Raw genomic sequence first — 70,689 nt, 5'->3', positions numbered from 1 at the left:
ATCGTGACTCTAATCAATATCATCGAGGATTTAGCAGTATATAAGGAAACAGTCAAGGTCATCATCATGTAGTGTGTCACATGAAGCTCAAATGAATACAGTTATAACAAGGTTTAGTCGGCAATGGGAAATGTCATACTGTTAACAAATTGAAGGTAAATTTTTAGCTTCACTGTATTCCTGATAATTGTCACGCGATCCACTTTCTAAAACAAGCGGTACCTACTAGAGTTTAAATGGTGATACAAAGAGAATAAACCTGCCACCTGTTTCATCATACGCAGGCAGCAGATCCCCCCACCCCCCACCCGCTGAGGAGGTGATGGGGGGCACAAAACGTTCCTGGAGCACGCCACACACGGATGTCACCTGGCTTCAAAGGGATCGTGAGACCGGGTATTCGTATTATCGGCAGGCTTCGGTTAGTTATCAAATATTTTCCTTACTTCCAAGAGGTTTATCATCCCTGTGCCTTCGACCAACATTTTCCCATCCTAGTAGGCATGGGTGAATAAGTCTACGGAATACGACTTTAGAAATTAGAACATCATGTCGCACTTCTCAGCACATGAACATTTATGATATTGTTCCTTGTACTACGCTGTTCTATCTGGAGGCTGAAGAAAAACATAATACGATTTGCATTACGAGACAAAAATATAGAGAAACATTTTTTTTCTCCTAAGACAGGTACACAAAACAATCTTCCTCTAATGAAGCCTGCTTTGACTGATATCTGTTTGATGATATTGAAATTCAGATTTATATAAGAAATAGTTAATGGAAATGGAGCACCACACGCATCATATTCCTGCAGGCATGAAGGCAACGGTCCTATTATTCAGAGTGCATGATTGAAATAGGTTCCATGAAAGCAGTGGAGTAATTTAAGAGCTGCCGCGTCCCTTGTCAGTAATGAGCTCTGGTCGTGTGTGGAAGGATCGTGAAGGCGCGCCCCCTCCCCTCTGCCTCCCATGGGCGGGCGTGGAGTCAGTCAGTCGTCCAGGTCTGGCTCATCCTTTCATCTCCCGGCCCCGGGATATGAGTTGAATGATGCAAAGGTCAATACGCCGACTACCGTTCTCCATTTTCTCTGTCCTTCATCTTCATTTTTCATCACATTTTTCTCTAATTTGAGCTTTCTCTCTTCTCCCTCCTCTCCCCGCTCCGCCTCTGTCTCCACCTCTCCCTCATCGAGGAGTTCCCAGCGGCTGGTCCACGCACCTGCTGCTGGTGGCCCCACCCTCCCTCAGTGAGCGTGTGCGAGGGAGCGGCGCAACAGGCTGCCACTGCCACTCCCGTCTCCCTAGCGACCGAGTGAGGGCAAAACTTGCACTCATCTGTTCGGAGGCTGCCTTCCACCGCCGCTCCATTCCCGCCCCTTCACCTTGTCGCGCCCTCACAGCCAGGTTGCTCATACACAAGACGTGGTTCTCAGTGCTTACAGAGTTCACATTAGGGAGTGACAAGCACCCGATAAGGAGGACAATATATAGTAAAGTTTGCCCTCGCACAAATATCAAATGGACGAGAGATTAGTTACTGAACGGTGCCTGATATCTAATTCATTATATTGCAGTTTTATAATCATCGGTGTTAATAACTGAGTGAACTACCTAACAAGTATTTACACTAAGTAAAGAGAGAGGAACATGAAGTGCGAAATGCTATAGGACAAGTGAGACTCGACTGCGAAGAAAAGTAAAGTGTAAGTCAAGGCAAAGTGCATCCCCTCTGCCCCCTCACTCCTCCTGACCCTCACCCACGCGGGACATGGGCGACGAAGTGTTGTGAACAGTGAGGAGGCTCCGGGAGGCGAGGAGCAGCATGAGGCAGCGGGAGACGAGGCGACGGCAGCCCAGGCACCGCTGACACCTGTTCTGCCGCCACCTGACGCACGGGAAGGTAAATAATGAAGTACTCGCATGTCTTGATGGAAACTATTATCATCATCTCTCTTCATCAATCTTTCTATATGTCTAATTATCTTTATCTATCTAATTTTCAACCGGAATGAAACTATTTATCTGTCTATCTATCTATCTACCTATCTATCTACCTATGCATCTATCCATCTGTTGTACGTAGAAATATGTTAGAGGATGAAGATAGATATACGTATAGGCAAAAGATATATAGAGAGAAATAGGTAGTTATATAGACTACTAAAAAATAGATAGACAGATAGACAGCTAAGGTAGATAGATAGAAACTGAATCCAACTCTCTGCCCCGATTTCACGGTAGGGTTGTGCTTTACAGATGTGCGTGCAAATACGTCAGTCTGTCTCTTTGTCATACACACACACACACACACACACACACACACATTACCACCCAGGTCACGGCTCCTCTCCCACCCCCTCCCTCTCCTCCCTGTAACACATCCATTACCTGCCTCGTCTCTGCCTGGCCTTCTGGTACCTTGTCACTTACAGCGTCATCCAGTCTGTTACGCCTCCTTTCACCCAACCTTTCGCCCACTGTGTCACCCGCCGTACCATTATCTTCGTCAATGCTATATTTTTTTTTCGGTAGCTGCTTTAATTTTTCTTCTCTTTCGTTTAGTTCTTATCTATCGCCTCTTGTCCTGTAATTCCCTGCCTCCTCCTCCCTGCCTTATCACCATGTTATCCTAGTCTTGTCCCCGCATCACCTATTTTTATCGCTGTCACTCGCTTAATGTCTTTATCTGCTTATCTCCTTCGTTAACGCCCTCTATTCTCCTTATACCAAATTTTCTGTACTACGTTATAGATAGATAGATATATAGATATAGAGAGAGAGAGAGAGAGAGAGAGAGAGAGAGAGAGAGAGAGAGAGAGAGAGAGAGAGAGACTTACTCCTCAGCCTCTCTTCCCCCTCATTCCTCTTCTTCTTCTTCCCCTTCCCCCTCATACCTCCCTTCCTCCACCTCCTACCCCTCTTTGCCTCCCTTCCTTCATCCCCCTTCCCCTTTTTCCTCCCTTCCTCCATCCCTTTCCCCTCGTTGCCTCCCTTCCTTCATCCCCCTTCCCCTTTTTCCTCCCTTCCTCCATCCCTTTCCCCTCGTTGCCTCCCTTTCGCCACCCCTTACCTCTCTTTGCCTCTCCTCCTCCATCCCCCTTCCCTTCTTTCCTCCCTTCCTCATCCCTTGCCCCTCATGCCTTCCCTTCTTCAATCCCTTCCCCTCTTTCCTTTCTCCTCTTTCTCCTCCTTTCTCTTCACTTTCAGCAACGTAATTAACTATCTTTTGATGGGTTCGTGAAAATGCATGTTTTAATTATCGCTTCGCCTAGTATTTCATTATATTTGGTTATTGGCCGTGATTAGACCATTCACTTTAAAGGACACACACACACACACACACACACACACACGACTATACCACGAGTTTACACTGACCCAACAAACTTTTTCTCCCGATCTATCTATCTATCTATCTATCTATCTATCTCCCCGAAACACACGTGGGATAACTGCCGGACCGATATGCCTAAAAAATAAGTTAGATCTGTTTCCGTTGCAATGTGACGAGAATACTGAAGCGGCTGATTGCGTCACCCTCCAGGTATTGAGCTCAGATATCACTGCTTAGTCATGTTGCTGGACACGTATGATGTATTCTGAAGGTATATTAGTTTTGTTTTAATCATTCCATGCACGTATTTGTCTATTTTATCTACATACTATCTATTTATCTATTAATATATCTAGGTTTCTGTATATTTTTCTCTCGTTATCTCTCTTATCCTTCCATTTATCTATCTATCTATCTTTCTATCTATCTTCCCTAGTGCTTACCTTTCAATTTATCCACCTACTTACCAATCTATTTTGTATCGAACTATCTATTCGTATACTTCTATCTCTCTACATCTCTCTATCCAACTCTCTACCTATCTGTTATCAATTCATCAATCTATCTATCTATCTATCTATCTGTCTGCCTGTCTACTTATCTATCTATTTTTCTCTTTCTATCTCTATCTATCTATCTCTTTCTACTTCTCTTGGGTCTCCTTGGCAAGTGGATGACCTGTTTATTCTTTCTATTCCTGCACATCACCTTTGAAATGATAATCCTGATACGCTCACCTCGCCATCAAAGCCAAAACATATTACGCAGTTTCTCTTTAAGCCCCTCCAGCATTCTCTCTCATCTTTGTCTTTCTTCTCTCGCAACACCCCGAGGCGAGCTGAGGGAAGGTCGAGTTTTCTTGGAAGGGAAGGGACTGAGGCGCCTTCCTACAATTCCGCCTCGTTTTAGTAGACAAGAGGAGGAGGCAGATGCGGGAGTGGTAAGGCGGGTATGGAAGGTGAAAGAGGAGAGGGAAGAGGAGAGAGAGGATGGTAAGGAGGGTGAATGATGGAAAACAGGAGGTGAGAATGATGATGCTTGGACAGGAGAACGGAAAATGGGAAGAAAGTGGGAGAGGATGGCATTGCAGGGTGGGGGAGTGGATGGGAAACGGAAATGGATGCAAGATGAAGAGGAGGAGGTGGAATAAGAAAAGAGTGAGCAAGTAAGTGGAGTAGAGAAGAAGAGGCAGGTGGAAGAGGAGTAGAAGGAGAAGAGTATGATAAGGCGTAGAAGAAAGGAAGTAATGGATAGATGATAAAGAGGGTTGAAGGTTGTGATAATGGAAGAATAGGGAAAGCGAGGATGGAAGAATGGAAGATGGAGTAAATAAGAAAATAAAGAGCGATGGAGTAAAAGAGAAGAGGAGGGTGAAGAGGGGAAGAAGGAGACGAGGACGATAGGGAAAGGAAAACAGTAAGTAATGGATGAATAGCAAAGAGGGTGGAAGTGCGAAATGATGGATAAATAAGGAAAACGAGGATTTAGAAAAGGGCAAGAAAGAAAATGGGATGATGATGAGGCAGGTAACTCAGGTAAGATCGAAGGAAATGCGAAATGAAAAAATGGTGATAATGAGGGAGAGAAGGGAAGGGAGAGGGAAAGGAAACTAAAGGTGTGACTATACTCTCCCTTATGGTGACACTAACGAGGCAGGTGATGTCAAGGTGTAAAGAGGTGATGACCAGGCTTCTCATCTCCCACCTCCACCACTTCCATCTCTCACCTCCAGCGGCCCCCCCCCACCTCTCCCCTCTCCTTCCCCCCCCTTACTGGTCTCCATGGTAACTCCCGGACCTGCTGATCTGCCCCCCACTTATCACTCCCTTCCCCATCTCCCCCCTCTCCCTACTCTCTCCCCTCACCTCCTTCCCACGTTTCCCCTCTCCCCTCACCCACTCTCACTCCTTTCAATGCCTTTCTCTTTCTCGCTTTCTCTCTCTCCCACCTCAGTATTCTCCCCTTCTCCTTATTCCCCTCTTACCCCCTTCCAGTGTTCTCCCTATCTCCCTCTCTCCCTTACTCCACGTCCCTCTCCCCTCTCCCCGACTCATACGCTTTACCTCCTCTCTCCACTTCTTCCTTTTCTTTCTTTCTTTCTTTCTTTCTTTTTTTCCTTCTTTCTTTCTGTCTCTATCTATCTATCTATCAATCTGTCTTGCTTTCAATCTTTCTTCTTTCTTTCCTGCTTTCTTTCTTTCTTTTTCTCCTCCCGCTCCCCCTACCCCCCAGTGCCTCACCAAGAGCCTCCTCACCGTGGCACCGCTCCGGGTTAATCACCGCCTTCGCACTCACACCGATTGTCACTCCCTTCGCTGCCTCAGTCGCGTGTCCTGACCCCTTCCAGCCCTGATCATTATGTTTGGTGATGTTTGTTTTGCACGCTTTTTTTTATCGTCTCAATTAACTTGGTTAGACAAGGAAATATTGAGTTTGATATTTTAGTATGCGAGAATTTGTTTAATTTATTTCGACATCTTCACTGTATTTCTTTATATGTTTTCTTTTGTTTTCATCGGCAAGGCTCTAGACTAGAGAATAAGGCCTCCTACTCTTCTACATCCTTCTCATACTCATACATACTCATACTACATACGCATACATATTCATACTACATACGCATACATACTCATACTACATACTCATACATATTCATACTACACACTCATACATACTTATACTATATACTCTCACATACTCATACTACATACTCATACATACTCATACTACATACTCATACATACTCATACTACATACTCATACATACTCATACTAAATACTCATACTACATACTCATACATGCTCAAACTACATACTCATGCATACTCATACTACATACTCATGCACACTCATACTACATACTCATACATACTCATACTACATACTCATACATATTCATACTACATACTCATACATACTCATACTACATACTCATACTACATACTCATACATACTCATACTACATAATCATACTACATGCTCATACATGCTTATACTACATACTCATACTACATACTCATACATACTCATACTACATACTCATACTACATACTCATACTACATACTCATACTACATACTCATACTACATACTCATACATACTCATACTACATACTCATACATACTCATACTACATACTCATACATACTCATACTACATACTCATACATATTAATACTACATACTCATACATACTCATATTACATACTTATACATACTCATACTATATACTCATACATACTTATACTACATACTCATACATACTCATACTACATACTCATACATACTCATACATACTTATACTACATACTCATACATACTCATACATACTCATACTACATACCCATACATACTCATACATACTCATACTACATACTCATACATACTCATACTACATACGCATACATACTCATCATTATCATACATCCTCATACTCTACATCCTCCTTCTCCTTCTCCTCGTTCATCTCTTCCTCCCCCCACCCCCCCTTCCTCTTCTCGCTTCTCCTTTTCACCCCCCAAATCAGAATTGTTTTCCTTCCAGCACAAGACGGCCGAAGGAAAGGACGCCTCGTACCAGGAGAACAAGGCCGGAGAGGAGGCGGAACCGACGGAGGCAGAAGGAGCAGCGGCAGCAGGAGAGCGACGCCCGGGATGGCAGGCAGGTGTGAGGCGCCGTGAGGGACTTTTCTCTCTTTCTCTCTCTCTCTCTCTCTCTCTCTCTCTCTCTCTCTCTCTCTCTCTCTCTAGGTGGCCCCGAGCCTTGCTGAGGGGCGGCATCCCGGTTCTTCGCCGCCAGCACCGGAGTACACGCGAGTCTCAGGAGGTGGAGTCAATTAGCCAGGCCACAACGCCGTGCATCAAGCTTTAATCAAGGTCCAGACAACCCGGGCCCTAAACGCTCAGTGCGAGGCTCGAGTGAATATATTACTAATTAAGCCAATTCGGGTGGAGTAAACAACATTTCTATTCCCCAAGGAGTCTGGCTTCCATTACCACCTCCACAAGGCCGCCAGTAAGAGGGAGATATAGAGAAGCGTTAATTACTTGAAGGAGGAAGCTCATGGGATTGCTGGAGCTGTAGCAATCTGTGGAAGCACCCAGGAATAGAATGTTAGATGCATAATACCTTAACCACACTCTCACGCCCCCTTCTTAAGCTTCTGGGGCTGTAGCAGCTTGTACGTAGAAGGGCGGAGGTAATAACATGTTAAACGCACAACACATTTAAATACACACGCACGGCCTCCTTCTCAGCAAAACGTTAATAATTATATTCTCAAGATGGATGCAGGAAAGGTTACGTGAGAGGTTTACAGTGTTACGGAACTGTGAGTTATACAGTAAAGCTCCCACGCACGTATACAAAGTACCCACCGTTGCCAGATTATCGTACTCAGAGCCTCGTGTTTACCGGTTTATAGCTATTGCCAAAAAACAACAATAATTAGCCATTTTAACGGTAACTATATACGAAGGCAGTTTTGGGGTCGGAAATCGGCAAACGGGAGGCTGAGTACGACAATCTGGCAACGTTGAACTTGTAGTACCTCTCAATATCAAAACGAAATTACATTATGTTTACAAATACAACAAACAAGAATAGCCTCTCGACGCCTAACGCCTGCCTGCCAACCCGGGAATCAAGGTTACAAGTTTCATGTTTACTGAATAAAAGAAAAGAAGAATTTTGAATCTTGGCAGCGAGACCAGTGCAAGCTGACTTACTTTCGTTCCTTTCATCATCAATCTCATCTTGTCCCTGGGTCTGTCTGCACGGAGGGGCGACCACGGTGAAGGACGAGCACGCGATCTGTGTGTGTGTGTGTGTGTGTGTGTGTATGAGAGATAGAGAGAGAGAGAGAGAGAGAGAGAGAGAGAGAGAGAGAGAGAGAGAGAGAGACTCCGTCCACTGTCTCTCATCAGTTTCTCCTCTTCTTCTCAATTTTTCCTACTCCTCCTCCTCCTCCTCCTCCTCCTCCTCCTCCTCCTCCTCTTCCTTCCTCGTTTATTCTCGTCAAAAGAAAGCTTGTGAAGTATATGTGATGAGAAAGCGGATCAGTAACTCCCTCCCAGAGCCCCAACGCCCGGCGAGGGAGGATTAGATTTTCAGCAACGGGCCTCGGAGGGGATCGAGAAGGAAAAAAAAAAAGTTATCCCTCGAAAAAGGGGATCAAGGACTATTGCTGCACCTGCTCCCACTCTACCGACTCGGGCTGGCAGAAAATAGAACGCGGGTGATGACACTTGCGAAGCAGTAACAAACAAAAAAAAAAAAAAAAAAGAAGAAATCTGCAGAAGTTTATATTGTTTTGGCGTCTCCCGTTCAGTACTAGAGGTTCGTAGCCTTCTAACATGCCATTTTGAGTTTGTTGTTTCTTGGCAATACGAACATTACTAATAAGTATTGTTGTGAAGAAAAAGTCGTCGCTTGATAAAGAAGAAAAATCGTTTACGCCTGCCATAATTTAGCGGCTTCGTTTTCATATTACTTTAACTTCTTCAGTACACTTGAAGTTCTGAGCCTTGTAACATGCCAATAAGAAATCCTCGTGTCATGCTAACGCGAAAAAAAGTAACAAAATTGCGCTGCTGTTATAAAAAAATAAAAAAAAAGATCCCCGATTAACAAAGAAACAAATAATTTACTTTTGTCATTTAATATTATCATTTATCACCATTGCCTTCCTATTTTTTTGTTACATTATATTTAGCTTCTTTTAGTATAGTGGCTCGCCGCCTTTCCCTCTGGAGATGAGAGAGAGATGGGTGTCTTCAGGAGACTTAATTACTGGACCACACCAACCTTGGAGGAGAAGCAGGAGGAGGAGGAGGAGAAGGAAAGAGAAGAGAGAAGACGAGAAAAATATATTAGGGAAGATGAAAACGACGACTGTAAAAAGAATGAAAAAGGGGCAATAATGATGATAAGAAGAAGATGAGGGAGAAGAGAAGGAGGAGGAGGGGGTTAAGAGAAAGAATAATAATAAACTAAGGAGAGGAAAAAGTTACATATGCTCTCTCTCTCTCTCTCTCTCTCTCTCTCTCTCTCTCTCTCTCTCTCTCTCTCTCTCTCTCTCTCATCCATTCATGCTTCTTTTCTTGCTCTTAAAAGTTTCGCATCTACACTTTTACTTTTGTTATTTCCCTCCTTCTTCACCTCTCTTTACTTCTCTTCCTTCTTCTTTCTTTCTCCTTCGCTCATCTCCACTTCGTTCCTCCACCCTTCAATGGCTTTCCTCCTTTACCCTCTCTCCCTCCCTCCCTTCTCCTCCTCCTTCGTTTCCTCTCTCTTCTTATCCCTTCTTCACCTCTTTACTTCTCTTTCTTCATCTTTCTTTCTCCCTCTTTCACCACCACTCTTTCCTTCATCTTCCCATGGCTTTCCTTTTTACCCTCTTTCCCTCCCTCCCTTCTCCTCCTTCTTCGTTTCCTCTTTCTTCTTATCCTTTCCGCTTCTCTCCCTCATTTTCGCAACACATTTCCTCTATTTTCCCCGCCTCGCCTCAATTTCGGGAAAGACGAGGCGAAATAGGATCAGCGACGGAGGATCCAAAGCGAGAAGGGAAATGCTTCTTTCTAAATCTTTTACGTCAGGGTTTAGACTTAACGGTTTAGTTTTAAGTTTTCAGTCAAGGGGAATCTATTTGAATGTGGTGCTTCACGAATAATGATGATGATGATAACGATAACAATGAGGATGATAAGGAGAGGGAAGAAACTGGAATATTTATACAACAACAACAACAACGAGTAACACCACCACCCCAAAAAAAAGACCAGTAACAACAATAATAATCAGCAACAACAAGAACAAAACATCAATGAAAAGAAAACGGAATATAAATAATGAAAGATGAAGAGGAGAGAGAGTGGATGTAAAGAAAGAACGACTTGTATATATCAACACAAACTAAAACAATAAAAAAACATGAAATACAAGACAAGGAAAGGGAAGAAAAGAAAAGAAAACAAAGAAAAGAAAAGGAAAGGAATGCAAAATACAAGAGAAAAACATAACAGCCATACTCTATTTTCCTCATCTCCATCCAGTTCCTATACTTATAAGTGGACGCTCCTTCACCCACACTGCTGTCACCTCGCTGGGCTGACAAGGAGGCGCAAGATAACAAACATATTAGAAGCGAGGTGTTGGTGTGTCTGACGTGACATGTCCAAGCTTGCAAAGATGAAGAGGGGCGAAGGAAAAAAGTGGCAAGACGAGGAGGAGGAAAGGAGAGAGGAAGGAAGAGAGAAACGGAGAGAAGGAAAGGAGGGAAGGGCGGGAGATTGCTGAGCTTGGAAAGGCAAGGATGGACGGGAGTGGAAGAAGAGAAGAGGGTATGAACGGAAGTAATGAAGAGAATGAAGGGAAACAGTGACGAGAGCAAGGTATTTATTGGGACAGACCTTCAATGGCGAGACTTGCAAGGAAGGTCAAGAAGGATTCTGAAAAAAAAAAAATGTCTGCGTTTGTGAAGTGTCCTTGTGTCGATATTCGAGACCTTCTTCGGCAATAATTCATAAGAACATAAGAACATAAGAACGTAAGGAGTCTGCAAGAGGCCGGTTGGCTTATACATGGCGGCTCCTGTACACTCAACCCCACCTTACCTCACCATCCATGGCTTTATCTAACCTCTTCTTGAAGTATCTACGGTATTGGCACCCACAACATTTTCCGTGGGATCACCTGCTTTGATTTGCAACTTCAATTTCGCTTTCCTAGTTCGCTAACTCGATTCCCGCTCCCCGTCTGTTCACGTTCATGTGCTTCAATTACCTTCATTCCTTTGACCGCTCTCCGTAAATTCACTTTCGATCCATGCGGGCATCTCATTTATAATACGATGATGATTCGATTTACACTTTTTTCCAGCTTTTCCGGCGGCTAGACTCTCGTTCTTTGAAGATAATATTTCAATTTTCTGGTAACTCACTTCCAATTTTTCCGGCAACGCAGTTTTCGTTTTCATAACTGATTTAGTTTTCCGACAACTCAGCTGCTTTATTCCCCCGAGAACACAATTTTAGCTACCCCGGCAAATTTTAATCCACTCCGCCAGTATAATAGTTTCGAATCTTCAGAAAACTCAATGAAAATCCTCTCGCAATTCCTCTAGTCGTCATTCACTTTTAGCTCAGACGTCACTCACTCAAGCCACATGTTTCTCACTCAAAACCAAGGCGATAGTAAAATACACTTCACTTTCTCAAACTAATATGGGTCGTATTTTAAGACATCTCGCCGCCCAAGTTTACATATTTGGCAAGGCATTCGTACAAGGTATTTTGGGCATTTCCAGGGGTAGTTTTATGACCTTGGTGGTAGCTTGACCCTTTCTCTGTACCATGAACCTAAAGAAACACTCATGAGAACCCGATTGATCCCCTCTTTGACCTTTAGAAATAGCTGAAGTGAGAAACGAAAGTGTCATATTATCGGCCTATATAACAAAAATTATCCCTTTCTTAATATAGCGACGCGTACAAACAAACCTGTAGTCGTGTATTTGAGTCCGTGTGTTGTGAGGCAAATACTTCAACGTTAAGTCGAGGGAATGGACGCGAGCATGTCTGGGAGTGATGGAAAGTGCATGAAGGAATGAATATAGAAATGAGCCTGCTGTCAGAGAGAGAGAGAGAGAGAGAGAGAGAGAGAGAGAGAGAGAGAGAGAGAGAGAGAGAGAGAGAGAGAGAGAGAGAGAGAGAGAGAGAGAGAGAGAGAGAGAGAGAGAGAGAGAGAGAGAGAGAGAGAGAGAGAGAGAGAGAGAGAGAGAGAGAGAGAGAGAGAGAGAGAGAGAGAGAGAGAGAGAGAGAGAGAGAGAGAGAGAGAGAGAGAGAGAGAGACCACAGTGGCATATACGGGGAAATGTGATGAGGCCGGAAACTTCGAGGATAATGGGAGAGACTGATGAAAGGAGAAATAGAAATGCATGAAAAGGTCAGGAGGAGAAGACGAAGAAAGAGGAAACGGAGGAAGAGGAGGAGGAAGAAAAGAGAAAGGAAAAAAAGAGGAGAATATGGAGAAAAAGAGAAAGCACCGAGAAGAAAAATAAGAAATAGAAGAGGAACAAAAATAAAGAACAAGAAAAAAAAGAAAAAAAAAGAAAAAAAGAATATGAACAAGAAAAATGAAGAAAAAAGAAGACAATGTTGCAATCTCGACTCGTAAATTCCATGAGATAGAAAGAAGAAAAAAAAACATACGAAAGTCACAAATTCATATATGAGATAAATGGTAAATGTAGTGTCGTCAAAACTGAAATAAAAACGGTTAAATAAAAAAAAAGGTCATGAGTTTTATACGAAATGCACGAAAAAATACCTTTGTGGAAACTGAATAATTCCGCCATAAAAATAGACGACGCGGGGGAGAGAGAGAGAGAGAGAGAGAGAGAGAGAGAGAGAGAGAGAGAGAGAGAGAGAGAGAGAGGAGGGGGCAGCAAACAGGATAAAGGACATTAATGTTTATCAAGCGCCTCATTACCTTTATCTCTCCCCCTGAGGACCCCTAATGAGCCCTCCCCTCTCTCTCTCTCTCTCTCTCTCTCTCTCTCTCTCTCTCTCACACACACACACACACACACACACACACACACACACACACACACACACACACACACAGCAAGCCATCGGATCATCATTCATTGGCTGACAAGGCTAACCATTATTACAAGAGAGAGAGAGAGAGAGAGAGAGAGAGAGAGAGAGAGAGAGAGAGAGAGAGAGAGAGAGAGAGAGAGAGAGAGAGAGAGAGAGAGAGAGAGAGAGAGAGAGAGAGAGAGAGAGAGAGAGAGAGAGAGAGAGAGAGAGAGTCACAGTGCAGTAGCGGGACAGTTTGAGTGAAAGGTCATAGGTGGTGAATTGTGGTGTTGGTGGTGTTGGTGAGGGTTATTTCGGTGAGTGGTTCTGGAGGCTGCGGTGGGTGGTGGTGGTGGTCGTAGAGATGGTGATGATGGTGATGGGTTTGTAACAGAGGTGGTGATGACGATGGTGATTATGATATAGAGGCAATGATAGCAGGTATGGTAATGGTGACGATCATGGTGGTGTGATAAGGATGGTGACTTTTGTGAAGGCGGGGGTATTAGTGATGTTGGTGATGGTGATGGTTAGGTGGTTGAGGTGGTGGTAGCAGCAGTGATAGTTGTGGTGGTGGTAGGTAATGGCAGTAATGATAGTTGTGGTGGTGACGGTATTATGGGGATGGTGTTTATGGTGACTATGGTGGAAGATAATGGCAGTAATGATTGTTCTGGTGGTTGTTTCTCACCTCACTTCTCTGTCAGCGAGGGTGCGGGCGGGAGGGGGGCGTGGGTGGAGTGAGGTGGCATGTGGCAGGACAGGTGGAGGCAGGTAAAAGGCAGGGGCGTGACAACAGGTGGAATGTGGTGCGTGTGGAGCGGAGAGTATGGGGTGGAAGGGCGGCTGCTAGGATCGGTGTGGGTGTAGGGGTAGGCTTGGTGGCTGGGACTGGTTCATCGCAGTATCACCTTGTCCCAACACACACACACACACATACACACACACATACGTTCTCGAGTGTTATGATCCTTGCTTTCCTTTCATAAACACCGTGCAGCCATCAAAGGTAACCCAGCTCACCCAACTGTTCATCTTCCCTTCAGGCTTGTCGATAAATTGGCCTCAGGAAACGTAGGAAAGGTAAACTGTGATAGCCTGGATGTCACACTAACCTTGAGTCTCGGGGTAGAGGGTTCGCATCCATCACATGTTCAAGGGCTAATGATGCGGGAGATAGACACTGAAGCACGAACAGCTTAGAGTAGGCCCCCAACTTTACCTTTACCATGACGGTGTGTGAAGTGGAACCTTGAATTTTTGCATTTCAAGGAATCTGAAGGAAAATAAGCAAATCATAAAACCTACACGCAGATACACACACAGAAAAAATAAAAAAACATGCACAGACATTATTTTTGTAGAGTAGATAGATTGTTGTAGGAAGATAGATTGATACTCCTTTTTTTCTTTTTTCCGGTCACGTTTCAGAGATATATCACGAAATTAAGTATATCCAGGAGGAGATTAACACTATTATGCGAGCGTAATCAAATAGTTTTTACGTCAACAATAAACTTTTTGACTTTGAAATGGAAGCGACACGCTGAGGCCATTTTCACACACACACACACACACACACACACACACACACACACACACACACACACACTTCACACAATGCTATTCAAACCCTGATCCACCTCTTCTTACCATCTAAAACAACAACAACATTAAAGCATTACCCGCATATAATTCCCACTTTCCTCCTCGATCCTCACCTCACAGCTGCCACCGCCACACATCCCACATTCCCATATTCCTGTGACGAAGCCGTGGAGGCCATTTGGGTCACTCTGCCCTATCGATCGAGACGTGTTAGTGAGGAGGAGGAGGTGGCGTAGATGACCCGTTCGCTCCCTTGTGGCTTAGGACTCCTCTCTCTCATGACCTGGTGCACACGAGAGGCGCCCGATCTCATTACAGGAAGAAAGTTTCAGATCCAGTAGACTTTTTTTTAGCCATGCCAGAGGATATTAGTCACAGGATATCCTTGTTCGTCCTCATCTTCACGCACATATTTGCTTTCCTGAGCTTGATGAGTTTCCCCTCTTTTCTGACAAGCTGGGTCTCATACAGCGGATATTAGATAGGAAATTACAGGATTCCCATGGGTCGTAATCAACATCAGGCACTCACTTTTTAAGCCTAAATTTTCCCCTTTATTCAGGCGAGCTGAACCATATGAAGCGGACGAAAGCTGTCAACTCGACTCATCCGTGACAGTGCTTATAGTAATTGCCTCTCCCTTTTTTTTTTTTTTTTACAGTAAAGGAAGCCGCTCAAGGGCAAAAAAAAAAGAAGGAAAACTGAAAAAAAGCCAGCTAAATAATGCTCCTATATGAAAAGAGTAAAGAGAGGTCAAAAGAGAGGTCAATTTCGGAAGGAGAGATGTCATGATACTCTCTCTCCCTGCTCCCAAATACTCGTACATTTTCTTTATTTCTTTCCCTTCCTTCTTTACTCTATGATGATAATGATGATAATAATACTAATGATAACCACTCTGCTCATGGTATACAAACTCCTCTTCGAATCAAATTAAAGATAACCAACATTTTTCTATTACCTTTATAAGAAAAAAAAAATCTCCGGTTCAGTTGCTTCCTTTTTCCTTTTACACTTTCTTAACATAAAGGAAAGAGTTTTATGTATGTCTCTTATTCCTGTAGGTCGTTACATATAAGATCCCTTTAAAGTATTGCTTGGACGAGGCTTCTGGTGTGCTACAAATTTCTGTTTGTGTTTGTTTTCAGAGGCAGTTGTAGCTGGTACAACGCCGTTTGGGTCCGCTAAGGCCGCCTTGTAGGTTAAAAGACACAACTATTAACCAGTGGTGACTCCATTGGAGCGGCCTAGGCTGCCGCTACACTACAAGCGTTAAAAATCACACGGTTACCTCCCCATGCACTGACAGTTTGAGTCGAAGCTTTTGATCTCTCTCTCTCTCTCTCTCTCTCTCTCTCTCTCTCTCTCTCTCTCACATACCTTTTCTTTCCACAAAATTATGAATATTTCTCGTGCCCCGAAGTCCTTTATAGTCTCGGCGGCCGTACGGGCGAGGAAGCGGAAGATTAAATCGGGGAGGAAGAGGAGAATGGGCAAGGGAGACGAGTAGCTCTTTCCTGAGGCTTAGAATAGAGTACGAGAGAAACGGGAAGAAACGGGGAAGGAACGGGGTAGGAACGGGAAGGATCGGGGAGGAACGGAAAGGAACGTAGAGGAATATGGAGGATCGGGAAGGAACAGGGAGGAACGAGGAACCTTGTTTTATGTATATTTCATTTGTGGATGGAGTTACTGTTCTGAGAGAGAGAGAGAGAGAGAGAGAGAGAGAGCATTCTTTCATCTAAGGTAAAGTAAGACCCGCTATAATACCATCTCCACCCTTGACCTTTCCCTTCCTAAGAGTGCTTCCTCGCCTAGCCCATCCCCAGTCCTGCCGAGCCACATTAAAACATGGGAGGCTGAACCTTTGATTTCGGCTAAAAAAAAAGGATAACAATGTAAAGGTAGAGTGAGCTGTAAAAAGGGATAATAGCGTAATAACTTGTCTAGATATTTTCCTACTTTAGACCATGTGATATATATTTTTAAGGTTATGTTATTGGTAGAGGGTGTAATGCGCAGTGCTGGATAGTCTACACACACACACACACACACGCGCGCGCTTCAGGTTCATTCCATTAACGAAGCTGCGAGTGACTTTTCCACGCCACGAAGAACACAGAGGCGATGGGGAAAAATGCCTCGTTCATATTGTTCATTTGTTTGAAAAGAGAGAAAAAGCTGAAGGGTGGGAAAGAACAAAAAACAGGCGTGCAGTGAACAAACAAATTCACACACACACACACACACACACACACACACAGAGGGAGGGGCGTAGCTCGTCACCTCGGTGCAAACAGACATGAATCGACCGGCCAACCTCAAATTAGTCCTCGTGTTGACGTCGGAGCATCACTGACACGCCTCGCCGCTCCCACCGCGCCAGATTTTTACAGCAGGGGTCCAGATACCTGTACACGGTGACCTCCCTGATGGCCCTCCCCTGTCGGACGTGCCGCTTTCAGGGATGGTAACTGTGTATGGAGGATGACGGGCTGCTCAAGTAATGTCACTCACTCTTACACTCTTCATTCAGTCTCACTTATTTGTTTGTGGTTATAGTTTATTTTATTTGGTATTCCACAAGATTTTAACATCCATTTTCGGTACACCTTTTTGTCTATGAATGTATTAACAATTTTCAGGATATAAAAGTATGATGAGAAAGAAGAGGAAAGGGAAGGAACAGAGAGGGACGGGGAGGAACGAAAAGGAACACAGAGGAACGGGGAGGAACAAGGAGGAACAGGGAGGAACGGGGAAAGAAAGGTGTAAAATCATTCTATCCTGCCAGTACTAACTCTTCTGCCTGTAGTGGGTTGCTAAAAGTGGATGAGGGTGAGGATTAAAGGATGGTGAATGAGTCTGAATGTTTTTGATATATGTTAACAGATACTTATCCTCTTTGCAGTGTGAACATGCGCTGCGGGTGTGTGGCGGTGGCGTGCATAGTGGTGTTGGTGGTGGTGTGCGTTGCCGTCCCTGGAAGCTCCTCGCGCCAGCCAAGCCTCGCCACTACTCCCCCAGCCTCGGCTCCCAACACTACCGGCCACCACCAGTACGCCAACGCAACGGAGGGGGTGAGACATGGAGGTAAAGAAGATGATAGTCACGTTGGTGGAGGCGAGAAAAGTGAACCTCCACAGCAAAGTACGAATGTAGTGAGAGCACCTGGAGGGGAGAACCTCAGTTTTACTCCTGCTCAAATACTGGCGCTGAGGAAGCTGTTGATGCCGCCCCCCGAGGAGAGAACGCCCAGCCCCACAGTGCAGACAAAGAAGGATGGCTGGAAAATAAGTGAGGAGGTCCGGTGGCAGTGCTTTTTGCAGTGGCTCAGAGCTCATAGTTACAAATCGAAAAAGGATCAGAGGACTTGTAGTGCAGAGGAAAGAGAACAAAATGCCCTTCTGGAAAGGAAAAGTGCTAAAGAGTGTATGCCGCTACTGCTGCTGGTCGTTCCTGCCTTGTGTAACGGGACGCAGAGCTGCGTCAACCTGACGGAGGCGTCCATGGAGGAGCTGCTGCACCGCTATGTGGTGTGGGAGCGGAAAAAGAGACGACAGGCGGAGGCCGACGACGCCGTGATCTACATCGTGGTGGTGCTCGCCTTCTACTCCTTCGGGATCGTTTTCATGATCGCTAACTTCGTGCGCCAGGAGCAGCGGGAGTTGGAGGAGACCAATATGTACAAGCAGTACGTGAAGGTGGCTCGTGACCGCTGGCTGACCACGCGGGGCAACATGGCCAACAAGCTGGCCCTTCAGGCCCTCAACACCTTCAACGCCATTCCACAGACAACGGATGTCAACAAAGTTACATTTGTGTAAGCCTGGAAGGAGTGAAGGCCGCTATTCCTCACCCTCCCGATTACATGCGTATACTCCCCGCTCGGTCACAGGAGCGCACGAGGAATAACAACATGGAGAAAATCATGATGTTAATTGTTCTACTTGGTATTCAAAACTGAAAATACGAAAGTTAACTTTTGAATCATTGACACGATGAAACACTTACCGCAACTGGAGGAGTGAGGCGGAAGGGGGGCGTTGGCTCAAACAGGAGTTTTGTTGTATTAAGTGATGTTAGCAGCTGCAGGCATTACCGTTGCCTCGCTCATGTTTTGTGTATTATCAACACGCTGTATACTTGACTCTCCAAACTCTTCCAAGTTTTCTAAGCTACAATCAATATTGCCCTTTAAGGTACGATGTAATTAATGCTCCCGGTTGTTTCCTTTCCCCACACTCACCTCTTCCTGTCCACTGTCCAGTTCGCCCTGCACTAGGGTCCGTTAGTCCTTTCCCCTGCTCTGCGAGTTCATGTCATAAGACGGGCGCGCTGCAGCGTATTTCTCCGTCCTAAGCCGCTCCTTCCTTAGCGATGGTGTTGTCAGTGTGCTTACTGGACTCTTTCCTCGAAGTGCACTGACTCAGGCACAACGCACTTGAAAACTAACCTGCACAGAACCAGCATATTTATTGACTGCCAAGCCTGCATAACGACGCGGCAGTGAACATGTTCTTAATCAAGACTTCGTTGTGCGTCCTGCCGGCCCCAACTCTGTGCCATGTTCACTCAGCAGCAGTGTCTCAAACACGGTTTTCGATGACCTTATGAAACAAAAGAAACTAGGGACGTGTCTCTCCATCAACACTGGCCTACAGGATCAGACCTCTGTCGACGCTACGTAGGCATCTCGGTGCTGTGGCGGGAGGTGCCCCGCGAGACACTAATCAATTGAGTCTGAGTCTTCACCATGCTCCTTTTCCAATGCTTTCGCCGCCTGCCTTTCTTCAACAGCCATTTTTTACCCCATATATGACCCGTAGGTTAGCCACATACATTTACATATTGTATATTATATATAGATATCTATATATATATATATATATATATATATATATATAGATATATATATATATATATATAGATATATATATATATATATATATATATATATATATATTCATATGATACGTATGCTATTTGCTTTCACATGAATAGCATCACAGGCTGGGACGCAGGAACAATTAGTATTAGAAGCTACTGGGGTATGGGGAAGGGAAGGGGGAGGTGGAGAGGGTTGTGTGACCCTCTCCACCGCATTTCAAAACATAGAAAGGGAGAGAGGGAAGGGGGAGGGAGGGGGGAGGGAGGGAAAGAGAGGGGAGGGGAGGGGACTGTGTTGCTTTCGTCCACCCACTAAGAATCACACTTTATCACATGGCCTTCTCAGTATACCTGCAGCAATCCAGACACGGAGTGCTGGATTAGATTTCCTATGATTCTTGGTTCAGTTGGTCATGCTGATGATGGTTGTGGTGATGATGGTTGTGTTGATGACGATGATGATGATGGTGCTTATTATGAGGAATAGTGTCCATGTGTTAAGAGTGGAAGTGTTTGACAGAAGCCAGTAAGACATGGTGGTGCACATGGTGGGTGTAGTAGCAGCAGCAGTGGTAGTAGTAGTAGTAGTAGTAGTAGTAGTAGTAGTAGTAGTAGTAGTAGTAGTAGTAGTAGTAGTAGTAGTAGTAGTAGTAGTAGTAGTAGTAGTAGTAGTAGTAGTAGTAGTAGTAGTAGTAGTAGTAGTAGTAGTGGTAGGAATAGGAATAGGAGTAGTAGTAGTAGGAGGAGGAGGAGGAGTATAACGAAGAATACAAGATTGATAGGCTTTTAAAGGAGTAGGTTTGAATGGATGGAGACAGGCGGAGAAACAGTGCGCTGGCAGGTAATGGCAGGACAACCGTGTGGCAGCAGCAGCGACGGCAGTGTCACCTTATTACTTATTTTCTTTTGTCAGCACCGGTTGGAGGTAAGGGGGAGGAGCAGCTGACGAGGGAGTGCTGATGCCAGAGGAGAAAGTTTTGAAATTCCCTGAAGAAATGGGATACTCATTTTGGCTAATCAAATGTGTGTGTGTGTGTGTGTGTGTGTGTGTGTGTGTGTGTGTGTGTGTGTGTGTGTGTGTGTGTGTGTGTGTGTGTGTGTGTGTGTGTGTGTGTGTGTGTGTGAGTTATTTGGTTTACATGAATAGATACCTTATTTTTGTACCGTAAATTATGCAGTGAAAGACCAAACCAAAGCCAGAAAGACTCCCGCAAAACACTGTCAAAATAAAGAGTGGATGGCAGTTCCCTTAGGTTCGAAAAATGTCTTGTTTCTCCATTCTTGAAAGCGCTCAGAGAGAACAGGACTGCCGCGGAATTTTTTTGGTAAACGGCAGTCAGTGAGAGGAAGGGAGTCGATGAGGTGTAAAGCTTTTGACTCTCCAAGGTCCAAAACAGCTGTGAGGATGAAATGCATACTCCATACTGGGGCGGACATGGCCCTTGTATATGAATAGTATCTGGGAAGAGGAGAGGAATTATGTGAGACGATCCAGAGCACCAAACCCCGAGGAATACACGACTTTAACTTATCAATCTTTCGTAATATGTCAGTGTAACCATAAATATGATATATATATGCCAGTGTATGCCTGCAAGCGTCAGTGTGTGCGCATGAGCGAGAGGGACAGTGTAGCGTTCTTGCCGGATCCCCCTGAGGGTCGTCGCAGGCAAGATCAGCAGATATTATTTTTGTCAAGCTTCCAATAAATAAATGTTGGCACGCACATATTGTTGTTGTTCCTGTGACCTTGTAATGGCGAGGAGAGTTTTCTTTCTCTCCTCCCCTTTTTTTTCATCATACACACACACACGACAGCAGGCACGGGAGGCGGTTCTCAAATGGCATAGATAAAATCTGCCGCTGGATGATACACAAAGGCAAAAGTGAGAGGAAAGTCCAAGTATAATTTCAAGTTTAATTTTAGTGTCCTGAAATGAGGTAAGACAAATATTTTCCCTTGTAGTCATGAATGATAGAATTTTACAAAGGTTATGAATTCCACACATTTTTTTATATTTTTTTTTTATAGTCGAGGCCTCTAACACTTACAAGGGAAGCTACGAGGAGGAAGATCAGTTCGCGTGGTCGTTTAACAGATGGAAGGGTGCCCTGAAGCAGACGCCGGCGCCATGAGGCTCTCACCTCCTAGGCCTTGCAGTCTGTGGGAGAGAGAGGGAGAGAAGGGTTAGTTGCATGCGTGGAAGAAACACTAACATGTTCAAACATCATTTATAGCTTATACAGATCGACAAAAAAAGCCCAGTCAGAAGAAAAGAATAGAATATAGGCCCAGGAATTACATTGCCAGACACATATACGAATATTAAGATGATTTAAAGGAGTTGCTGATATTTAGATGCTGCCATTCCCCTCAAATGTATCGGTAAGTAAAAAGATAATATATTGTGGACTAAACTAACACCGTCAACTTAAATCTTCCCCACCCCTCTGAGATGAGCTAAGCCCCCTTCCTTATAACCTCCCTCTTCCCTTCCCTTCCCTTCAATGCCCCCCTTCCCTTCCCATCATTCCCTTCCCTACAATTACCACCCAGCCTATCAAGTCCCCTCAGACGCCTGTGCCACCCTAAGCAGAGCCTCACCTTCAGCAGGAGTCCTTCACGCCTTCTCGTTGGTAACAGTGGTGTTGGACTGGTTGTCGGAGGTCTTGGTCTCAGGCTCATGGACGCAGAACCAGGGCATGTGCACAGTGATGGCCTGCGACAAAGGGGAGAGAACTAGTTATGAATCTGTCTTACACACAAGGATTTGCGGGAGGAACAGGGACGAGCTCAAATATGAACAATGTGAAGGTAAATCAAATGTGTAGCACAATAACGAAAAAGCGCAGAGATGAGATTTGCAGTGATGAAAAATAGTAATATGAAAATTAAGGTCAAACAATGTAAAACAGGCTCCATAACGAGACAGATTTATGAATATATGGACAGAGGAAACAGGGTAACTAAGCAGTCGGAGTCCACATAGTTGTGGCGAAGTGAACGATAGTAAAGGCTCCTGAAACTCACCTGGCGGAACTTGGGGTGGCTGATGGCATAGACGAAGGGGTTGTAGCAAGAGCAGGACTTGGCCAGCAGGGCGGGCAGGGTGGTGACCAGGGGGGTGATGCCGTCGTGGTGACCAAGCACACCCTGGGGGAAGAGAAAGGTGTCAGAGGGCGCCACACACACACACACACACACACGCACACACACATTATTTCACCTCACCCACAGCCCTTCCCATCATACACCACTTATCCTCACCTAACCTCACAATTTCACACCTAATATAAGGAATTACTGATATAGAGAAGATGCAACATAATGAAAATCCCATAAAATACTAAATGCCCAACTTTGTCAAGAACTTTCTTTTTTTAACGCCTTTTTTGACACTCCCACACCCCAACCAGCGTTACAGAACCCCCATTGCCCCCTTGCACCGTGGGCGGCCAGCAGCAGGCGGCGAGTTAGTACCTGGACGGTGATGGCGGCATAGGGAGTCCAGCAGATGAACCACAGAGACACGTTGGCGATGGCGGTCTTGGCAATGCGGATCTCAGCGCTCTGGGCCTCAGCCTCCTGTAAGAAGACAAAGAAAAGGCTTGCATTAGAGTGTTGTGGTGCGTCGACGAGGGGAGGCAAGGAAAGGCAGTGAAAAGTTAGTGCTTCAGTGTCCTGTGTCTCTCCTGACTGACTAAGAAATTACTTGGTTGACATAGACAATGAGGATATCTGAAGAGGCTGCCTAGTAACGTTTTTTTTTTTTTAATGATCACTGGGATTGTACTAATATATCGAAATATGAAACTGAATCAAATTACTTAAAAGATGATTATATTACAAAATCTTATACGTTATGTAGATCAGTGGCTAACAGCGAGCATATAACTCGAGAATTCAAATAAAATAGCTTCGTTATATTCTGGCATACAAATAAGCAAACGTTAGAATAATAATGAAGGCAATGAGAGAAGGAAACCTAAATCTTGCTTGAGTAGCCACGTATACATTATCCTAAACGGCCACGTAATGCCAGATATCGTTAACAATTCACTGTCATCTGCAAATTGATTAGGAATATATATTAATAAGTGAAAAATGCTGACAAGACAATGACATAAATATCAAATGGTTGTTCACCAGCCGCCAGCGCCAGGCACGCCGCGACCCGCCCCGCTGCGCAGCTGTCCAGTGTTTACATGGGGAGTGCGGAGGGGAGGGGGACACGGCGCCGGCGGTATATCTTTTATTGGGTATAACTGCCGCCTTCTTGCATGATTCGTGTCCAGACAGTGCGTCACGAACACCGAACTAACCTGCTGTGGATAGATGGATACTAATGGCGTGTTTGGACTTGTAGGACTGCACTAGTGACGCGGCAATAAACAAGCTTTCCGGCAATGAACAAGCTTTCCCGCAATGAACAAGCGCCAGTGAACATGCTTTCCGGCAATGAACAAGCCCCAATGAACAAGTTTTCCGGCAATGAACAAGCTTTCCCGCAATGAACAAGCTTTCCCGCAATGAACAAGCTTTTCGGGACTTGTAAAATTGCACAAGTGACGCGGCATTGAGCAAGCTTTCCTGGGGTTACACGCCCACACGAGATAAGGCTGTCGTGGAGGTTGTGGGTATTTCCACAGGTAGTGTTATGAGCCTACTGACAGTCTGACAAGGCTTCTGTACCATGGATGTGGAAAACACTTGAGAACCCGACCAATCTCCTTTGTGACCTTTGGAAATGGTTGTTGTGACAGTCGCAAGCGTCTGAGAGCACGGGGCCTGTGTCTAGTTGAAGTTCGTGGTTGTGCGGCAAGCAAAATGCATCTTTAAAGTAACAACGTGTTTAGCAGAATAGTGAAAAGTGAATACGTCAGTGTGAGGGAGTGTGGTGAATGGCAGTGAGTGCAACGGGTGTGGTGTGGTGTGGCGGGGTGTGATGGGCGGGATGTGTGTTTGGCTTCCTTACGTTGGAGCGGAGGTTGGTGACGTTCATCTTCTTGGCCTGCTCGCGCATGGCAGCCTCGTGGGCGAAGATAGCCTTAACGATGAAGACATAAGAGAAGACGATGACAGCAGCGGGGAAGATGAAGTCAAAGAAGAAGATGCACATGTTGTAGGTGATGGTCTGTAAAGGAAACAGAAAGCAAAGTTAGTCTTGTGGGGGCCTCTGGGACACGCTAGTGATGAGGCAACATACTGAAAAATATTTCCTCAATAATGTTACAACCTCGTCAAATTGAGCTTACGTTGAGATCCTGGGTGAGGTAGTCGTAGCTGCAGGAGTCCAGGATGCCCTCCAGGGTGTAGGCTCCCCATCCGAAGAAGGGGGGAAGGGCCCAGCCGATGGCCATGAGCCAACAGAAGGCGCACATTGCCATGGCCTTACCCTGGGTCAGCTTGGGGCCGTTGAAGCCGTTGCAGATGACATTGAACCTGTCGTAGGAGATCATGCAGAGCGTCCAGATGCTGCACACACCGGTGATAGCACCTATGGGAAACAACAACACAGCAGATGGTAAGTAGGAATGTTTGCCAGTATCTTTTATGTCATTTTTTTTCAGTGATAACACACGAACCACAAAGCTTAGTCATGCAAAGATGCAGAGGTAAACTTACCAAGAGCAGCATAGACTCCACAGTAGGTGGCGCTGAACATCCACCTGCCACCGCTGAAGCAGTTGAAGGCGAAGGGAGGGAAGTTGGTGGTCAACATGATCAGGTCAGAAAGAGCAAGGTTCACCACCAACATGTTGGAGGGGGTCTTGAGGTTCTGGAAGGAAGGAATACCATATTGATGAGAAGGGATTTGTATATAGTACGCGATCAGGAAATGCAAAATGCTATTCAAAATACGCAACACAAACACCAACACGTATAGCCTAGAGGTACTTGGTAGGCTGCCTGTAAACTGCTGTTTATACTTAAGTGCTGAAATAGTACTCAAAGTAAAATATATACATTATATTTTTTTTAGATGCATTGACAAAGTCTTCATGAATATTCTAACGCTTTTGTTGTATATATTCTGAATAAACTGAATATTAAAGAGTACATATTTTCAAATAGAAACGGCGATATAGAATGCTGAATAGGTAATCTGGATATATACAGATTGCTTCCAAGTATTTTTGGAGCTTAGCGAGAAAATATGATAATACGAAGTCCGTATTATAAACGGTTGAAAACAATGTTATGATCAGATAAAAAAGGATGTTATTTCCCTCGAAATTTGTTACGTCGGGGGTAATATTGTTTCCCGGTCTAAAGGTGATTTGGGCCTTGTTACAGGGGATCACATGACGCCCAACAGATCTAACCTTTTGTCACATCTTCCGATAAATATATACTGAAGCAAGTTTGTTGTACTCAGTAACACGAAATGTTTCTCAAATACTAACATAAAATTTATATACATATAATATTCAGTTTTTGAAGGAGGGTGAACTTTCTTTCGTGGCTGGCCGCAGTGCTTACCTTGGCGTTCATGTAGAGGTAGATGACCATGCCATTGCCCATGATGGAGAAGAACCCAAGGATGATGTAGATCATACCCAGGAGGTAGTGCCACATGGGGTTGACAGGGGGGAAGGAGTACCAGTGCTGGAGGACCATGTGCTTGACCTCATCAGGCACGAAGTCCACAATCGTCATGCCCTCGGGATATCCCACGGCGGGCACAGAACTGTAGGGTAGACAGGAGAGGGAGGCTGTAGGGTATCATGGGAAAGTAGGCTCAGGCGTGACTAGCCTACGCCCATGAGTACAGCGGGATTGTAGACCGTTTGGGTCCGTCATCTACCGGCTAGATTTTGTTGGCCTATTTATTCAGTTGTTTTATTTGTGTTTTTTTTTTTCGTGCGAGAAGTAGTTGGCTGATATGCAAACATGCAGATAATTTGGTATGTTTATGGTAGTAGTAGTAGTAGTAGAAGTAGGAGGAGGAGGAGGAGTTGTTGTTATTGTTGTTGTTGTTGTTGCTTTTCTTGTTGTTGTTGTTGTTGTTGTTGTTGTTGTTGTTGTTGTTGTTAATTTTTTATTTGATTATCATTATTATATATATATATATATATATATATATATATATATATATATATATATATATATATATATATATATATATATATATATTTTTTTTTTTCTTTGTATCAGTTGTTACTAAGCCTCGGTTGAAAGTATGCACTTTGTAAAAAAAGAGCTCTGTGATTTAAAAGTGGTTTTGTAGTTAGAAATGTTAAAGTATTTCATTATGGCGTGTTAAGAGTCTAGGGTCAAGGATTATTAATTTGTGGGGGCATATAAAAACTAGTTGTAATACTACAAGGCAGTACTTTTTTTTTTTTCAAATTACCATTTGAAGAAGTTAATATGTGATTTTGTATTGAAAGGAAATGTGATGGTATTTAATCGTTCAGAGTAATTTCACCAAAACATGACAAAAGGAAGATTGACTTACGCGCCATAGAAGGCAGCCTGTGGTCCTGTTGCGTTCATGGTGACGACTTTATGAAGTCCGAAGTCAGCCAACGAGAAGCTAGCGAAGGGAAAATGGAAGAAGTTTCTGTAATCAACTTCCTGAACCAGACGTTGTCGTGGTAACTGAAGTTGTATGAAACTCCGACAAAGAGCAGAGGGTCGCCCCCTCGTATATATACTCCTGTGGTGATGGCGACTTTCTCTAATTAGATTCCGGCTAATGGCTGGCTAAGCAACGGCCGCCGAGACGCGGCCTAGAAGGACGAAGCCTCTGTAGTACTTCTTCCTTATTTCAGCTTATTCTCTTGCGTGTGGACTTACGTAAGAGTTTGTGGTGTGTGTGTGTATGTGTGTGAGTGTGTGTGTGTGTGTGTGTGTATGTGTATGTGTGTGTGTGTGTGTGTGTTTCTGTCTGTCTATTAATATGTCTGTCTGTATGTTTGTCTGTGTTTCTCTCTCTCTCTCTCTCTCTCTCTCTCTCTCTCTCTCTCTCTCTCTCTCTCTCTCTCTCTCTCTCTCTCTCTCTCTCTCTCTCTCTCTCTCTCTCTCTCTCTCTCTCTCTCTCTCTCTCTCTCAAATCAAGAAGAGGAAGTGGGTTAGTGGTGCAGGTACGGGTGGGGAATAAGAAAGACAGTAAGAGTGTACAGTTGTATGGTGTAAGTTCGTTAGTTGTTCTGGTGTTTATTGTTTATCGGGCACCTTATTTGTATACCCTCAGTGTGCTGGGTGTGTGTGTTTCTGATTTGTTTGTGTATAAAGCTAACATAATCTCTCTCTCTCTCTCTCTCTCTCTCTCTCTCTCTCTCTCTCTCTCTCTCTCTCTCTCTCTCTCTCTCTCTCTCTCTCTCTCTCTCTCTCTCTCTCTCTCTCTCTCATCCAATCAAAAAACGAGTCTCAGCCACGTCCCTCCACCCCGCCGGTGTAAATAGACGCCGTTCATCGCAACAAACCCGTAACCGTGATCCCGCAAGTACCAACACCTCTATTACCAAGCCTTTAGATAACTTAAAAATCCTTAGTTTCAATGCGCGTAGCCTAAGAAACAAATCTGATGAACTGAGATGTCTTGCTCTAACAGAAAATTTTGACATAATTGCTATAGCCGAAACATTTATCGACACAACAAATATTGATTTAAGTTCCGAATACAACAAAGATAGCTACAGACTCTTCAACAAAGATCGTGTAAACCGTAGAGGCGGTGGCGTCGCCCTTTTTGTCAAAAGCTATTTACAACTCACTGACAAAACACCAAGAAACAGTAAGGTTGAACATTTGTGCGTACGAGTAAACATTGCAAAAGTCAATTTAAATATGTCTGTCACCTTCAGACCTCCCGGGCAATCACTCGATGACGACCTTGAAATCTATAGTGTCTTAAGGCAGTCACTTAATAACAACGACTCACTGATATTAGGAGACTTTAACCTCCCCCATATCGACTGGGCGACACTGTCAGATACAGAAGGCGAGTCACATAGAATGATCGAATTTCTAGAAGAAAATTATCTAAGCCAAATGGTTTCTGAGCCAACTCGACAAAGTAATATACTCGACCTTGTTATAACGACCCAAGATAACCTAGTAAGTAATGTCACGGTAGGAGAACACCTCGGTTCTTGCGATCATAAATTAGTGCGCGTCGACATTAGAGCTCAATCATCAGTGACTGAAAATAAAGTAAAGGTGCCTAATTTCAAAAGAGCTAACTTCGTAGAAATCCGACAAAAACTAACAGAAATACAACTATCAGATGACGGCAACGTAGAGGAAGCCTGGCTAAGCTTTAAAAATCACTTACTCACTCAGCAGAACACATTCGTCCCCTTGTGCGAGAAGCGAATTAACACTAATAAAAGCCCACCGTGGTTTAATAGCGAAATTAAACAATCAGTCAATGAGAGAAAATTGTTTTACAGGTTAAAGAAAGAACAAAGCACGCCCGAAAATATTAGACTTTATAATGATGCCAGGCGACGAGTAAAAAGACTAGTATGTCAGGCAAAGCGTAGATATGAAGAAAATATTGCAGCCAACTGTAAAAATAATCCGAAATCTTTCTTCAGTTACATAAACAACAGAAAGGCGATCAAAAGTGGTATTGGACCTTTAACAAACAAAGACGGTGCACTAGTGACTGACAGCCAACACATTGCAAACCTCTTAAACAATTACTTTTCCTCGGTGTTTAATACCAACAGTCTTCCTCCCACAACCACCAACACCAGTACTATTGTAAATCTCGAGCATGCATTGCCTAATTTTGAAATAACAACCGATGAAGTCCTTAAAGCTTTCCATTCACTTAAAACAAATAAAAGACCCGGACCCGACAAAGTATATCCTATACTGCTTAAAGAAACAAAGAGCGAAATTTTTTTTTTTTTTTTTTTTTTTTTTACAGCAAAGGAGACAGTTCAAGGGCACACAAAAAGCAAACATTAATAAAAAAAAAAGCCCGCTACTCACTGCTCCTAAAAAGAATCCAAAGAGGTGGCCGAAAGATAGGTGTCCTGATACCCTCCTCTTGAAAGAGTTTAAGTCGTAGGCAGGAGGAAATACAGATGAAGGAAGAGTGTTCCAGAGTTTACCAGCGTGAGGGATGAAAGAGTGAAGATGCTGGTTCTCTTTGCATAAGGGTTTGGACAGTATAGGGATGAGCATGAGTAGAAAGTCGAGTGCAGCGGGGCCGGGAGGAGGGGGAGGCATGCAGTTAGCTAGTTCAGAAGAGCAGTCAGCGTGGAAATATCGATAGAAGATAGACAGAGAGGCAACATTGCGGCGGAATTTAAGAGGAAGACTATCAGTATGAGGAGGAGAGCTGATGACGAAGAGCCTTAGCCTCCACTCTGTCCAGAAGAGCTGTGAGTTGAGCCCCCCCCACATTTTTTTTTTTTTACAGCAAAAGAGACAGCTCAAGGGCACAAAAAAGTAAACATTAATAAAAAAAACGCCCGCTACTCGCTGCTCCTAAAAAGAATCCAAAGAGGTGGCCGAAAGATAGGTCAGTTTCGGGAGGAGGTGTCCTGATACCTCCTCTTGAAAGAGTTCAAGTCGTAGGCAGGAGGAAATACAGATAAAGGAAGATTGTTCCAGAGTTTACCAGCGGGAGGGATGAAAGAGTGAAGATGCTGGTTAACTCTTGCAGCAGGGGTTTGGACAGGATAGGGATGAGCATGAGTAGAAAGTCGAGTGCAGGGGGGCCGCGGGCGGGGGGGAGGCATGCAGTTAGCAAGTTCAGAAGAGCAGTCAGCGTGGAAATATCGATAGAAGATAGAAAGAGAGGCAACATTGCGGCGGAATTTAAGAGGTAGAAGACTATCAGTATGAGGAGGAGAGCTGATGAGACGAAGAGCCTTCACTTTCCACTCTGTCCAGAAGAGCTGTGTGACATGAGATCCATACTCCATACGAGGGCGGACAAGGCCCCTGTATATGGACAGCAACTGTGCAGCGGAGAAGAACTGGCGGAGACGGTACAGAACGCCCAGCCTCGAGGAAGCTGATTTAGTAAGAGATGAGATATGAAGTTTCCAGTTGAGATTTTGAGTTAAGGATAGACCGAGGATGTTTAGTGTTGAGGAAGGTGATAGCTGGGTGTTGTCAAAGAATAGGGGATAGTTGTTTGGAAGATTGTGTCGAGTGGATAGGTGGAGAAACTGTGTTTTTGAGGCGTTGAAGGACACCAGGTTCTTCTTGCCCCAATCGGAAATAATAGTAAGGTCTGAGGCTAAGCGTTCTGCAGCCTCCATCCTTGAGTCGTTAAGTTCCTGAAGGGTGGGTCTTCTATTAAAAGAAGTTGAATAATGCAGAGTGGAATCATCGGCGTAGGAATGGATAGGACAGTTCGTTTTGGAAAGAAGATCATCAATGAACAACAGAAAGAGTGGGTGATATGACAGAACCCTGTGGGACACCACTGTTAATAGATTTAGGGGAAGAACAGTGACCGTCTACCACGGCAGAAATAGAACGGTCAGAAAGGAAACTGGAGATAAAGGTACAGAGAGAAGGATAGAAACCGTAGGAGGGTAGTTTAGAAAGCAAAGATTTGTGCCAGACCCTATCAAAAGCTTTTGATATGTCCAGCGCAATATGCATACTCCATACGAGGGCGGACAAGGCCCCTGTATATGGACAGCAACTGTGCAGGGGAGAAGAACTGGCGGAGACGGTACAGAACGCCCAGCCTCGAGGAAGGATTTTAGTAAGAGATGAGATATGAAGTTTCCAGTTGAGATTTTGAGTTAAGGATAGACCGAGAATGTTTAGTGTTGAGGAAGGTGATAGCTGGGTGTTGTCAAAGAATAGGGGATAGTTGTTTGGAAGATTGTGTCGAGTGGATAGGTGGAGAAACTGTGTTTTTGAGGCGTTGAAGGACACCAGGTTCTTCTTGCCCCAATCGGAAATAATAGTAAGGTCTGAGGCTAAGCGTTCTGCAGTCTCCAGCCTTGAGTCGTTAAGTTCCTGAAGGGTGGGTCTTCTATTAAAAGAAGTTGAGTAATGCAGAGTGGAATCATCGGCGTAGGAATGGATAGGACAGTTCGTTTTGGAAAGAAGATCATCAATGAACAACAGAAAAAGAGTGGGAGATAGGACAGAACCCTGTGGGACACCACTGTTAATAGATTTAGAAGAACAGTGACCGTCTACCACGGCAGAAATAGAACGGTCAGAGAGGAAACTGGAGATAAAGGTACAGAGAGAAGGATAGAAACCGTAGGAGGGTAGTTTAGAAAGCAAAGATTTGTGCAAATACTCTCCTCCCTCACTACCGTATTCAATATGTCCTTGCGACAAGGCATCGCCCCTTCGGATTGGAAAAAGGTTAACGTGACACCGATTTTTAAGAAAGGAGACAAAAAAATACAGGTAACTACCGACCCATTAGTCTAACTTCAATTGTAGGTAAGCTACTCGAGAGCATAATTAGAGACAAAATTGTGAGTTACCTCGAAAGCCACTCATTAATTGGGGATTCACAACATGGCTTCCGTAACAAAAGATCCTGCCTGTCAAACCTACTGACCTTTTATAACGATCTCTTCTCAGTTTATGACGTAACCAAATCATTGGACGTAGTCTATCTTGATTTCCAGAAAGCGTTTGATAAAGTCCCACATCATAAATTACTTTATAAATTAAAGCAAATAGGTATTGACGGTCAAGTAAACCAATGGATCGCGAATTGGTTGAGCAACAGACAACAAAGAGTGGTGATTGACGGATTTAACTCAGAGTGGGCACCGGTCACTAGTGGCGTCCCTCAGGGCTCGGTTCTTGGCCCAGTGCTCTTCATTATTTACACCAACGACGTGGATGTTGGACTCAATAATCGCATTAGTAAATTTGCAGACGACACAAAGATTGGTAACTCGGTTCTCACTGACGAAGACAGGCAAAGCCTCAAAGAGGATTTGCACAAAATTTCAGCTTGGTCGGATAGATGGGAGATGCCCTTTAACGTAGACAAGTGCCAGGTCCTTCAAGTTGGAACAAGAAATAAAAAGTTCGAATACGAAATGCGCGGCGTTAAACTCACAAGCGTTCAAAGCGTCAAGTACCTGGGGGTCAAAATCGCGTCAAACATCAAATTCTCACAACAGAATGTTGGGCTTCATTAAAAGAAACTTTTTATTCAAGAATAAAGATGTAATACTTCCGCTCTACAATAGTTTAGTCAGACCCCACTTGGAATATGCGGTACAGTTTTGGTCTCTTCACCATGCAAAGGACATTGCTAAATTAGAAGGTGTTCAGCGTCGGGCAACAAAAATGATCTCTTCCTTGCGCAACAAATCCTACGAAGAAAGGCTTTCCACCCTTAACATGTTCTCTCTTGAGAAACGTCGCCTCCGAGGAAAACTGATCGAATGTTTTAAAATACTTAATGGTTTCACGAATGTAGGCAGAACAAAATTGTTTATGATCGATGACACTTTGCGAACGAGGAACAATGGCACAAAACTCAAATGTAGACAAGTAAATTCAGACTGCACCAAATTTTTTCTTCACCAGCGTTGTAGTGCGAGAATGGAATAAGCTCCCACCGTCAGTGGTCCAGTGTAACACGATTGACTCCTTTGAAAACAAGCTCGACCGTCACTTCCTTGAACTTAATATTAACTCTCTAGAGTAGAAAAGCAACGTTTTGGAGCCATCTGATTAGTGTAGATTCACTTAGGTTTAAGGACAGACCACCTAGACTGGACCATGGGGTCTGTGTGGTCTGATTTTCTATGTAAATCTATGTAAAACTCTCTCTCTCTCTCTCTCTCTCTCTCTCTCTCTCTCTCTCTCTCTCTCTCTCTCTCTCTCTCTCTCTCTCTCTCTCTCTCTCTCTCTCTCTCTCTCTTCTATATTTTTTTCTCTCTGGAAGGCCAATTAGGTACCTACTTGTTGAAGAGAAGCAGTCAGCATCTTTCGACTGTTTATCCTATTGCATCTTTTTTTGGATTGTAGGCTACGGCTTGAAAGTGGGTTGGAGGCCGAGTAAGGGTTAGGCACAGGTAATGTTGGGGGCATAGGGTACAGTTGCGTATGGCCTCTGTGCTCATCTCCACCTCAAAGGGCCTTGAGCCTGCAGCGGGTGAGAACCCATTACCCGGGACACGGGGCAAGTGTGAAATCCAGGTTACCATTTTCTACCTCTCTCAGGTTTCCCTTATTATGTACCCATTTATTGAACAGACTGAAAGGGAAGATGATATATATATATATATATATATATATATATATATATATATATATATATATATATATATATATATATATATATATATATATATATTACTGAAGTGACTGAAGTGCCGTACTCCTGCACACGTTGGCGACCATGGACTGCCACACTTCTCTCTCTCTTGTTAATTGCAGAAGCTGTCCAGCCTTTCTTCCACCTCCCAGTATTCTTACTATTCCGTCCATGTACTCCTCTCTTAGCCTGCCTCTTGCTCTGCTCCCTGGGATTCTTCCCGTTAAACTCAGGCTCTCCATTCCTTCTCTTCTCATTACATGTTCAACAAATCTCATCTGCTTTGCTCTCACATTTATTTTTATTTTTTTTACAGCTACGGAGACAGCTCAAGGGCGCAATGAAAAAAAAAAATTAAAAAAAGGCCCGCTACTTACTGCTCCAGAACAGAGGTTAAAGGAGTGTTCAAAATCAGAGGTCAATTTCGGGAGGAGAGGTGTCCTGATACCCTCCTCTTGAAAGAGTTCAAGTCATAGGCAGGAGGAAATACAGATGAAGGAAGATTGTTCCAGAGTTTACCAGCGTGAGGGATGAAAGAGTGAAGATGCTGGTTAACTCTTGCATAAGGGGTTTGGACAGTATAGGGATGAGCATGAGTAGAAAGTCGAGTGCAGCGGGGCCGCGGGAGGGGGGGAGGCATGCAGTTAGCAAGTTCAGAAGAGCAGTCAGCGTGGAAATATCGATAGAAGATAGAAAGAGAGGCAACATTGCGGCGGAATTTAAGAGGTAGAAGACTATCAGTATGAGGAGGAGAGCTGATGAGACGAAGAGCCTTTGCCTCCACTCTGTCCAGAAGAGCGGTGTGAGTGGAGCCCCCCCACACATGAGATGCATACTCCATACGAGGGCGGACAAGGCCCCTGTATATGGACAGCAACTGTGCAGGGGAGAAGAACTGGCGGAGACGGTACAGAACGCCCAGCCTCGAGGAAGCTGATTTAGTAAGAGATGAGATATGAAGTTTCCAGTTGAGATTTTGAGTTAAGGATAGACTGAGGATGTTTAGTGTTGAGGAAGGTGAAAGCTGGGTCTTGTCATTGAATAGGGTATAGTTGTTTGGAAGATTGTGTCGAGTGGATAGGTGGAGAAACTGTGTTTTTGAGGCGTTGAAGGACACCAGGTTCTTCTTGCCCCAATCGGAAATAATAGTAAGGTCTGAGGCTAAGCGTTCTGCAGCCTCCATCCTTGAGTCGTTAAGTTCCTGAAGGGTGGGTCTTCTATTAAAAGAAGTTGAATAATGCAGAGTGGAATCATCGGCGTAGGAATGGATAGGACAGTTCGTTTTGGAAAGAAGATCATCAATGAACAACAGAAAAAGAGTGGGAGATAGGACAGAACCCTGTGGGACACCACTGTTAATAGATTTAGGGGAAGAACAGTGACCGTCTACCACGGCAGAAATAGAACGGTCAGAAAGGAAACTGGAGATAAAGGTACAGAGAGAAGGATAGAAACCGTAGGAGGGTAGTTTAGAAAGCAAAGATTTGTGCCAGACCCTATCAAAAGCTTTTGATATGTCCAGCGCAATATGCATACTCCATACGAGGGCGGACAAGGCCCCTGTATATGGACAGCAACTGTGCAGGGGAGAAGAACTGGCGGAGACGGTACAGAACGCCCAGCCTCGAGGAAGCTGATTTAGTAAGAGATGAGATATGAAGTTTCCAGTTGAGATTTTGAGTTAAGGATAGACCGAGAATGTTTAGTGTTGAGGAAGGTGATAGCTGGGTGTTGTCAAAGAATAGGGGATAGTTGTTTGGAAGATTGTGTCGAGTGGATAGGTGGAGAAACTGTGTTTTTGAGGCGTTGAAGGACACCAGGTTCTTCTTGCCCCAATCGGAAATAATAGTAAGGTCTGAGGCTAAGCGTTCTGCAGTCTCCAGCCTTGAGTCGTTAAGTTCCTGAAGGTGGCTCTTCTATAAAAGAAGTTGAGTAATGCAGAGTGGAATCATCGGCGTAGGAATGGATAGGACAGTTCGTTTTGGAAAGAAGATCATCAATGAACAACAGAAAAAGAGTGGGAGATAGGACAGAACCCTGTGGGACACCACTGTTAATAGATTTAGGGGAAGAACAGTGACCGTCTACCACGGCAGAAATAGAACGGTCAGAGAGGAAACTGGAGATAAAGGTACAGAGAGAAGGATAGAAACCGTAGGAGGGTAGTTTAGAAAGCAAAGATTTGTGCAAATACTCTCCTCCCTCACTACCGTATTCAATATGTCCTTGCGACAAGGCATCGCCCCTTCGGATTGGAAAAAGGTTAACGTGACACCGATTTTTAAGAAAGGAGACAAAAAAATACAGGTAACTACCGACCCATTAGTCTAACTTCAATTGTAGGTAAGCTACTCGAGAGCATAATTAGAGACAAAATTGTGAGTTACCTCGAAAGCCACTCATTAATTGGGGATTCACAACATGGCTTCCGTAACAAAAGATCCTGCCTGTCAAACCTACTGACCTTTTATAACGATCTCTTCTCAGTTTATGACGTAACCAAATCATTGGACGTAGTCTATCTTGATTTCCAGAAAGCGTTTGATAAAGTCCCACATCATAAATTACTTTATAAATTAAAGCAAATAGGTATTGACGGTCAAGTAAACCAATGGATCGCGAATTGGTTGAGCAACAGACAACAAAGAGTGGTGATTGACGGATTTAACTCAGAGTGGGCACCGGTCACTAGTGGCGTCCCTCAGGGCTCGGTTCTTGGCCCAGTGCTCTTCATTATTTACACCAACGACGTGGATGTTGGACTCAATAATCGCATTAGTAAATTTGCAGACGACACAAAGATTGGTAACTCGGTTCTCACTGACGAAGACAGGCAAAGCCTCAAAGAGGATTTGCACAAAATTTCAGCTTGGTCGGATAGATGGGAGATGCCCTTTAACGTAGACAAGTGCCAGGTCCTTCAAGTTGGAACAAGAAATAAAAAGTTCGAATACGAAATGCGCGGCGTTAAACTCACAAGCGTTCAAAGCGTCAAGTACCTGGGGGTCAAAATCGCGTCAAACATCAAATTCTCACAACAGAATGTTGGGCTTCATTAAAAGAAACTTTTTATTCAAGAATAAAGATGTAATACTTCCGCTCTACAATAGTTTAGTCAGACCCCACTTGGAATATGCGGTACAGTTTTGGTCTCTTCACCATGCAAAGGACATTGCTAAATTAGAAGGTGTTCAGCGTCGGGCAACAAAAATGATCTCTTCCTTGCGCAACAAATCCTACGAAGAAAGGCTTTCCACCCTTAACATGTTCTCTCTTGAGAAACGTCGCCTCCGAGGAAAACTGATCGAATGTTTTAAAATACTTAATGGTTTCACGAATGTAGGCAGAACAAAATTGTTTATGATCGATGACACTTTGCGAACGAGGAACAATGGCATAAAACTCAAATGTAGACAAGTAAATTCAGACTGCACCAAATTTTTCTTCACCAGCGTTGTAGTGCGAGAATGGAATAAGCTCCCACCGTCAGTGGTCCAGTGTAACACGATTGACTCCTTTGAAAACAAGCTCGACCGTCACTTCCTTGAACTTAATATTAACTCTCTAGAGTAGAAAAGCAACGTTTTGGAGCCATCTGATTAGTGTAGATTCACTTAGGTTTAAGGACAGACCACCTAGACTGGACCATGGGGTCTGTGTGGTCTGATTTTCTATGTAAATCTATGTAAAACTCTCTCTCTCTCTCTCTCTCTCTTCTATATTTTTTTCTCTCTGGAAGGCCAATTAGGTACCTACTTGTTGAAGAGAAGCAGTCAGCATCTTTCGACTGTTTATCCTATTGCATCTTTTTTTGGATTGTAGGCTACGGCTTGAAAGTGGGTTGGAGGCCGAGTAAGGGTTAGGCACAGGTAATGTTGGGGGCATAGGGTACAGTTGCGTATGGCCTCTGTGCTCATCTCCACCTCAAAGGGCCTTGAGCCTGCAGCGGGTGAGAACCCATTACCCGGGACACAGGGCAAGTGTGAAATCCAGGTTACCATTTTCTACCTCTCTCAGGTTTCCCCTATTATGCACCCATTTATTGAACAGACTGAAAGGAAAGATGATATATACATATATATATATATATATATATATATATATATATATATATATATATATATATATATATATATATATATATATATATTACTGAAGTGACTGAAGTGCCGTACTCCTGCACACGTTGGCGACCATGGACTGCCACACTTCTCTCTCTCTTGTTAATTGCAGAAGCTGTCCAGCCTTTCTTCCACCTCCCAGTATTCTTACTATTCCGTCCATGTACTCCTCTCTTAGCCTGCCTCTTGCTCTGCTCCCTGGGATTCTTCCCGTTAAACTCAGGCTCTCCATTCCTTCTCTTCTCATTACATGTTCAACAAATCTCATCTGCTTTGCTCTCACATTTATTATTATTTTTTTTTTTTACAGCTACGAAGACAGCTCAAGGGCGCAATGAAAAAAAACTTAAATAAAAGGCCCGCTACTTACTGCTCCAGAACAGAGGTTAAAGGAGCGTTCAAAATCAGAGGTCAATTTCGGGAGGAGAGGTGTCCTGATACCCTCCTCTTGAAAGAGTTCAAGTCATAGGCAGGAGGAAATACAGATGAAGGAAGATTGTTCCAGAGTTTACCAGCGTGAGGGATGAAAGAGTGAAGATGCTGGTTAACTCTTGCATAAGGGGTTTGGACAGTATAGGGATGAGCATGAGTAGAAAGTCTTGTGCAGCGGGGCCGCGGGAGGAGGAGAGGCATGCAGTTAGCAAGTTCAGAAGAGCAGTCAGCATGAAAATATCGATAGAAGATAGAAAGAGAAGCAACATGGCGGCGGAATTTGAGAGGTAGAAGACTGTCAGTATGAGGAGGAGAGCTGATGAGACGAAGAGCCTTTGATTCCACTCTGTCAAGAAGAGCTGTGTGAGTGGACCCCCCCCATACATGAGATGCATACTCCATACGAGGGCGGACAAGGCCTCTGTAAATGGACAGCAACTCTGCGGGGGAGAAGAACTGGCGGAGACTGTACAGAACGCCCAACCTCGAGGAAGCTGATTTAGTAAGAGATGAGATATGAAGTTTCCAGTTGAGATTTTGAGTTAAGGATAGACCGAGGATGTTTAGTGTTGAGGAAGGTGATAGCTGGGTGTTGTCAAAGAATAGGGGATAGTTGTTTGGAAGATTGTGTCGAGTGGAAAGGTGGAGAAACTGTGTTTTTGAGGCGTTGAAGGACACCAGGTTCCTCTTGCCCCAGTCGGAAATAATAGTAAAGTCTGAGGCTAAGCGTTCTGCAGCCTCCAGCCTTGAGTCGTTAAGTTCCTGTAGGGTGGGTCTTCTATTAAAAAAGTTGAGTAATGCAGAGTGGAATCATCGGCGTAGGAACGGATAGGACAGTTCATTTTGGAAAGAAGATCATCAATGAACAACAGAAAGAGAGTGGGAGATAGGACAGAACCCTGTGGGACACCACTGTTAATAGGTTTAGGGGAAGAACAGTGACCGTCTACCACAACAGAAATAGAACGGTCAGAAAGGAAACTGGAGATAAAGATACAGAGGGAAGGATAGAAACCGTAGGAGCATAGTTTGGAAAGCAAAGATTTGTGCCAGACCCTATCAAAAGCTTTTGATATGTCTAGCGCAATAGCAAAGGTTTCACCGAAACGGCTAAGAGAGGATGACTAAGAGTCAGTTAAGAAGGCTAGGCGATCACCAGTAGAACGCCCCTTGCGGAACCCATACTGGCGATCAGATAGAAGGTGAGAAGTGGAAAGGTGCTTTTGAAACTTCCGGTTAAGGATTGGTTCAAAAGCTTTAGATAGACAAGAAAGTAAAGCTATAGGACGGTAGTTTGAGGGATTGGAACGGTCACCCTTCTTAGGCACAGGCTGTATGAAGGCATACTTCCAGCAGGAAGGAAAGGTAGATGTTGACAGACAGAGGCGAAAGAGTTTGACCAGGCAGGGTGACAGCACCAGTAGTTCTCTTCCACTATCCATTCTCCTTAGCACTTCTTCATTTGATGTCCTCTCTATCCACGATATTTTCAGCAACCTTCGCCAGCACCACATTTCAAAGGCTTCCAGCCTTTTCTCCATCTTTTTACTAATCATCCAGATTTCTGATCCATACATCAACACCGACCACACATAAGTTTTAACCGCTTTACTTCTTGTTCTTATTGATAAGTGCCTGTTGCTCAGTATGTTTCTTATTTTCTGAAATGCTTTCTTTGCTTCACATATTCTTCTTTTGATTTCTTCATTGCACCTTCCATCCTGTGTGATATATCTTCCCAAGTAGCAAAATCTTCTCACCTGCTTAACAATCTTTCCGTTCACTCTTACATTGCATATCGGAACCTGTGCCTTTTTACTTATTACCAATACCTATACTTATATATACATATAAATATATATATATATATATATATATATATATATATATATATATATATAGAGAGAGAGAGAGAGAGAGAGAGAGAGAGAGAGAGAGAGAGAGAGAGAGAGAGAGAGAGAGAGAGAGAGAGAGAGAGAGAGAGAGAGAGAGAGAGAGAGAGAGAGAGAGAGAGAGAGAGAGAGAGAGTGTGTGTGTTTGTGTTCGTGTGTGTGCTTAAAGCAGCACCTTGATATGGTGAATGCAGCGATCTAGGAGGGCCATGACTGGGGTTGCAATATTCCCGGGAATTTTGAACTGAGAAACTTTCCACTAGAATTTTGGAAATTTTCAGGAACTTTGAGAATTGAGAGAAAATTACTTGTTTGCCTATGGCGCCTTTAGGCTTTTTTTTTTTTGAGGTTGAGGTTATTGTTGCCTTTTTAAAATTCTGTTTTAGGGGGCTGTTAGCGAATGTCCTTTAACCCGTTGGGGGCGCAGGCAAGATTGTTTAAATGATGCCTATTGAGGCACATGCCGCCCTCCGGTTAACTTAACCTAACTTAGCAAAACCCAAAACTGTTACTATATATAGGTCTTGATTCAGAAAATTCATATATGCTTCCTTACTAATGGGACTTTCTATACAACAAAGTTAGGTCATTCTTTGTTGATTTATCACATAAGGTGCTGGCTATCTTGCGTTTGAAGAATCCCCAAACTTAATCTAGCATAACCTAACGAAAACCCAAACAGTTACTATAGGTCTTAACTCAGAAAATTCATATATGCTTCCTTACTAATGACACTTTCTATACAACAAAGTTAGGTCGTTTTATGTTGATTTATACCATAAGGTGCTGGCTATCATGTGTTTAAAGATACCTTAACCTTAACCTACCCTAACAAAACCCCAAACAGTTACTATTGGTTTTGACTCAGAATATTCATTGGTGTTTCCTTACTAATGAGACTTTCTATACAACAAAGTAAGGTCATTCTTTGTTAATACCATAAGGTGCTAGCTATCATGTGTTTGAAGACACCCTAAACTTAACCTAACCTAATCTAACAAAACCGCAAACAGTTAAAATAGGTCTTGGCTTAGAAAATTCATATATGCCTCCTTACTAATGAGACTTCTGTACGATAAAGTGAGGTCATTCTTTGTTGATTTATACCATAAGTTGCTGAGTATCATATGTTTGAAGATACTCTAAACTTAACCTAACCTAGCCTAACAAATCCCCAAACAGTTACTATAGGTTTTGACTCAGAAAATTCATATAGGTAGGCTTCCTTACTAATGAGACTTTCTATACAACAAGGTGAGGTCATTCTTTATTGATTTATACTGATGTATACTGTAAGGTGTTGGCCATCATGTGTTTGAAAATACCCTAAACTAGTACATTGCAATAAATAAAAAAAAGAGACTGTAGGGTCACTCCGGAGCAAGAGGTGCAAACAATCTCCGGAAAAAGTGTACCAAGTCACTACTCCCAGTATCCGTGGATATGTTATATAACACAGAGGTGATACATTTAGATTAGGGTTGCACCGATTAATCGGTAAGTAATCGGTAATCGGCCTAATCGGCCACTTGCGATTAATAATCGGTTAATCTTTGACCGATTAAAATCGGGGATTTATTATTTTTCTCTTTTTTTTATAATACAGTATACACACGCAGTAATAATGTTAATGTAAGGATGGTGGTGATGTTACAAAAACTAATACCTTTCCACAGCATTTATTTCCAACAGGATCACCACAAGAAAGAAAACTGAAAGAAAACATATTAAAAAAAAATCAGGATGTTTTCACAAGCTAAAAAAATTATAAGTAAATAAAAATTACTAGACGTATGTTCCATGCAGATGGTTGTTAGCAGTAAAAAAAAAGTAAAACATGTGGGTTACGTATGTCTTTAACTTTGTGGTACCTTTACAATTTATAAATAATCGGCGGATATATCGGCCGATTATTGGTTACCGATTAATCGGTAATCGGTAATCGGCCAAATTGCTTATCGGTGCAACCCTAATTTAGATATTAAAGTATGAGATCGTATGTATACACGGGATAATAATCCTCTTCGTGTGCTTTTTTTGTGGGTATGAATGTGTTAGTGTAGGTATGTGTGTGTGTGTGTGTGTGTGTGTGTGTGTGTGTGTGTGTGTGTGTGTGTTAATTTTAAGAATTACATGTGTCCGTAACACACACACACAAAAAAAAAAAAACACCGCTCCGGTAGCTGCAAGGCTTCACGGCCAAGCAGGCGGCGGTTCGAGCACCGCTCATGTCGGATTCTTTCTGTTGACTAGGAGTGGTCTGATCACGAGTTGGACTCGCTTTCGTCAGCAGGTACCTTCTCGACACCCCCTTGAGCAAGGGGGATGGGGTGTGTGGTGTGTGAGGTCCTGGCAGTACCCAGAGATCGACAATAATGAGCACTTGCTCACGTCGGGAGGGTACCTGCTGGCGAAAGCGAGTCCAACTCGCGATCAGGCCGTGGTGAATTACACACACGCACTCTCTCTCTCTCTCTCTCTCTCTCTCTCTCTCTCTCTCTCTCTCTCTCCTCCCACCCCCCCCTCGCCGATGAAGGTATGCTATGGTAACCTGAATGTCACACCATTGCCCTGTGTCTTTGGATGATTGGGTCTTAAGCCGGCTTTACATATACGGGAACTTGGAACGTCAGCGCCACGATCCTGGTTCTTTCTGGTATCGTCGGAATTTGGTGCACTTAAGCCCGTCCCAGGGGTGTTGTAAAAGTTGAAACTACGCTTGTAGGAGTATTTCCCGAATGCTGGATGGAAGCTGCACAACCATAACGATGCCTGCCACACAGCTGTCCGGTTTTTGAACGATCGACGACGATCAATCTTGAAGATTTGGATTTAACGTTTTTTTTTTCAGGCGATGATTCCTGCCCGACTAGTGCCGGGCAAGAAAACGACAATAATGAACACTGCCCGACTGGTAAACCGATGCTGCTCGATCACCGGATGAATGCACAACGACTCCTGACTTTTCCCCCTCCAGCAGGTATAAAACCACACCTCTGCGGTATCCCTCTGCAGACCTCAGGTGAAGGCAGGAGGTTATACTATTAAACACACACACACACACACACACACACACACACACACACACACACAAGTAACGTTGCACACAGAGGCGTCAGGAGCATAGGGTGGCAGGCAGCCACCTTGATGAAAATATTCCAGAATACTGGCGCGGTGAGTCATTGTCGTTTAGCTGTCACTCAGCAATCGCTGAAGTGAAGGATTCGACGGGAAGCTATCCCACGGCTGCTGTGCAGTTGTCGGGCAGCTGTTATAACGGTCAAAATTCTTATCACTGCCCAACATATCGTAATAGGTGCAAGACTACTACACGTTACCTGGAGGATCACTGCGAGTCATGTACGGTACCTGAAACACTGCTGCCCGATCTTTGACAAGGTCGCCGACCACGCAGATGGTTGCCCGGAAAATAAGCGCAATGCTTATTTTTCGTGCTCCTTGCCGACTCAACGCGCCCATCAGTCGTGGTGCACGGATTTCCCCAACGACGGCTAGAAAATGTGCTACGAATATGATCCCGAATGCTGCCGGAATGGCAGTCGGGCAGCTGCCGCGTTCAAATTGTGTAAGTGTGAAGCCGGCTTTAGGCAGATGACCATAGAGGCCACGCGAAGCTTATTGTATGCCCCAACTTTATCTTTACCTGTTCAGTTGGCTTGATCCTTGGACTGTATGTACTGGACGGAGATCACGGAACTCATTAAGAGGTATTAAATCTCTCTCATCTGACTTGCTCTGGGGAGTGTCATTTCAGTGGATTAATTATTCTTTTAACTCAGGAATATATGATAGAAAACAAGGCGGAAGGGAGTGTTATTGTTACAGCAAGGAAGTGTATGAACTGAGAGAGCTTGAAAATTCTGCCGCGGCTACACTCTGGAGGTAGGAGGGCATCATGACAGACCTGTAGTCATTCTTCTGTGAGGTTTCAATGAGAAGGAAAATTAGAAAGCGTATTTCTGGCAGAGCCGACAAGTGAGAAACCCTTTCAATCCCGTGTGTCATCCCTGCGCTGCTCACGCCCACCCCGCCACATACAGGCCCGCGGACGCATGCGCTGCGCCGCCACCACTTGCGAGAGACATGCGTACGAGGAAGAAAATCTAAACAGGATTACCAAGTGTTCTGTGTTCCTGGTGCTGTATTTAGCGGGGTAGTTTTTTTATGTATTGGGGTGCGTTGAAGGTCTTTCCTTGTTCAGGAAGAAAACTAAAATTACTCGTATGGGATGTGTGTGGATAACGTATAACTTCTGTGACAAGCCTGTAAATGTATCGTGCTGGTAATCATGAAGAGGTACAGAGACTAAGTGGACATTGAAATTTAAAGGGCGTTAAGAGGGGGTACAACGGGCTGGGAGACTGATTTGTGCAGGGGTCAGGTGAGAGAAGGGTAGGGAACAGGGAAGCGTGCGGGCCATAGAAGGACAAGGCAGGATAAAGGCTGGAAGGGTAGAAGCGTTTATAGTAATAGAAGACTACCTTTCCTCTCAAGAAACACCAGTCAAGGGCAGCCTCTCTGCCACGCATTACTATTAACGGAAACAACGACGCACAATCTCTTCATTTATTATTATCATGGCAGAGCAAGCAAATACTTCTAACCGTCATTAACAAGTTATAGGCTATGGTCATAAAAGTGCACGTCCGACGAGATATTTAAGATCACATTAATCGGAAAGCCGTGAGGGAAGAATTGATGTATATTCAGTGATAAGCATGAACTGAGAAAAGGCGAGTCTTCCAGCAGGGTAACAGTGTTCAACAGACAGAAGATATCGGGAATAATTAACCAAACTGATCCAGATGTATACTTAAAGATGGAATAATGGAATACTAAAGGAAAAAGGGAATGGAATAAGGAATGAGGGAATGGAATGGGAATGTTGAAAATGAAATAAGAGAAAGAGCTGATTTATAAAGGTACTACCCAGTGATAATGGATTTTTACACCGGAGGAGAGGACGCAGATTTAGAAAGAATAGGATGTATGTATAGTGGGTCAATTCACAGCTCATTTCATAGTTTTGTATTTTCTACGTGCAGGGAAACACAGAGATAGGTGCATTCTTGATATTTTATTGGCATCCATATTTTTTAACATACATTTTGACATCTATTTTCTTTATGGGAGCAACAAGATCCGGACGTCACTCAGGTCGCTGGGATGTGGGTAACATAGTGTGGAGTAAGTGATGTGCTTCCTTTCACTGGCACCGTTGTCAAATTATCGTACTCAGAACATCGTATTTACCAGTTTCTGACCCTTGACTATTGCAAAAAAACACCAACAACTAACCATTTCAATGATAACTATTAATAAATCTAGTTATCGGGGTGGAGGAGACAGTTTTGGGGTCGGAAATCAGCAAATATAAGACCCTGAGTACGACAGTTTGGCAACATTGGTCACTGGTCGATCATTCATCCTACCTGTGTGTGATGCTCGCGGGCCTCAACCTCCTCACCTTACCTGGAAAGAGTGTGTCGATGAGGAAGGTGACACCAGTAAGGAGGAGGATAACGAGCCACTCCAGCAAGCGGAAAGGGAACGAAGGAAGAGGCATTTGAAATCTCGTTAAGGTTTGAAACATGTAAAGGGGGAAGGGAGGTTAGGAGAACTGCTTACCCTACATTTAACCCACTTAAAGGTAAAGGCTGACGCATGGGTGTTGAGATTGTTAGGTTAGTGGAGGACTTGCTGAGGGTGTTGGGTTACGTGTGGAGTGTCATTGATGGCTGTAGGTGGGTGGTGGGTTGGCTGAGGAGACTGGTGGATAGGGACAGAGCCTGGATTGGGTGGGGGCTTGGTTGGAGACGGCGGTGGTGGATGTGTTGGTCGAAGGAGGTGGATGGCTACTTGCGGGATGTATGATTGGTGGTGAGTGGTGTGTGGAAGTCGTTTAAGTGGATGGTCGGTGGTGGTGTAGGTGGTGTGGAGACCGTGGTGGCTAGATGGAGGATGTGTGGGGAATGGATGAGAGGCTTAAGTGGATGACGGGTGGATGGGTCGGGTGAAGGGTGTATGGATAGCCTCCCCCCGACCCTCATCCGTCTTATCTATGCTTTGCGGGTCTTCAGGCGTCTTCAGGTGATTCTTTCCCTGCACCTGATGGGGCTGCTAACAAGATCTACGGCGGCGGTGGCAGTGGTGGCGGCGGGGATGGTGGTAAGGTCTGTCTTAGGGGAGGAGTGGTACTATATAGTGGTATTTGTGGTGGTGGTGATGGGGTGGTGGTGGTAAGTTTGGTAGTGGTGGTGGGGGTAGTAAAGTTATTGATAGTGATGGTGGTGGTGGTGTTAGTGGCCATTTTGTGGAGTTAGTCGTTAAATGTGTCGTTTCAAACCTGCTTACACATCTCCTATCAGAGTTTTAGTATGTGTGTGTGTGTGTGGGGGGGGGGGGGGGGTGTGATATATAAAGATTGATAGAGAGGAAGTTGACGGCTAGGCAATATGAGACACCTACATGAACAGAGCTACACACACACACACACACACACACACACACACACACACACACACACGAAGGTCCGTAGTGCAGCGGTTAGCACGTTTGCCATACAACTGAGGAGTCCTGGGTTCGATTCCAGAGCAGAGCGGAGAAGGATGGACAATCTCATTTAATCCGTGCTCCAGTCAGTGAATAGGTACCAGGTGTCAGTCGGGGATGGTGTCCCGCTTCCCGTGTGTGTGGGTGTGGTCAGGGTCCCTGGGTGTGGTGTGAGGTTTCAGCCGCACCGTACCCAAAGATCCCTCACCTGAGTTCCAAGCTCATTCGTGGAGGATACCGGTTGGGGATTGCGACCCCAGTGCATGATCAGACCTATGGAAAGCGGCTAATGTGACGCCGATTTCCAAAAATGGGGACAGATCAGCTACTTCCAACTATCGCCCAATTAGTTTAACATCGGTTATAGGCAAGATGCTCGAGTCGATAATAGCCAGGAGCATTCAGGGTCATCTAGACTTCTAGCGAAACATAGCTTAATTCACGACTCGCACCATGGATTGACGAAAGGTAGGTCATGCCTCACCACTCTCCTGTCCTTCTATAAGAAAATAATTGAGGCAGTAGACAGAGATGAAAACTGTGATGTACTATATCTTGATTTTAGTAAAGCGTTTGCCAAAGTTCCTCACCACCCGCTGACACTTAAATTAATACAGGCTCACGGAATAGAAGGGAAAGTTTTGAACTGGGTCAGGGCGTGACTTAGCAATAGGAAGCAAAGGGTGCGAATTAATGGTAAAAGATCTGACTGGGGCTGTGTTACGAGTGGAGTTCCACAGGGTTCGGTAATGGGTCCGGTCCACTGCTGTTTAATATATATCAATGATTTAGATACAGGAATTGGTAGTGATGTCTTTAAGCCTGCTGATGATACTAAGATCGGCAGAGTAATTAAGTCGGATCAGGACGCTAGTATTCTCTAGGATGAACTAAACAGATTGTAGGACTGGGCGGGGAAATGGCACATGGAGTTCAATGTCGGAAAATGCAGTATTTTGAGTGTAGATAGGAACAACCCCTCTCATACCTTTTGCTTAAATGACGCTCCCATAAGCAGGTCTAGGTGTGATAGGGATTTAGGGGTCTTAGTGAGCTCTGATCTCCATCCAAGGGCACAATGCATTCAAGCTAGAAATCGAGCAAACAGGGTGCTGAAATTAATTTCAAGGAGCGTAAGCAACAGAAGCACCGAAGTCATCCTTAAGATATATTTAGCATTAGTTAGACCTCATCTTGATTATGCGGTTCAGTTCTGGTCACCTTACTATAGAATGGATATCAAAATGTTAGAATCGGTACAGAGGAGGATGACAAAGATGATTCATGGGTTAAGAGACTTGCCATATGAGGAAAGACTTAAACAATTAAACTTGTATTATCTAGAAAGAGAAGGGTGCGACGAGACATGATCCAGATTTATAAGTGGATGAAGGACTTTAACAAGGGGATATTAATAAGGTCATGCTGGTAAGAGAACCGGGTAGGACACGTAGTAATGGGTTTAAACTGGATGAATTCAGATTCAGCAAGGACATAGTTAAAAACTGTTTTACCAACAGAGTGGTAGAAAATTAGAACATACTTGCCAGTCATGTTGTGAGTGCCAGTACAACAATCACATTAAAAAAGAGATTAGATAAATTCATAGACATTGATGTTAGGTGGGGTTAGGCTGTTGGTGGTAGTGAGTGCTCTAACTGCTAATTGGTTCACGGATACAGAAAGGCAATATCCGTCAGGGTTACTTTATTGACAAAAATATACACAGGTCATTGAGACAGACAATACATATAAAAGAGGTGGTTGAGTGTATATGCGTGTGTATGAATGTTGTATAGTGTAAGTGGCATTGAAGTGTTGGTGTATAAAAGCTGGAAAGTTCCGTTTAGTCGGCGCAACATCTGCGGTCATATGCCGGAGAGAGACAGAAGGGGAAGGAATTATAGGAGAAGGGAACAGATCCCAGGAGACGGGACACAACCCCCGATTTATACCTAGTACCCATTCACTGCTGGGTGGACAGGGGCGTAGGGTATCGGAAAAGCCGCCCAAATTTTTCCACTCCGCCCGGGAATCGAACCCGTGCTCTCTCGGTTGTGAGCCGAGTGTGCTAACCACTGCACCACGAAGCCCCCTGTTGGTGTATATGTGGAACAATATGTATAAGTGAAGAATAGGAGGACGTGGACAGAGAGTCGAAGATAAACAAGTAACAAGAAAAGAAACAATTAGGACGCACAAGACACGGACACGATACGACAGCAGGCTCAAATGGCACAGGAATAAAAACATTAAGTGTGTGCTGCAGCACCCATTTTCTTGGGTCACCGGGAAGGAGAGCACACGGCCGTTTGTAGGGGCCACTGCTACAAGGCTTCAAGAGATGCCTTGTACAGGCCCACAGGCTTCTTGCAGACTCCTAACGTTCTTATGTTCTTATATTCTTAAGGTGAATTTCACACACACACACACACACACACACACACACACACACACACACACACACACCATTACTTTGATTTGCTTCGCGTAGGTGGTATGACACTCGGTATTAACAGTCACGTAGGTGGTACTTAGTGTTTATAGTATAAGGGGTTCAAAATACCTACCTTGTTGTACGGCCATTAGATGGGGCTTTGTGCGGCTTCGTGTGACAAGGAGCGGCGAGTAGAAAAAACGGATGCTTTGAGCACGGACGGATAATATATATATATATATATATATATATATATATATATATATATATATATATATATATATATATATATATATATATATATATATATATATTATGTAAAGAGACCGGAAGAGAGGTAGATTGAATGAAGGAAAGAAAGAAAATAAAAGAAGGAATGATGGCGAATAAATGAATACATAATAAGAAATAGAATGAAACTCAAAACAATGAATATATGTAAGTAGAAATTAAAAGGAAAATAGGAAGGATAAAAAAAGAAATAAAGGACTCGAGGTAATTATGAATAGGGAAAACTTTTAAGTAGAAATAACTCATTTCAGAATTTCCTATTTATTCTCTTTTCTCCAACAGCTGGCAACAGGAGGCGGCGAACCTTGTGTTGGGGTCACATAGGACTCGCAAGAAGGTCGCCAAGTCGTATCTTAAGGGCTTGGCGCGAAAGGCAGAGTCCTGTAATGTGACCCTCCAGCACTACCTCTGCATGGCTCTAGCACCTCATGGGCATTCCTGTACGACTAACACCCTCAGCACTACTCGACGAAAGGTAATTAAGTGTTGTTGTAGTGGGTTGTTTGTCTACTGGGATATTCAAGGAGTTATTTGTGCCGGCATGTGTGTTCACTCGCTGCCTCCATTGCACAGGTGTCAAAAATAGTCAGTTTGAATTCGTATAAAAATGTTATCCTTCAACAGTATCTATAGAATGAATGTATCTCTATCTATCTGTCTATCTGTCTATCTATATCTATCCATCTATCTATCTATCTATCTATCTATATCTATCTATCTATCTATCTATCTATCTATCTATCTATCTATCTATCTATCTATCTATATCTATATCTCTATATATATATATATATATATATATATATATATATATATATCTCTATATATATATATATCTATATATATATATATATATATATATATATATATATATATATATATATATATATATATATATATATATATATATATATATATATATATATATATATATATATATATATATATATATATATATATATATATATATATATATATATATATATATATATATATATATATATATATATATATATATATATATATATATATATATATATATATATATATATATATATATATATATATATATATATATATATATATATATATATATATATATATATATATATATATATATATATATATATATATATATATATATATATATAATAGTTATCCAAATCAGAACAGAAAAAGGCAATTCTCGACCTACTTCAGCTAAACACCGGGCCCTTCATCCGCCCTCCTCCGTCCGTTGTGTAAGACGGGGCTTTATTGTAGCGTCAAAAATATCTTTGTACAAGACCTTTATCACAACCGCTATGATAAGGTTGACCCCTGAAGCCTTTAGTATGCCGTGAGTGTGTACTGTTAATATTGGGTGACGAAACAAAGGCAGAGTGGAATTGCAAGGATTATTTATTGAACATAAAGTCAGAGGCCTCGACTGTCAAGGTATGAAGAGAGAAAAGTTCGTTGTTGCGTCGTGTGCTCGCCGAAACGAGCGGAGATGTCACCAGGGAGGGGGCTCAACACCCTGTGGGAGAAAGGGGAGGCGCCTTAGCAGTGGTGGCAGTGGAGGGGAAGGTTCAGAAGGCAAAAAGAAACGCAAGTGAAATGAAAACTGTATAATTATTCAAATGTTTTTCGCCAATAATGATCAACCAATGCGACAAAAATGAAAGAGATGGAATGTTATCCTATTTAAGACAAATTCATATATATGCATTCCTAGTAAAATTTTAATGATCTGATTGTAATAATTCAAATTTAGGAAGCAGTATTTATTTTTATTATCTCTTCATCGTTCGCCGGACTAACTGTGAGTGTTTAAAGTCAGATCCGGGTCGGTGAAGAGACCTGGCAGGTGGGTAGGTGGATGGAGTTCATTCAGGAAGGGTTTTGGTTGAGGTGGTGGTGGTGGTGGTGGAGAGGGGGATGTACTCACTCCAGACAGCGGCAGGGGGCGTCTCATGACCTCACTGCTTATGACTTCTCCTGGGTCTGCTGGGTGTTGCTGGACTGGTTATCCTCAACGTCATTGGGGTCCTTCTCGTGCACGCAGAACCAGGGCAGGTGCTGGGTGATGGCCTGGCGGGGGAGGGGGAGGGGGAAAGAAGGGAAAGAGAGTGCGGTCAGACATTGATTTTCTAGTTACAAGGTCTGAATGTACAACTTTTTTCTTAGTTGATAGTCATTTGCTTTCCTTGATTATCTGATGGTTGAATGTAATGAAAACCTTAACCGATTACCATTTCTTAGAGTAAAATGAAGGTAGTCGATAACTTCACAAGATTTTATGGTTCTCATATTTTCATAAGAGTTTAGCATTAAAAGTGAGTGCGTAAGATGATGATGACTCACCAGACGGTACTTGGGGTGGCTGATGGCGTACACGAATGGGTTGTAGCAAGAGCAGGACTTGGCCAGCAGGGCGGGGAGAGTGGTCAGCAGAGGGGTGATGCCTTCGGTGTTACCAAGCAGTCCCTGGGGCACGACACAGGGGTTAGAAGGCGTTGCATTCAATTCTCAGGATGCAGACTTCATACCAACAGTTTCACCCATGAACTTTTTACGATAATTCATATCATGCAAAAAGCATTGCGACGTTTAAGGTTGCACGTGTGTGTGTGTGTGTGTGTGTGTGTGTGTGTGTGTGTGTGTGTGTGTGTGTGTCACAGACCTGGATGGTGATGACGGCATAGGGGGTCCAGCAGATGAACCACAGAGAAACGTTGACGAGGGCAGTCTTAGCGATGCGGATTTCAGCGCGCTGGGTCTCAGCCTCCTGTGGAACCAAAGGATAGTGAGGCATTATCCAAAGATCATGGAAGGAAGACGGAGTGTAACAGCGTTGGTGGATAGAAAGGAACTTGTTGTAGAGCATAATGACTGTTGGGCGCCATTAGTTTTCCATGCAGTAGGATGTATTATCATCATTAATGACTCACGTTGGAGCGGAGGTTGGTGACATTCATCTTCTTGGCCTGTGCGCGCATGGCGGCCTCGTGGGCGAAGATAGCCTTCACGATGAAGACATAAGAGAAGACGATGACTGAGGCCGGGAGGAAGAAGTCGAAGATGAAGATGCAGATGTTGTAGGTGATGGTCTGTTGGGGTGAAAGAAGTGGATCATTGCCTGTTTTTGGAAGTACACCTTTGGCTGTAGCAGATGTTGCCTTTTGTGACTCATCTGATCTATAGATCAACATCAAGGGCACTTACGCTCATGTCCCGGGTGAAGTAGTCGTAGCTGCAGGAGTCCAGGATGCCCTCCAGGGTGTAGGAGCCCCAGCCGAAGAAGGGGGGAAGGGCCCAGCCGACAGAGATGATCCAGGCAAGGGCGCACATGAAGGTGGCCTTGCCCTGGGTCAGCTTGGGGCCGTTGAAACCGTTGCAGATGACGTTGTACCTATCGAAGGAGATCATGCAGAGCGTCCAGATGCTGCACACACCGGTGATAGCACCTGCACGGAAGGGATGAAGGTGATTAAGGTTAGGTCGGCTGAAGAAAGTATTGTCTATCATCAAAGGGTTCATTGTCATATTGAGACAGTGCTTTTCAAACATGTGGATATTCAAGGTTGGTAGTCATGGAGGCACATGGTTAAACTCACCAAGAGCACCATAGATCTCACAGTAGGTAGCGCTGAACATCCACTTGCCACCGCTGAAGCAGTTGTAGCAGAAGGGAGGGAAGTTGGTGGTCAACATGATCAGGTCGGAAAGAGCAAGATTCACAATCAGCATGTTGGCGGGGGTCTTGAGGGCCTGTAGAGTGGGAAGTAGTGAGAATTCGCATCATTAGCATTAGCTACATTATTTACAGCTCGTTCATTTATATCTTTTTTATAAAACAAATCTGTCATTAGCATCAGGGGTGTGATGATATCGTACCTGGCTTTTCATGTACAAGTAGATGACAAGGCCATTGCCCGCAATGGAGATAACTCCAAGGGAAAGGTAAACAACGCCTAGGAGGTAGTGCCACATTGGATTCACGGGGGGGTAGTTGTACCAGTGGTCGAGGACCATGTGCTTGACTCGGTCCGGGACGAAGTCAGCCACGGTCATCCCCTCCGGATAGCCAAAAGTGGCCGCACCAGTTCTAAAGAGAGAACGAAGAGAGATGGAGATGAGCAGACGGGGTGAGACTGAAGGCCGACAGGAGTACATTGATGAGAGGAAAGCTTGACAAGGAACACAAGTAAGAGGGAGACGACGGATGCAGGAGAGGGATGCTTGACGAAGGGACGTGGCTGAGAGGGAGCCATGACGAAGGGACAAGAATGAGGGAGGGGAATTAAGAGGCGGACAAGTCAGTAATTATATTGGAAGAGGGACAGAGGTAGGAGGGATCCTTGACAGGGGGCAAGGGAGAGATGATCGTCAAGGGTAGGGGTGAATTTGCTTACCAGTGGACAGAGGATAGAGATGAGTAAGGAGGATGTATGAGAAAGGCAAAAGGGTGAGGAAGATCCATGACCGGTACAGAGGTGAAGGGGGCCTGAGAGGGGGGCAGATGTATTGCTTGTCACGGGGACTTCTGAGGGGTGCCTGTACTTGAGAAAGGGAAAAGGGCGAAAGGGAATCTTGACAGTTAACAGTGGAAGGGGTAAGTGATGCTTAATAGGGGGTCAGTGATATAAGGCATGCTGGATAAAGGGAGAAAAGGGAGAGAGATGCTGGCCAGGGGAACAGGTAGATTTTATTTTTTGTTGAAGTAAACAGTCCAACAGCCAGAAGAAAAATAAGATAAAATGGTGTTCGCAGAGGTGTTGCTCCTACAAGGGCGATAGAAGAAGCCAACATGAGTGCCGGTTTAGTTCTTGGCGTGCCTGGTACTTCCACGTGACAAGTTTATGTCGTAGGGAGATGGAAGTAGAAAAAAAAGAGAAGAGGCTGTTCCAGAGTTGGTTTGATTGGGGGACTTGTTACAGAAGTACATGGCATGAGGGACAAAGTTAGAAGTTTGTATAAAGGCAGCAGGAGACAATGAAAGGAACGGTAAAGATAGGGACATAAGCTATAGCTGCGCGTTGCGTCGGCGCTCATCTCTGTTACCTCTGCCTAAGATTGAGTCTGTGGCGGGTAATTAGTACCCATTACTCTGAGACAAGGGGCAAGTGTGACATCAGGGTTACCACGCTGTGCCTTCCTCAGGTTTCTCTGGTCACCCATTTAATGACCGGCCCAAAAGACAAGAAAAACAGCTGGGTGGTAAGCACATGACTTTCTGGGCCGGGTTTCGAACCCCGGCCTTTGGATTCATAGCTAAGCGTGTTATTCGCTACACCACAGACAGTGCTGACGGGAATTTATATTGATGGTGATGATGGAAAATAATTATGAAAATGCCATTAGGTTTTACAGACCTTCTGGGTGTTGGAAAGATAAGTAGAAAGGTAGATGAATAGGTGAGAGAGAGAGAGAGAGAGAGAGAGAGAGAGAGAGAGAGAGAGAGAGAGAGAGAGAGAGAGAGAGAGAGAGAGAGAGAGAGAGAGAGAGAGAGAGAGAGAGATTCAAAGAATAATAAACAGATAAGTAAATATTTAGTTAGTTTTGAATGTGAGCAGTTATAAGTAAAAAGAAGTCAGGTGCACAATTAATTAGCACAACTTCACTTATATGAATAACTACAAGTGTCATATGATAAATAGATACACAGTTAGGTAAATAGAGAAAAAGAGATACGTAAAAGTATATCACATGAGCTAAAATTAATAGAGGCGCGTATTATATTAGATATAGAACGAATGTGCCAGATACTATGTAGTAGGTAATAACACAAACACAGAGTCGAATATGTTTAAAGAGAAGGAAGGCATAACTTGAAATAATGAAAGTTAAAAGTAAGATTTTGATAATATGCATTAAATAATCAAAAGCCTTAAGAGAGAGAGAGAGAGAGAGAGAGAGAGAGAGAGAGAGAGAGAGAGAGAGAGAGAGAGAGAGAGAGAGAGAGAGAGAGAGAGAGAGAGAGAGAGAGAGAGAGAGAGAGAGAGAGAGAGAGAGAGAGAGAGAGAGAGAGAGAGAGAGAGAGAGAGAGAGAGAGAAGCCCGGTAAAGCATTTGGAATTTGATGTTAAGTTTTGCTTATTAATCAAGTCGAGGGTTTGTGACTTACCCGTAGAACGCCATTTGGGGTCCGGTAGCGTTAGCCATGGTGAGGGAGTGTAAGGTTGGCCTCTGTCCAAAACTTCTGAATACTGTTAAGTCTACAGAAGTGGAATGAAGCTCCTTCGAGGTGTGGTCGCTGGCGCCCTCCCTTATATACCTGGCGGCGAGGAAGACTCTGCTAAGTGGATTAGCGAGGACTTGGGAAACCCATCCTCGCCGCAGCAAGCTTAGCACCACCAAGGAAATAACAACAAAAAGCTGACTAAACTGCAAACGAGGTTAGGCGCGTGCTTTTTTTTAGTTCCGCCACGGTGGGTCACGGCGCCTCGTCACCTTGATTGAGGACGGCACCCCTGAAGTGGATCATCACCCCCATGTAGGCCTTCAGCCCCTGTGGGCACCATGGGTCCTGCTGCAGCTACGGGGATGAACACGTGGCGGGCTGGGGCGTGCGGGCGTGCCTCGCCGTAGCCTTGTCTTCATGGTGATAAGCTCATTTCTTTTTTGGCAGTCGCGATTTCTTCCTTCTCAGCACGCGGAGCATTTTGCCAAGTATATGTGACCTCTCTTGAGGATTTTTTTTTTTTTAACTTTCCGTCTATAGCGTTCGTTGGTAGGCTTTCTTGATGGGATCTACTAGTCGGCCCCAGCCCGTAATGGTGTAGGCAAGTATTTTATAGTGGCACTATCTTGCTTTACTTATGCTGCCCCCCCCCCCCTGGTGTTCATCTTTGATCCTCTATAGGGAGTGTATCGTGTTGATAGGTGGCCTTCAGAACAACACCTGACCTAGAGTAAAGGGAAGACTGCTGCCCTTTAACAGACTTTGCAGCACAGAAGTTTGTGTCGGCTGTGTGCGTGCAACATAATAATTTGACGCTTCATTATGAGGGAAGATTTTTTTGTCTCAAGTTTTCCATTGCACGCAAAGGTTGAGAAGATAATTTAATATTTTTTCTATATGTTTACCTTGTATTTGTTTAAATATTCTCATGCTCATACTAAGTGTTGGGATTGCAAAGGTTGCATGAATATTCCGGTTCATAATTTGAATTTGTCACACAGCCGGAATTGAAAGAGCTGAAAGTCCCCATTTACTCACCATAATAATTTGTTAACTTAAAAGTTAGTGTGTCTGTGTTGTGGCATCCATGACTAACTTCTCGATAAAAAGAAAATCTCAACGCATTGAGACGCCGGAAGCAGTGTGTACACGAGGTAGTACATAACTATAAGTCTGTACAAGTTTACAATAACATTCCCCCATGATGACCCCCATAAGGAATGTTATTTAAGCCTATACATCGGTACCAGGCAAGCCATGCACCTGAAACACAGCAAGGAGGTCCAGTGGTAATCTTGCCATCGAGAGCAGAGGCAAACCCTAACCGAAGATGTTTGTTTGTTCACCAACCAAGACAACACAAATTTCTTTATTTCCTTTCCCTTTCCCGTGTTTCGTTACCACCCTTAGGGTTATATGACGTGTCCAGTGGCGGATCTAGAAAATAATTTGGGGGGGGGCACGAGGCACTCGGCTCGCAACCGAAATTTTTCGGTTGAATAGAGATTTTGGGTTCCATTCCCGGGCAGAGTGAGTTAAAGTGGGCTTTCTCTTTTTACACCCCAGCCCCTGCGCCTCCGTAGCTGAGTGGTTTCTGTGACCGTCTACCACTCCTCGGGGGACCGGTTCGAGTCCGATTAGGACCCTACGGTGCACAGCTCACCCAGATATTGCTCCTGTTCATCCTTCCTTTCAGGTTGGTCGATAAGCCGGTACCTGGGTAAATTGTGGGAATCCGTACGGCATAGGGCCAACTGTCCCGGGGCTAGGCTATAGTCTATCGACTCGACTTGAGCCCTGTGGCTTGACCCGGGGAACCCCCATTGTTTACACATCTAGCGATGACCTGCGCATGGCGATATGTTTCATTGTTGGTCTGTACGTTATCTATTTATGGAATATATATATATATATATATATATATATATATATATATATATATATATATATATATATATATATATATATATATATATATATATATATATATATATATTCATAATACGACTGCGTGGTGTTATGATTGGCTTGGGATTTAAGGAAAAGACAACGACTCTGTAAACCTTCCATTACACTTGGCAACGTGGCTCATGCGACGTTCCCGCCTGAGGGACATTGGTAACAGGTGCCAGGCCGCACCATTCACCCTTCCGCCGCCATTGAAGACTCACGTAGGTCTCACTCTCGCGTCCTGCACAGCCAAGCAAAAGAGATTATATATAACGTAAATTAGAGAGAGAGCAAGCCCCTCTGAGGAGAGTGATGGAGTGACGTGGCGACAGCGCGGTCTTCCCGGGCCAAGTCACAGGGCTGACGGCTCAAGTTAGAGTCGACAGACTCTAATGCAGTGGTTCCCAAACTAGGGGCCATGGCCCCCTGGGGAGCCATATAACAGAATGCAGGGGGCCATATTCTGAGGCTATGTACAGATAAAATCAAAGGAGTTTAGCGGGTAGGCAGCTAGTGGAGGGAACTTACAGGCTCAGCTCAGGTTTGTGCAATGTCTTGCTGCCAGGCACGTAAGTAATGCACCCCATTTTTTTTTTTTTTGGTCTGTGTAATTACCTTATTTCAACTGATTCTGTTTTCTTGACATAAAACAAGACATGGAGATGTTTTAGGGTTAATTTTAACTCAACAGAGTTTTAGGGCTTCCTAAGCTATGGATTCGGTATGATAACCTGGTCTTGATTCTTGAGTATCAGCAAGGATGTTCAGTTTATTCAGAGTTATCCACACATTCACAGTTGCAACATTGATCACCGTGCGTGCCTCCCCATATAATCAGTTTGACCCCACCTGTGAATACTTAAGTGTTATATTATGAACTTAAGGTTTTAAGCCAACATCAGCACCCTTTTAATGGTAAGTAAGCTCTGCATAATTACAGGAAATGCTAAAGTGTTTTTTATATGGACCAAATGAGTGTAGGAATGTAGACAGTCACTGTAGTCACGGGTTATTGTGTGTGTGTGTGTGTGTGTTTGGTGGTGGTGGTGGTGGTGGGGGGGGGGGGGGGGGCGACATGGACAAGGATCATGTATGAAAAGTGGGTAACGACCAGAAAAAGTTTGGGAACAATTGCTCTAATGGATACGAGTCCACCACAGGGGGCGTCTGTGGGTCAGGAGGGAAGGAACAGCAAGCCCTTGGAAGACAGGCCAAGTGGGGCTTCTCCTAAACGTGAGGAGTAGTGAACCCCTTACCCCCTCCCCCGCCAACGCCGCCCAGACTCGTTTTGGCGAGGCAAAGCACAGACCCTGAGTTACCGAAGCCAGGAAAATGTATTAGCCATCATACAGTGTTCTGTTAACGGCGGGGAAGAAGAGTATGTTAAAGTTTACCCGACATTTACCTTCCTGAAAGACTCTCAGTTTGGTGATACGAGGACAGAGAAAGGCGATGGAAGTTATCGTGTTCTATGTGTAAAGTATTTGGAAAACTGTGGCAGTTTGAACTGGATTGAATAAACACACACACACACACACACACACACACACACACACACACACACACACACACACACACACACACACACACACACACACATATGTGTGTGTATGTGTGTGTGTGTGTGTGTGTGTGCGGGCGGGCGAACGAGCGGGCGTGTGTGTTTATTTATCATTTATATCTTCATCTAATTCATTAGTTTGCATTGTTTTGTTTGCAAACCATAAGGGTGTATAGGAAGTAATATACTGTCGGGCGTCAATGTTGTTTTCTTATATTATCAGCAAAGAAGTGTAAATAGTTGAGGTTCGATAGATGTAAGGGCTTCAACAGACAAACTTGCTAAAATGACCACATCAGGGACACTCAAACCAGTAGATAGATTGACTGAATGAAAAGAACTGTAGAAAGCACAATCGACAACATAATTTGAACAGTAATGTGGAGGCATTGAGTGGCCTGCGTCTGCCTGTAATACTTAAAAGCAGAAATATAATGTTTGATGATATGGAGAGCGTTATTTTTTTATTATTGTCGTAAAGGAATTGTGAGCCTAATGCCCCAAGCCTGCGGAGCCAAATAAACCACCCTACGACTTTCATGTTATTCATCGTAACTCAAATCCGAAGAGCCATGCATACGTCACACTCTTGCGGGTAATGGAAGAACATATTCCTCAATGCAGTTGCTTTCTTTGTCTCTTTGTTGTTTTCAAGGAACATAACTACTGTTCAGCAGAGTGAGTAGTTATTATGAAAGTGATGTACTGTAATTGGATTGTCGAAATTTGATTTCCAATACTAGATGCATTTGCCACATATGTCTTTTAATTTTTTATCTAAAATGATTGCTGAAATAAGAGAAAGAGTGAAGGTAAATCGACTTGAAAAGGAATATTCTGGCATGGGGAAATTGCTGCGGGTGACTGTTGTAGGGATGGAGAGATAACTGAAATGCGGGGACAGTGTCACGGACCACTTCCTCTTTCCTGCGCCTACACGTCTATCGAGAGTGTTGTGTTGAGCCCTCAGATAGACACGATGGTTGCGCGCACACACACACACACACACACACACACACACACACACACATCGAAATAACACTTCTTCCTTTCCATGTGCAGTGGTTAGCACAGGTACACTCCCAGCTGGACGAACTACTAGGTCTTCGAGGCTGACTTCTGAGGGTCAACTCTCATCAGAAAGGACCCAAGTCAAGCATAAGTTAACGATTGAGTCTCAAAAGAATGAAGTTAAAGCATTCGTGTAGTCAAGCTCCTGATAGAAATGGATCTTGAGGGAATCTCGGAGCCGCAAGCCTGGTGCAAACAACTAATGTATCTGTCAGGTTAGATCAGCGTATTGAAGATATATGCAAGGAACAAAACGAACATAGGAATTTACCAAGACAACGCTAAACATTATACGTACTAAGGTTTTACTTGATTATGGGAACGATGAAATGGGACTCGGAATAAATGTCTCATAGGTGGATTTTTTTTTCTGTACAATGCATATGAGGATTCTTGCTATAATGAAACTGACATCCTCTGTGGAGCCATCATTTGGGCGGCGATAGAACGGAGCGTCGTCTCTCGGGTGAGGCCACAACACAGTAGCAGTCTCCTTCCCTGAAAACATCGCGAATTCCAGAAAATCATATACATTAGCACTCATTTCTATGTCTTATAAAGGGGCCGTGGAAGGACGCGTCTACATACCACGGACAGCCATTGACTCTCACTCTGCCTTGTCATCATTTTCCAGTTCCTGTTTGTTTTTGTTGGCATTGCTGAAGGCGAGGGTGATGGTAATGGCGGTGGCTTGGCGATGAGGTGCTGGCGACAGAGGGGTAATGAGGGTGTGTGATTTTAGGGGTGGCGAGGTAATGAGAGGGCTGCAGTGTTGATGAGAGGGGGGCAATAATCGTGAGATATTGGCGACAGGATGATGAGGGGCTGTGCTGAAAACTTGGCTGTGGTCTCCTGTAACTATAGTGATAAGCAGTAGGTGGAGAAGGAGGAGGAGGAGGAGGAGCTCAAGGAGGAGAATGAGGAGAACATCGAGTTGAAGTGTGTGTGTGTCTCCCGTTTCGTACCTTGATAGTGAAGTAAAAGAAAGCTGTGGCGATGACTACCTCAGCGTATATACCCATAGCGATGGAACATAGAGGAGTATGGTGCCATAAAATCGAGAAGAGTGTATGTTTTATATTATCGTGATAAGGGAGTAAGTTAGCATTAAGTTAAGTTGTGTTTGAGGCCCAAATAACATAGCCTTTAGTAGTGAATAAGTCGCCATCAGCTGTGAGAGGTGACAAGCGCAGTCTCCCTCATATTGTGTGCCATTACAGAAAACGTACAGTCTGGTCTACCATTTTCTTTCTTGGCGTTCTTTCTTCCCTAACAATATTAAGTCTCTCTCTCTCTCTCTCTCTCTCTCTCTCTCCATAATTATTTAATTCCCGTGCGTTTTCTGTCTATACGTCTATCTGTATATCTTTATTTATCTATCCATGATTATTTAGTTCTCTTTAAATATTTCATTTACTCATGTTTCTCTCTCTCTCAGTGTCTGTTAAGATTAGTAGTTCCTTCATAAGGGAATGTTGGAAATTGTATTTGATCTAAACTGTAAAGCAGGAAACTATTAAGAAAATGCGAGTGCCCAACAGTAGCAAGAAGATAACGCTTAGGAGGATAATTAAGTTGTAATACAAAAAATATGGTTAGAATATCACTTAAAATCTATACATCAGTGGTATCATAGATGGGCTGGACAAACATTTACTGGAAATACAGTCCATAAGTTGTGAGAGAAAATTCAAGTTAGTGCGTCAGATTGTCGGCGAAGCAGATGTAAAAGCCATTTGAAAACATATCTCACGAAAACTTACCATTATCCGTATATTACTTGCTTTCAAAATATATATTGTATACATTAACATATGGCACATTGAAAAGACTATGAAAAACAACTGTCCTTTGAAAGTATGTAGGCTATATTTTTGAACGAATATGCTTTCTCTGGTGTCTGATGTTGGAAATTCTAATTAAGAAGCGTTGACACGACATCTGGGTAGATCCAAGGCCAGGTGCAGACGAGTCAGAAGGGAGGCATGGAAGGGGAAATTAACCTGAGTGCCAAGTATTAAGGCGACGTGTCCATGTATCGCTCAGCCCCTACAAAGATAATTACACTAACTCAGAATGTTCCTTATGCGATGGTGAGATCGGAAAATGGAAACCCTATAAGAACTAGATGAGTGACAGACACTGTTGACCAAATTGGATGAAAAGAGGGATTTACGAAAAGTATATCAAAAGGAGAAAGTATCCTCAGAGGTGGGTACTTCCAACTACCCTTTCTCTTCTTTCCTCCTTTTGTATCCTCCTCTCCTCTATTTCTTCTCTAACATCAACGTTTCCGTTTCCGTTGTCACTTTCTAGGTCACATTTTCTCCTTTTTTCTTAGTTCCTATTTCCCGTAAGTGCCTTTTCCTTTCACACCTACCTCTTTCTGTCTCCCCTTCTCCCTCCTTCCCTGATATTCTTTTCCTCACCATATATATCCCTTCTCCTTTCTCACTCTTTTCCTCCCACCCATCACTCTTTTCCTTTCACCATCATACTCCTTCCTCCTCCTCTCTCCCCCCTCCCCCAAGCACACCCAGCGTCAGAGCTAGCCTCCTCCTGGCGACACGTTTCGTCACCAAGAGGAGCTAATCACTCCCCTGCTTTTGTTGCTGTGTGGTTGGCCTCACGCGCCACTCTGCCACTCCGGCTTCCCATCGTCCCCGTTTACATTTCGTCAGGCTTCTCGTCGCCACTCGGAACTCTGGTAGCTGTGTTTCACCTCGCCGGTTGACCTTATTTTTTTTTAGAACAAAGGAGACAGCTCAAGGGCACACACAAAAAAGGAAATAATAATAAAAAAGCCAGCTACTCGCTGCTCCTAAAAAGAATCTAAAGAGGTGGCCGAAAGAGGGGTCAATTTCGGTAGGAGAGGTGTCCTGATACCCTCCTCTTGAAAGAGTTCAAGTCGTAGTCAGGAGGAAATACAGATGAAGGAAGATTGTTCCAGAGTTTACCAGCGTGAGGGATGAAAGAGTGAAGATGCTGGTTAACTCGTGCGTAAGGGATTTGGACATTAAAGGGATGAGCTTGAGTAGAAAGCCGTGTGCAGCGTGGCCGCGGGAGGGGGGGAGGCATGCAGTTAGCAAGTTCAGAGAGCAGTCAGCGTGAAAACATCGATAGAAGATAGAAAGTGAGGCAACATGGCGGCGGAGTTTAAGAGGTAGAAGACTATCAGTAATAGGAGGAGAGCAGATGAGACGAAGAGCTTTAGACTCCACTCTGTCCAAGAGAGCTGTATGAGTGGAGCCCCCCCACACGTGAGAGGCATAGTCCATACGAGGGCGGACAAGGCCCATGTATATGGATAGCAACTGTGCGGGGGAGAAGAACTGGCGGAGACGATACAGAACGCCCAACCTCGAGGAAGCTGATTTAGTGAGAGAGGAGATGTGAAGTTTCCAGTTAAGATTTTGAATTAAGGATAGACCGAGGATGTTTAGTGTTGAAGATGGTGATAGCTGAGTGTTGTCGAAGAATAGGGGATAGGTGTTTGGAAGATTGTGTCGAGTTGATAGGTGGAGAAATTGGGGTTTTGAGGCATTGAATGACACAAGGTTTCTTTTACCCCATTCGGAAATGATAGTTATGTCTGAGGCTAAGCGTTCTGCAGCCTCCAGCCTGGAGTCATGTAATTCCTGTTGAGAGGGTCTTCTGTTGAAAGAAGTTGAATAATGCAGAGTGGAGTCATCAACGTATGAGTGGATAGGACAGTTTGTTATGGAAAGAAGATAATTGATGAATAATATGAAGAGAGTGGGTGATAGAACAGAGCCCTGTGGAACACCACTGTTGATAGGTTTAGAGGAAGAACAGTGACCGTCTACCACGGCAGAGGTAGAACGGCTGGAAATGAAACTGGAGATAAAGGAACAGAGAGAGGGATAGAATCCGAAAGAGGGCAGTGTAGAAATCAAAGATTTGTGCCAGACTCTTTCGAAGGCTTTCGATATGTCTAGCGCAACTGAGAAAGTTTCACCGAAACTGCTAAGAGAGGATGACCATGAATCAGTTAAGAGAGCAAGAAGATCGCCAGTAGAACGCCCCATACCTTCTTAGGCATAGGCTGTACGAAGTCATACTTCCAGCAGGAAGGAAAGGTAGATGTTGATCGGCAGAGACGAAAGAGTTTGACCAGGCAGGGCGTCAGCACGGAAACACAGTTTTTAAGGACAATAGGAGGCACTCCATCAGGTCCATAAGCCTTCTGAGAGTTAAGGCCAGAGAGGGCATAGAAAACACCATTATGAAGAATCTTAACAACAGGCATGAAGGAGTCAGAGTGGGGATGAGTAGGAGGAATATGCCCAGAATCGTCCAGAGTGGAGTTGTTACAGAGAATTTTAGAGAAGAGTTCAGCCTTAGAGATAGGTGAGACGGCAGTGCTGCCGTCAGGGTTAAGGAGAGAAGGGAAAGATGAAGGAGTGAAATTGGAGGAGATATGTTTAGCTAAGTGCCAGAAGTCTCTGGAAGAATTAGAGAAAGCTAGATGTTGACATTTGCTATGGATAACAGAGTTTTTGGTAAGTCGAAGAATAGATTTGGTACGATTCCGGGCGGAAATGTAAAGATCATGGTTAGCGGGAGTTCGAAGGCTCTCGTACCTTTTGTGAGCTGCCTCTCTATCTTTGATAGCACAAGAACAAGCGTGATTAAACCAAGGCTTTTTAGCATGGGGAGTAGAGAAAATACGTGGAATGTATGCCTCCATTCCAGAGACAATCACCTCTGTGAAGCGCTGGGCACACACAAAGGGGTCTCTCTCCTGGAAGCAGTAATCATTCCACGGGAAATCGGAAAAGTACATCCTCAGGTCGTCCCACCGAGCTGAAGCAAAATGCCAGAAGCATCGCCTCTTCGGTGGGTCCAGAGGATGTACAGGAGCGATAGGACAGGATACAGAAACAAGGTTGTGATCGGAGGAGCCCAACGGAGAGAACAGTTTGACAGAGTAAGCAGAAGGGTTAGAGGTAAGGAAGAGGTCTAGTATGTTGGGCCTGTCTCCAAGACGGTCGGGAATACGTGTAGGGTGCTGAACCAACTGCTCTAGATTGTTCAGGAGAGCAAAGTTGTAGGCTTGTTCACCAGGCTGATCAGTGAAAGAGGATGAAAGCCAAAGGTGGTGGTGAACATTGAAATCTCCCAAAATGGAGATTTCAGCGAAGAGAGAGTGGGTCAGGATGTGCTCCACTTTAGAGTTCAAATAGTCAAAGAATTTTTCATAGTTAGTAGTGTGAGGTGAGAGATAAACAGCACAGATGTATTTAGTAATAGAATGACAATGAAGTCTTAGCCAGATGGTGGAAAACTCAGAAGAGTCAAGGTCGTGGGCACCAGATCAAGGGATGTCGTTGCGCACGGAGGCGCAAATTCCAGCTTTGGATTGAAATTTAGGATAGAGATAGTAGGAGGGAACTGAGTAGAGATTGCTGTCAGTAGCCTCAGAAACCTGTGTTTCGGTGAGGAAGAGAAGGTAAGGTTTAGAGGAGGAGAGATGGTGTTCCACAGAATGAAAATTAGAACGAAGACCGCGAATGTTGCAGAAATTGATAAGAAAGAGGTTCGAGGAGTTATCAACACCTCTCATGTCGGAAGCCAGAAGGGGAGTCCTCCCTGGGGGAATTTGTGCCCCCTCCCCCATCCCCCAGGCGTGGATTCCGAGGATGGTTATGGTTCGCCATTTTGAATTTTGAATTTTGGGAAAAGGTGTGTATGTTGTGTGAATGTAGTGTGGTGTGGATAGAAAGAGGATCTGTCTTTAGAGAGCATGCTGAACTACTCTCTGGTGTTGATGAGACAATAGGGAAATTCACCAGTGAATTCACCTGTGATCATCTTGCTTGAAATACCTATTTTATTCATATATTATAGTACTTTCTTCCTCCTGTGGTGTATAGTATTTTGCAGGAAGTTATTTTTTTTTTATCGAAGCCGGTCACATTTGCCAGTGAACTAAACACATTGATCTTGTTCCCTGATGTAATAAGCTCGTCAGTAGACTAGAATAAGGCATGGAGGCAGAAAGACAAAGGCAGAATAGGAATTGCTTAGGTTTATTGAGTGGTTTATAACCAAGAGGCCTCTCGTTATAAGGAGTTTGAGGGAATTCGTCGAGGGATCGTACTCAATATCGTACTTCTGTCGAAGGTTCATTCAATCGTAGCGAGTCAGGAGTCTGTGGGGGAAGAGACGAGGATTAGTAAACACGAAAGAAATTTCTGTTCTTATGTTTCTGAATTCCTGCGTCAGAATCATGGAAGGCAAAGAGGAACACAGCACAGCGACTCACTCGTTAAGCATCTTTGTGGCGCTTAGTCCGCTGGTTTAGACCTTGTCCTGGGCCACAGTGGAGTTCGACTGAGAATCGTCGTTGCTCTTCGTTTCCGTCTCATGCACGCAGAACCATGGCAAGTACTGGGTGATGGCCTGTCGGAGGGAGAGAGGTTGATTTAACTGAGAGTAAAGACAAACAACACTATGATATGTGAGGTATGGATAATATTAGGAAAATAGTTTTATGTGTGATCCATTAAGTTAGAGTAAATGAGGGCATCGCACTTTGCTTCTAATTAAGAGAGGCACCTGAGACAAATTACTGTGCTTCATATCTTCAGTTAGAGTAATGGACTCTTTTTCTTTACTAAGGCAGAACGATGAGTTAGTTTTCCATTGGGAAGAGAATGTTGGTTCCTGTGGGTGTGAAGGTAACAGTGTGTGGGGTGCAGAGCGTCGTGACTCACCAGACGGTACTTGGGGTGGCTGATTGCGTACACGAAGGGGTTGTAGCAAGAGCAGGACTTGGCCAGCAGAGCGGGCAGGGTGGAAACCAGAGGGGTGATGCCACTAGTGTCACCCATTACACCCTGTAGAAGGTTGAGAAGACAGCGGTTAGCAGGTTCCTCACTTATACACACCCACACTAACACACACACTCCTCAGTCAAACACATTCATATAATTATGATTTAGTTACTCTGATATATTACTTTGTAAGCTATGCTTTTTTTAATTTTAACCAATGACTAGTGTATTATACAACCCTATATTGACTACTAAAACATGTGATTGTATCCACCATATGAAAGACGTGAGAATGCAAGGTGAGGTGGGGACGGTACCTGCAGACTGATGACGGCATAGGGGGTCCAGCAAATGAACCACAGAGAAACGTTGACGAGGGCAGTCTTAGCGATGCGGATTTCGGCACGCTGGGCATCGGCTTCCTGCGGGGCAGAGGAAAGATGTGTTGATTAATATTAGGGCGTGGCGCCTCTCCCCTCCACGGTTAATTATATTGTCAGCTCTTTAGAATATGTGTGGAGTGTTCCTGCAGCGGCATACAGGGTATCCCAGATTATTGCGTCAAGGATGTTGATGCAGTTTACTGGAGCAACTCACGTTGGAGCGGAGGGTGGACACGTTCATCTTCTTGGCCTGTGCGCGCATGGCGGCCTCGTGAGCGAAGATAGCCTTCACGATGAAGACGTAAGAGAAGATGATGACCGCGGCCGGGAGGAAATAGTCGAAGATGAAGATGAACATATTGTAGCTCCTAGTCTGTTGGTGAGAATGAGTTAAATTAGTTAATTTGAAGAGGTCCATAAAATTACGACATGCGTGTCTCAGGTTGCAGAGTAATGGCCATGGCGGCCGCCTAGGTCTTGTGAAGGACTTACGCTGAAGTCCTGTGTGAGGTAGTCGTAGCTGCAGGAGTCCAGGATTCCCTCCAGGATGTAGTTGCCCCAGCCGAAGAAGGGGGGAATGGCGCAACCGATAGCAATGGCCCAGCTGATGAAGGCAAAAACGATGGCCTTGCCAGAGGTCAGCTTGGGGCCGTTGAAACCGTTGCAGATAATGTTGTACCTGTCGAAGGAGATCATGCACAGCAGCCAGATGCTGCACACGCCGGTGATAGCTCCTGTGGAGGGAAGGGCCGTTGAGCTAGGAGGAATGGACACGCGGTACGGCGCTGCTTGGCCAGAGGGATTGCATAAGAACGTGTTTCATTGAATAATAAATATGGTTTTGTTTGGCCCATAGTTTTGCATTAATACTCCACATATTGTATTGTGTGTCCCGTACAGGTGATAAGATGCAGTAAAAACTTTTTTTCTCTCTCTCCCGGCAGTAACCTCAATTTATATGAAGTATTAGCATGACTTAATTGTTAATGTTGCCATCCTACCGCCTGCGTGGGATTTCTTTGAACGGATAAATCAGCACAAGTGTAGTTGACGACTCACCGAGACAGGCGTAGATCTCACAGTACTGGGCGCTGAACATCCAAACACCACCGCTGAAGCAGTTGTAAGTGAAGAAAGGAACGTTCGTGGTAAGCATGATGAGATCAGACAGGGCGAGGTTGACCACCAGGATGTTGGCAGGGGTCCTAAGGGCCTGCGGGAGGGGAGGCGGAGGGAAGCTTATGAGTAGCCATCTCGAAAAGAACCTGAGTCACTATCTTTAGTATCTCCCTGATCTACTGGGCGTTTCCTCCCCCTCTTGGCATTTGGAACCCACGAAATTATGATTCATTGTTACCATGCAAACACAGCAGTGGCCGATGATTATGATGGTCGGTATCTTTCTAAGTCTGAATATAATGACAGCAATTGAAGGAGGGAGAGTGGTGTGATAGGAAACTAATAGAGTATTAAGTCCCAAATTGGGCATTAGTTATTTAAAAAAAAAAAAAAACTATGAGTTCTTCCCCAGCAGCTCTAATAATGCTCCCTCTCCACCAAAAAAAATAAAACAGCACTGCCTACCCTATGAAGATCTATATTATTGGGACAGTGATACGTTAAGCCCAACGAAAATAACCACTTCGGATCATACCGCGGATTTGTTGAAAAGGTAGATCACTAGGCCATTGCCGAAGATGGAGACGGTCCCGAGGAACAGGTAGATCACACCCAAGAGGTAGTGCCACATGGGGTTCACGGGCGGGTAGTTGTACCAGTGCTGATGCACGTAAGGCTTGATCTCGGGCCGTACGAAGTCAACAATGCTGACTCCTTCGGGGTATCCAAAGTCCATGTTTGCAGACCTGCGGACGGACAAGGCGGTGAAGGCTGATAGAGACATAGGTAGAGAGAGAGAGAGAGAGAGAGAGAGAGAGAGAGAGAGAGAGAGAGAGAGAGAGAGAGAGAGAGAGAGAGAGAGAGAGAGAGAGAGAGACAGACAGACAGACAGACAGAGAGAGAGAGAGAGAGAGAGAGAGAGAGAGAGAGAGAGAGAGAGAGAGAGAGACAGAGTGAGACAGACAGACAGACAGACAGACAGACAGAGAGAGAGAGAGAGAGAGAGAGAGAGAGAGAGAGAGAGAGAGAGAGAGAGAGAGAGAGAGAGAGAGAGAGAGAGAGAGAGACTACAGACAATAATGATGACGATGATGATATATAACAATGATAATATTAATGGTGATAATGATGATAATAATAATAATAATAATAATAATAATAATAATAATAATAATAATGATGATAATGATAATAATAATAATAATAATAATAATAATAATAATAATAATAATAATAATAATAATAATAATAATAATAATAATAATAATAATAATAATAATAATAATGATGATGATAATGATAATAATAATAATAATAATAATAATAATAATAATAATAATAATAATAATAATAATAATAATAATAATAATAATAATAATAATAATAATAATAATAATAATAATAATAATAATAATAATAATAATAATAATAATATTAATAATGATAATATATATTAAAAAATGAAACTGAAATAAAAAAAAATGAAATGAATCAATGATGGCAGTGGTTGGGCAGTGGTGATGGGAAAGAAGGAGCACAAGGACGTGAGGTGTACCCGTAGAAAGCCATCTGTGGTCCTGTAGCGTTAGCCATCGTGAAGGGTTGAGTGTTAGGTTAGCCTCTGTCCAGAACTCCTGACGAAACGGAATGAAGCTCCTTCGTGCCGAGGCTGTCCTTCCCCCGCCTTATATACCTCAGTCCCAGCGCGGGAAAAGTAGGAAGAAAAAGAGCGAAAAGTGCAACTCGAAGCTAAATGTATTAAGGTGTGGGAAGACCCCACCGCCCCTTACACTGCTTCACGCAGCGAGTATAGAATATCAAAGCCAAGCTTAGCCAAAGGCAAAGCTCGTCCTTGCTACAATTTAGGTTTGCTTTGGTAGTCATTCCTGGGGCGTCTTGAAGCAACACCAGAGTTACGGGGAGGCCCTAGCACGCCCCCCCCCTTTAGGATGGGGGCTACGGGACCAACGCTGCTTCAGCACACCCCCTTCCTCCCAGCCCTCGCCTTACACAGCAGGTGCGCGGAGACTCATCTATTCGCACAAACTCATCACTTCTTGGTGTACATCTAAGTCGATTGCATAATAATTCTGACAAATTGTCGCAAACACTTTCCTTTGATTAGTAGTGATGTCATTTTCAGTGCTTTAATTTCCCCTGCGTGAGTAACTTGCCTCGAGGGTCTGAATTGTCCGTTGCTCTCTCTGGTATTACCTGTTACGTGCACCCACGAGCACAGGA

General features: G+C 44.0%; 4 protein-coding genes across 5 annotated transcripts; 1 reads left to right on the top strand and 3 right to left on the bottom strand.

Moving 5' to 3' along the window:
• Window positions 1–1,128: 1,128 nt before the first annotated feature.
• On the top strand, window positions 1,129–19,386 carry LOC127009563 (uncharacterized). Of its 2 annotated transcripts, none has more exons than XM_050882767.1 (3): window positions 1,129–1,905; window positions 6,881–6,997; window positions 17,441–19,386. In XM_050882767.1, exon 3 carries the CDS (start codon window positions 17,448–17,450, stop codon window positions 18,354–18,356), a length of 909 nt encoding a protein of 302 aa, XP_050738724.1. In that variant the 5' UTR covers window positions 1,129–1,905; window positions 6,881–6,997; window positions 17,441–17,447; the 3' UTR covers window positions 18,357–19,386. The 2 variants fall into 2 exon arrangements, with proteins under 2 accessions (XP_050738724.1, XP_050738713.1); XM_050882756.1 differs by having other exon boundaries at window positions 1,130–1,905; window positions 6,881–7,001.
• A 1,937-nt stretch (window positions 19,387–21,323) lies between these two features.
• On the bottom strand, window positions 21,324–27,065 carry LOC127009555 (compound eye opsin BCRH1-like). Its single transcript, XM_050882742.1, has 9 exons — window positions 26,883–27,065; window positions 25,904–26,111; window positions 25,046–25,199; window positions 24,676–24,917; window positions 24,396–24,554; window positions 22,901–23,005; window positions 22,451–22,573; window positions 22,025–22,139; window positions 21,324–21,581 (listed from the first exon to the last, which is right to left on the bottom strand). Exons 1-8 carry the CDS (start codon window positions 26,918–26,920, stop codon window positions 22,041–22,043), a joined length of 1,128 nt encoding a protein of 375 aa, XP_050738699.1. The 5' UTR covers window positions 26,921–27,065; the 3' UTR covers window positions 21,324–21,581; window positions 22,025–22,040.
• Window positions 27,066–50,782: 23,717 nt separating this feature from the next.
• Window positions 50,783–55,667, bottom strand: LOC127009535 (compound eye opsin BCRH1). The gene is made up of 9 exons (XM_050882711.1): window positions 55,508–55,667; window positions 53,279–53,489; window positions 52,999–53,152; window positions 52,607–52,848; window positions 52,333–52,491; window positions 52,065–52,169; window positions 51,746–51,868; window positions 51,330–51,472; window positions 50,783–50,918 (listed from the first exon to the last, which is right to left on the bottom strand). The coding sequence occupies exons 1-8, from the start codon at window positions 55,543–55,545 to the stop codon at window positions 51,368–51,370; spliced, it is 1,137 nt and encodes a 378-aa protein (XP_050738668.1). The 5' UTR covers window positions 55,546–55,667; the 3' UTR covers window positions 50,783–50,918; window positions 51,330–51,367.
• A 10,516-nt stretch (window positions 55,668–66,183) lies between these two features.
• On the bottom strand, window positions 66,184–70,165 carry LOC127009550 (compound eye opsin BCRH2-like). Its single transcript, XM_050882729.1, has 9 exons — window positions 70,004–70,165; window positions 68,984–69,194; window positions 68,389–68,542; window positions 67,822–68,063; window positions 67,544–67,702; window positions 67,264–67,368; window positions 66,887–67,009; window positions 66,436–66,572; window positions 66,184–66,321 (listed from the first exon to the last, which is right to left on the bottom strand). Exons 1-8 carry the CDS (start codon window positions 70,039–70,041, stop codon window positions 66,471–66,473), a joined length of 1,134 nt encoding a protein of 377 aa, XP_050738686.1. The 5' UTR covers window positions 70,042–70,165; the 3' UTR covers window positions 66,184–66,321; window positions 66,436–66,470.
• Between the last annotated feature and the right edge of the window lie 524 nt (window positions 70,166–70,689).

This window comes from Eriocheir sinensis, chromosome 4 (genome assembly GCF_024679095.1).
Source record: "Eriocheir sinensis breed Jianghai 21 chromosome 4, ASM2467909v1, whole genome shotgun sequence".
NCBI classification, from domain to species: domain Eukaryota; kingdom Metazoa; phylum Arthropoda; class Malacostraca; order Decapoda; family Varunidae; genus Eriocheir; species Eriocheir sinensis.
Note: the sequence above shows the minus strand (reverse complement) of the source record. Positions and strands in the feature narration are given on the sequence as shown.

Excerpts from the sequence above, each read along its gene's own strand:
- LOC127009555 (XM_050882742.1), bottom strand. The coding sequence starts at position 26,920 with ATGAACGCAACAGGACCACAGGCTGCCTTCTATGGCGC. Across the intron at positions 26,112-26,882 it reads CAGGCTGCCTTCTATGGCGC|TTCTGTGCCCGCCGTGGGAT; the intron begins GTAAGTCAATCT and ends TCTACCCTACAG. Across the intron at positions 22,140-22,450 it reads GCCACCCCAAGTTCCGCCAG|GCCATCACTGTGCACATGCC; the intron begins GTGAGTTTCAGG and ends CCTTTGTCGCAG.
- LOC127009535 (XM_050882711.1), bottom strand. The coding sequence starts at position 55,545 with ATGGCTAACGCTACCGGACCCCAAATGGCGTTCTACGG. Across the intron at positions 52,170-52,332 it reads TCACCAACCTCCGCTCCAAC|GAGGCTGAGACCCAGCGCGC; the intron begins GTGAGTCATTAA and ends TTGGTTCCACAG. Across the intron at positions 51,473-51,745 it reads GCCACCCCAAGTACCGTCTG|GCCATCACCCAGCACCTGCC; the intron begins GTGAGTCATCAT and ends CTCCCCCGCCAG.
- LOC127009550 (XM_050882729.1), bottom strand. The coding sequence starts at position 70,041 with ATGGCTAACGCTACAGGACCACAGATGGCTTTCTACGG. Across the intron at positions 69,195-70,003 it reads CCACAGATGGCTTTCTACGG|GTCTGCAAACATGGACTTTG; the intron begins GTACACCTCACG and ends GTCCGTCCGCAG. Across the intron at positions 67,010-67,263 it reads ATGCCGTCATCAGTCTGCAG|GGTGTAATGGGTGACACTAG; the intron begins GTACCGTCCCCA and ends AACCTTCTACAG.